Here is a 72,089-nt window from a genome sequence, read left to right on the forward strand (position 1 = left end):
GTTAACTTGAAGGATACTTGGTGCTGAGGCTTAGGACTCCAGGACAAGGATGTGTGGAGGCAGCTCATATCCCCCGTGAATACTTAGTTTGTAAATGTGCTTGTTTGGTTTTGTTCTTAAATATATTTGTATTTCCAGCCCAGCATTCTTACTCACCTGTATCTCTCTTTAGTCTCCCTCCATCGCCTTCCTTCTCACCAATCCCACTCTCAGGAAGCATTCGGGTGATAAGATAAATGAGAAATATGATGTAATTAATACTATTGTATTTATAAAAGTGAATAAATGGAGGCCTGGCAACGAGTGAGTCTCTCAATTAAAAATTCCTCTTCAGAACCTCAGGATGCCAAGAGAGCCTGTGCCAAGATGTCCATCCCCGAGGGGCTGCTGGGACCGCCCTTAATTGCCCAGGCTGGGTAAAGGGTGTTGCCAAGAAAGACAATAGACAACAACAGAAGTCCATTTCCCTGCTGTAATATAGTTAAAAAACTATAACTGACATTGCAATTTGCCCCACTACTATTGCTTTTTTTCTAAATATAAACTTGCTCTAGGATATAAATTGCCCTTCTCCTATTCTACCCTGCTCCTCACCCCATCTTCATTTGTCTGTCCCCGGGATTAGGATAGAAATCTCACTAAGGGAAGTAAGATGTTTCTCGAGAATAAAGACATTGATCTCATCCAGATTTCACAGTGGGTTTGCAGATTCCAGCCGCCTCTGTGAGACTTACAGAACAAGCCGGAGATTTTTCCTGCAGACCAAGCTAAGTAAACCCACCGCTGTCAGGCTCTGAATGCAGAAGAAGGCGCCAGACGAACGTGTTTCAGTGACGGGGTTGACAAATATGCCATATAGCACCTGGACAATTGAGGTAGAAAGGAGTTGTTTGAGTGACTTAGAGAACAAGACATCCTATGGCACCATTAGCAGCATGCTGGCTCCACCCCATCCTCTCAGCTCTCACCCATCCTGCACATGCTGATGGGTCTTACTGCAAGCCCACTTGTCTGTCTTCCTACCAGCTGCCCTGGCCCACAAACAGTGCAGGCCAGGGTGCTGGGATTCTGTTCCCCAGGGAGTGGTGCTCGGCCAATGATGCATGGGAGTCTGAGGGTAAATACTGCACTGGGAATAACCGAGATGTGTTTTACACTGGCTCCCAGCAGTCCCCAGCGGGATCACATCCCCATTGCCCAGGAGGGTAACTTACTCAATAGTGCCTCTTCGAATGGCTTCTTTGCCTTCCGGTCTATTTTCCCCTTTCCCTTTTCAGGTGCTTCCTGGACCCCCTCACAAATAAGTTCTTGTGTCCAAACCCTTGTCTGGGGTCAGCTTCGGGAGGGTCCAACCTAAGTATGTGCAACATGAGGATATTTGTGAAAAGGCAAGGTGAGACTATGGGAATTATGTGACTTGTTTCAGGAAAGGGTTCCCTGTAAGAGATTTGGAAATGGCACCGAGGATGTTGTCCAGAAGTAGCAGAGTAGATACATGGGGTTATAGGATGTTAACTTCCAGATCCACATGTACTAGTAAAGCACATAGTGTGTGTGTGCATTGTCCATGAATGTGCAAGGGGTGAAGAGGGAGGGGGATTGTAGGGAGAGACTCAGTAAGGATTTCTGGTCTTTCATTATTAGGATTGTGACTGGGAAGACAAAGCATCGCTTTGAGATTTGTCTGTGTGTTTGAAAAGGCAGTTGAATGTTATTAATGTATTCCAGGAAGTACTGAACACTAACTTGAAGCTTTTATCAGCTTTCTTTGCTCTAATTTCTAAAGCAAAAAATGCCTTCCCTCCAAATACTCTATTAAAAGAACATATGAAATTAATGAAACATATCATTACTTTTACAATGGCCAAATTGTAGATTTGTCACAGTACAGAGACAGAAACTCATTAAACTATTGTGCTTCTGTTTCACATTTTATGTTGTAGTAAAAGGAAAACCTACCAAACCTTTTTTTTCCTATGTATGGTCTCTTTGAAAACTTCTTTTATAGTTCAAGCTGAAAATCATCTGACTTATCTCTCTTAACAGAAATTAAAAATAGCTGCGGCTAAAAACAAGAATCCCAATTTGGGCTTTTGTGGATTTCATAGTTTATTTGAGAAGTAGGATAGAGTTGAGAAGTTTTGCATCCCTTAAAAGCAGATATGGAAGCAGTGTTCTTCTTTATCAACCCGTCAGAGCCCTTCCCTCATATTTTTCAGGGAAACTGTGAATTATTTATCTCTTTGGATTTGGGCATTTCAGCAAACATCAGCACAGTTGCAGAGTGAAGCCAAGCCAATGGTTCAGTTACCCTCTGTGTTATATTGAACAATGCCGCAGTCTTTCAGTGGATGCTATGAATACAGGAAAGAATGATATGACAAATCAAGCAGGAATCAAGGTAAAATCGGTCAGCTCTCCTTCCACCTAAACTGCACTTGAACTCTTTGAAAGAATGTGAAAACCTTCTCACACCTATCCAAACCAGTGCTGCTTGGTTGCCTTTTATTATCAACGTTAGTCTGCACTTTAAAAAGTATTGCACAGGGGATTGGACATGCATTATTTATAAAGATTCATAAACTTTTTTCACTTAAAAAAACAACAAAAAAATTTCATGAGGCATTTGATGTTACCTTTATGGCCCTAATCATGGATCTTTGTCCTTCTTGCCTTGTTCGGGAAGGTCACAAAGGAAATGACATGTTGAGGAAGAGAAATATATTTTCTTTGGTTCTTTTCCACATTATCTAAGTGGTGTTCAGTTACTCTTTGTATCAGTCAGGAGAGGGGAGTGGATTTAAAGCAATTAGTTTATATGATTATAGGGGCTGGCAAGTTCAAAATCTATAGGGCAGGTTGGAAGCACAGGCAGGATTTCTATGTTATACTCTTGAGACGAAATTCCTTTTTCTCCAGTATTTGCTCTAAAATCCTTCAACTGATTGGATGAGGCCCATCCATACACATCATGGAAAATAATCTGCTTTACTTAAGGTCAACTATGGTAAATGTTAATCACATCAACCAAATACTTTCACATCAGCATCTAGATTAGTGTTTGATCGGACAGCTGGGTACTATAGCCTAGCCATGTTGACACATAAAACTAGCCATCCCCCTAAAAAGGAAAACATTGCCTTCATGCTTCATTTTGTATTGAAGAATATGGTATTTTGAGTGAAAGAGAATTGAATTCAAAATCCAGGTTTGCCCTTTGCTGAATGTCCTTGAGTAAGTATAAAATTTTCTGAGTCTTAGTTTCCTTATTTATAAAATCATGCATATCAATTTAGATTCTTTCTATTGCAAGATACAGAAAACCCAATCCAGTCAGATTTAAGAAAATAAAGGGGGAATGGATTAGTTCAAGTGACTAGAAATTTGATGGGCTGGTGTGAATTTAGGATTCAGTTTCATCCAGGGCCCTAGTGATGTCATGGAGACTCAGGATCTTGTTTCTCCACTAATATCTCAGCCCCCTTTGCTTTGTGTTGGTTCCATTCTCATAATGTTCTCCTCCCACCCCACACATTCCCGCCCTATGTGGTGGCAGGCCATTCCTAGCAGCTGCAATCTATAACCTTTCAGGTTAAAGATCATTAACGAGCAGCTTTCTGCTCTCCCAAGATGTGCCCGACCCAACCACTTTCTGTGTTCAGGGCATGTCCTATTTAGCATAGCTGGACTCAGTTACCTGCTCTGTTTCCTGGAGCTGAAGATAGAGCTGTATCCAAACAGATGGACTGAGTGTAGGGAGTGGATAGATCTGTAATCAAAATCTGTAGTGTGCTCATTCGAAAAGGGGAAATAGATGCTAAGTAGGCAAAAACAAATGTCCATGGCATGATGGTTTTAGTACTTTACTCACAGGGTGGTTATTAGGACTCAATGTGTGATTATAAGGCCCATGGAGCAGAGAAGGAATTCAATGAGTGGCTGTTGCTGTTTTTGGAATGCTTCAATTGGTACAAGCTTGAGAGATCACTGAACTGTATATTCTTTTCTTTTCTTTTCTTTTCTTTTCTTTTCTTTTCTTTTCTTTTCTTTTCTTTTTTTTTTGCTTCACAGCTTTATTTTTGAAATCACAAACAATTCAAAGTGACCATCAGTGAGGCCTCTGTTAAAATATTTTCCAGCAGAGCTGCCCCAGTTTTAAAATTAAACAATATTGCACTTTAAGATGAACTTCCAGGATCCTCTTCCTGGAAGAAAACTATTGCTTACACCTGTGCTTTTCTTAGACTAAAATAAAAGCATACTGCAGACAACTCTACTTTAAAAATTAACACTGCAGGTACAGTAAACACAATAAAAATACCTGCCTATTATAGAATGCTAGAGAACATTTTGTTGTAAGAAACTAGCCCATGATTAGTATAAAGTGTATACAATATTTTTTCATTTCAGTGGTCCAAGATACGAAGGTTCCCAGATACAATCTTGTTCTCTAATACTGCTCCAGGTGGGATGTTAATTCGGTCACTGTGATTTGCAATGATGATAACTTTAATGAAACATTCTTGCCAAATGTTACATCTCCTGAAACTGTGAGGTGATCCAATTCAAGCATATCTGGTATACTTTCGAATCTCCTTAGATAATCCTGAACCTGATAGCAGTCTCCTTTAAGATTGCCTAAGACATCACCACATGTTTTTCCGCATGTATTACTTATATCCATCAATCACCATTTGGTCAATCTCTACCATAGTGACCATCTTTGGTTTCAGTTTGACTAGTTCACATAAATTGCCCCCATCTCCACCTCCCAGAATCAGCATATCTTTGTCAGTGTAATCTTCTTTCCCACTGTCCATGATGGCCCGGGTATATGCCAAATCACTCTCCGCCAGATTAACATCTTCACTAAGGATGAGAATATTTCCAAACTGCTTTGAGTGCAGAATTTTAATGTTTTGATAAGGTGAGTCTTCACCATACACCACTTCATCTATGTCATACTCAACCAGGCGGCCATCAGCAGTGGCCAAGTACCTGTCAATGGTCCCTCCTCGAACTATGGACGGCAATCGCTTCACCCGCCCAGTACTGTCCTGACTCAATTCTTTCTTCTACTTTGTTCAAAAGACTGTCAACTTCTTTGCCTTCTGCATCGCCATCGTATCTCTGAAGGTCCAGCAAAACCAGTCCGTGTGGGTAAATTCTCAAATTGGCATAGCTGCTGTTTTTGTTTGTATAGGTCGCTAAGTAGCTGTGGTCCTGCCAGGTGTGCACTGACTCGGTCATCCCCTGATCCTGGAAAATGGACTGGAGGCCTTTTAGAATGGTCTCGCTGTCAGCTTTGTTGCCGAGCATGAAGTCGAGCGTGCAGTGCCGAGCTGCTGCCATAGTGAGGGGAGGCCCTGGGCCATGCCTGGTGAGGCGGCCGCGGAAACGGGGGTTCACGCAACGGCTCAGGCAGCGGCTGGTGGGACTCTGTACATACTTTATAGCATCACTTCCATCTCAGCTTTGACTCTCCTAGGCCTTTCCCTTCCCTCCTCATTGTCTGTTTAGGGAACTGGCCTGAGAGTAACTCATGAAGGTGAATCTCTCTCCCATCAGATCAGCTCTGATTGGTCCAGATAATATGAGACCGATATTCTAACCTAATAGTCTCAGGCATTGGAGCACACTGTGTTATGACAAAAATGGATATATGAATTTTAGGGGGAAGTTTTAGGTTCATTTTTTTTTAAAATGATGAGCTGTTAGGGGCTGTTTTAAATAGTCTTATTTGAAGATGGCCCTCATCTTGGTATATCATTTGTATGTGATCAACCTGCCCTAAAGAGAATGAATAGAACTGATTGGAAGCAAAATTTTGGCAATTTAAAATGATAGTAGGGGATTTTTTTTTTTTTTTTTTTTGGTTGAAATTGAATTGAAAGAGTGCAAAGCAGGAAAAAAAAAATGAACCATAATGTGAATTCTGAAAGATTCTATAATCAGCTTATCTTGAGCAAAAGAATTAAAGCAATTAATGGAAAAGATTGGGGTAAACTTAAACACAACACTCGCCACTCTCAGCTTTTTATTTCTTTTTTTAGGTATGTGTCCCAATTTTTCTCCCTTCTTCTCCTCTCCAACTTTTTTTTCTTCACATTTTGCTTTATATTCTACTAGAGGCCTGGTGCACGAAATTCGTGCATGGGGGGGGTGTCCCTCAGCCCAGCCTGTACACTCTCCAATCTGGGACCCCTCAAGGGATGTCCAACAGCCTGTTTAGACCTGATCCCAGTAGTATCGGGCCTAAACGGGCAGTCGGACATCCCTCTCACAATCCAGGACTGCTGGCTCCCAACTGCTCGCCTGCCTGCCTGCTTGCCTGATTGCCTGCCAGCCTGATCACCCCCTAACTACTCCCCTGCCAGCCTGATTGATGCCTAACTGCTCCCCTGCCAGCCTGATTGCCCCTAACTGCCCTCCCCTGCAGGCCTGGTCACCCCTAACTACCCTCCCCTGCAGGCCTGGTCATCCCTAAGTGCCCTCCCCTGCTGGCCTGGTCACCCCAACTAACCTCCCTTGCAGGCCTGGTCCCTCCCAACTGCCCTCCCTTGCAGGCCTGGTCACCCCTAACTACCCTCCCCTGCTGGCCTGGTCACCCCCAACTAACCTCCCTTGCAGGCCTGGTCCCTCCCAACTGCCTTCCCCTGATGGCCTGATAGCCCATGACTGCCCTCCTCTGCTGGCCTGGTCATCCCTAACTGCCCTCCCCTGCAGGCTTGGTCGCCCCCAACTAATCTCCCTTGCAGGCCTGGTCCCTCCCAACTGCCCTCTCCTGATGGCCTGATAGCCCACAACTGCCCTTCCCTGCAGGCCTGATCCCTCCCAACTGCCCTCGCCTGCTGGCCATTTTGTGGTGGCCATCTTGTGTCCACATGGGGGCATCCATCTTTGACCACATGGGGGCAGCCATCTTGTGTGTTGGAGTGATGGTCAATTTGCATATTACTCTTTTATTAGATAGGATAGAGGTCTGCTGCACAGGTGGGGGCCAGCTGGTTTGCCCTGAAGGGTGTCCCAGATCAGGGTGGGGGGTCCCTTGGGGCATGGGGTGGCCTGGGTGAGGGGCCTGTGGTGGTTTGCAGGCTGGCAATGCCCCCTGGCAACCCAAGCAGAGGCCCTGGTATCTGGGATTTATTTATCTTCTACAATTGAAACTTTGTAGCCTTGAGCAGAGCCAAGCCTCCTGCTTGCTCCGTGGCTGCAGCCATTTTTGTTGGGATTTATTTATCTTCTATAATTGAAACTTTGTAGCCTTGAGTGGAAGCCAAGGCAGGCCAGGTTTGCTGAAGCTTGGCTTCCTTCATCGCCGGGGGCAACTCAAGCCTCCTGCTCTCTCCAGCTTCGTGGCTGCCGCCATTTTTGTTGGGATTTATTTATGTTCTATAATTGAAACTTTGAAGCCTTGAGTGGAGGCCTGGGCTGGCCAGGGTGTGCAGAAAGCTTGGCCTCCTCCATTGCTGGGGAAACCCAAGCCTCCTGCTCACTCCATGGCCACAGCCATCCTGGTTGGGTTAATTTGCATACTCACTCCTGATTGGCTGGTGGGCGTAGTTGGTGGGCGCAGTGGAGGTATGGTCAATTTGCATATTACTCTTTTATTAGATAGGATTTTCAATAACACTTTTGGGCTTATCAGTTTGCATCAGGAAAAAATGCCTTATGTGTATGTCTTGGCGATGGTGACACAATGATACTAGAGATGTTAGAAATAAATATTCTGAAAATAGAAATTATTTTGAACACATTGGAGTGGCAAAAGATGGTAGGAAAGAATATCTCTAAAAAAATCAACTGTGGCAGTTCATGCATTCAGCAAAATCTCAGACCCTGACTGTGATTGAGACTATGAAAGTTAAGTGCTCTTGTTAATGTCAAATAGAGTAGAATGTTTTATAACTTCGTCTAGAGCAGTGGTTCTCAACCTTTCTAATGCCGAGACCCTTTAATCCAGTTCCTCATGTTGTGGTGACCCCCAACCATAAAATTATTTTCGTTGCTACTTCATAACTGTAATTTTGCTACTGTTATGAATCGTAATGTAAATATCTGTGTTTTCCGATGATCTTAGGCGACCCTGCTAGCGGTTCTCAACCCGTGGGTTGGAACCCACAGGTTGAGAACCGGAGCTGTAGAGACTAAGACCATCGGAAAACACAGAGCCTAAGACCACTGCTGTAGAGCATAAGACCATCGAAAAACACAGATATTTACATTACAATTCATTAACAGTAGCAAAATTACAGTTATGAAGTAGCAACGAAAATAATTTTATGGTTGGGGGTCACCACAACATGAGGAACTGTATTAAAGGGTCGCGGCATTAGAAAGGTTGAGAACCACTGGTCTAGAGGAATAAAAATAAAGAATTACCTTTGGAAAAATAGGGAAGAAGGTGAGGGGGGGAAAAGACAGTTAATTCCTGGGAAGGATTTTTATGATAGCCACTGAAATTCTTTGTTTGACAAAGTATTTCTGAATGTGTTTTTTTTTTCAGATTATTCTAATTTATAGTTTTTCCTCAGTTTTTAAGAGTTGAGGGTATTTGCATGTCAAATGTTTTCCTCTGCTGTGCCAACAGCCTGGTTAGACTGTGGAGGGTAATTCCTGCTTCCCGGGCTGCTGGCGTCAGCCTTCAGTGGGCCGGGGAGCCAAGTGCACTGAAATCCTGACTTGGAAAAACACTAGAGTTTTATGAACAAATATTTATAAGTAGATCAAATTTCAGTCCTTCTGACCTTGGCAGAGTTCCATATACATGGAACTAAATTAAAATGGAGAACAAATCAAATGAGGGGAAAAGGAAGAAACACTCTTGAAGGAAAGACCTGTGTAGGTACTATAGTGGTATTTGCTTTTTTAACTACATCTTGAATCATAAGCAAATAGTGATTAGTTTAAAAAATGATCTCCCCTGAAAGTATTAGTTGGCTAGCAAGCACTTACAATATTTTATTTTTTCTAAGTATCTCAGCAAGGTGTGTTTTTTTCCCATCAGCACTTTTACAGGGCACCATTATGAACCTGGGCCAATGTGGCCTCGGCACTTTTCATTGGAACAAAGTACAGAAGTTAGTGTGTTGATAATAATTGAATTTTATCATGATCTAACTGCCATCTAGACAGAAAGGCAGGGAATTATTTTATTTATATCAACAATGATAATATGTATGGAGTGCTTACTGAGGACTAAGTGTTTTTCATAAATTATTCCAATCATTATTTATATCAACCATCCAAAGTATAATTATCTCTACTTCTTCAAATGAAAAAAAAAAACAACTGAGTCTGGCTGCAGGAGATGAAAATGACTTGCCCATTAGAATTCCATCCCAAGAACTTCAAACTCCAAAGCTCATATTTTTTAACCACTCATGCTGTACTCTAGAGTAGACCTCGGCTAATACTAAGCTTTTTAAACAAATTGACATAGTTATGGCCTGATTTGGAGATGAAACAAATAAGTAGTCACGCCAAGACCATCACACTCTTCTTAAGCTGTGGAGTGAGGAATGGAAGTGCCTTTTCCAATTCACTTTACTGCAGTATTAATCAGTTTATTGAGTGTCTTAATTACAACTTCCCCCAATGTGCCATAGTGACAATTCCACTTTCCTATAATGAAATCTTGTTTAGATTTCTTAACTTTCCAGCCATTTATGGTGTAAGACATTCTCACTTGCTGTTTGAAACTTAGTTTTGTTCATCATATAAGATCAGCCTCAAACTTAACTTCAAGCTTGACTTCTTCCCCCACCTTCCCACCCCCACTCATACCTTACCAGGCCTGCCTTGGTTGTGGACACAGTGGTGTGAATTGCGGGTGGGGAAAGGAGAGGCATGATCTCCTCCTTACACAGTGCCTCTACTTTCTCTAGCAGATCTCCCTTCTCTCCTCCCTGAGTCTATCTCTTTGGGCCACCTTCTTGCACACCTTTAGTGAGGAAGAGAAGACTCTGCTTATGAGGTTGTAGTGTTCAATTCTGGAAGGTGTCTCTGGCTTGCGCTGGTTCTATCTGTTTTGTTTTTTGTTTTGTGTTTTTGTTTGTTTTTATATTGGAGGCCATGGTTGATTTGTAGTCACCCTGGTTTCATGGAACAATATTCTTGTCCCTCACCTCCTCTGTTCCTAGAAAACCATTCTCCCCTCAGAGAGGCAGTGAGCTGCCTCCTTTGTCTCTGTCAAAGGCAGTCAGTGTGGGCTACAATGTATTTCTTGAGTTGGGTGTCCCTTTGCTTGGCCCAGGAGCCACATGGATTCTACATTGGTTCTTATCACTTGCTATCTTAAATTTTCCAACATATGGAGCCATAGAAAATGCTTCGGTTCCTTTCTGTGTTCTTCTGAGGCCAGTGAAAACTGGGAGGAAACCCTCATGTTTTTCCAGGCACCTGACCATATGGTTCTTTCAAACTCTGATAGAGGGAGCTACTCCAGCAGACCTCACACATAGAAATGCCTGGACCATGTCCTGCATTCAATTATTCTCCACAATGTTTGTCACACATTTCATACCTCTCTTTCCCTTCCCCTTGGGGCAAAGGGCATGGTAGTTACTTAAATTGACAACATGCTAGAAACAAAGACTTCCAAACACCTCTCCAAGGATGTTGTCATCACACTTCACTCTGGTGGCTGCCCCAGGATAGGCCTGTGGGTTCCGCCGCTTAGTGAGCACTCATCCAAGGGGTGAGGTGCCAGTCCTACCTTCTTTCAGCACTAAGTCACTCTTTGCCCCACCTTCCACACACATCTGTTTCACAGAGAAAGCACTTCCTTCACAAACATTAAATTCAAAGCCCCATCACACCTCTCTTTTGTTTCACATAAGTTGTGTTAGGGATGTTGGTAGTGGGAACACGCCTCTCTCAATAAGCCTGGCAGGTAGATAGCTGTTCCCAGCTGCTGGGGGCTTACTGGTATCTCTCTAACTTAGATTGTGGGACAACTAGCATCTTTTCTGTCACCTTCGGGTCTTATTCCCAATTAAAAGATAATAAAAAAAATCCAGTTGAGCATCTTGTTACAGTGTGGATGCCCTTTTCATTGTGTACTTCAGACTCTGAGAGTTTAGAAGATTTCCCCATAAATTGCTCTCTAAACCATAGCCTGATGGTGCCAGTCAGGAAATACCTGCTAGTATTTGCTTAATATGATACATATTTTAGGGGCCCGTCACTCATTACAGAGGTAATGTTTTAGGGAGATATTTGAACAATGAGGCTAAATGTAATTGTATTTTAGTTTACTTTGTAATAATCAGCAGTCTAATAAGAATGACACTAACAGAAGGGTTCCAGGGAGATATATCTTTATATTCTTCTTCTTCACCCAGCAAGACTTTAAAGCACATCCTGACTCTAATAGATTTAGCTCTATTCGCTAGTGCCATTTTCAGAAGATATACAAATATAATGTTTAGGCACAACTAAAAGTGCACCTAAAATTGATACTTGTTCTTTAGTTTGTTCAACTCCAACTTACATTACTAATGACCCAAGAAAATACACGAAAGACTACGGCCCTCTAGTCCCAATGGCTTTCTCATTAGATTTTCTATATTATCAATATAGCATCTTCAAGGGTGGGTTCCACGACACTTTTCAAACATTATCTTCCACTAATCAAATCCGCAGTTTTAGTCTTCTTTCATTATAGTCCATGAGTGTGTTTTCCTTTCTTCTCTGCTCATTCAAACTTTTGCTTTCCATTAAGATACAGGTCAAATGTTACCACTGTCTCTGCCTGGTTAATAGAATCCACCTCTCTGACAAGGTTAGTGAAGTTCAAATGGAAGAGAAAGTATAGAATGTTTGTTGGAAAAAAATCTTTGATCCACCGGAGTCACTGCAATTCTTTATAAAGATGGATGGTCATGTGCATACCTGCATGGCCTCTTTGTTCTACTGTTGGTGATTTTTTTTTAACATTGATTTATAAAGAAAAAAATGATGGGGTACAAAACAACTAATCAGAGTTTTTAAAGTTTTGTGGGAAAAAGACAAGAAAATAAACTTTAGTCAAAAGACAGGAAACGGGACTAAAAGGAATAAGGAAACATAAAATGAAAGCAATTCCAAAAAAAAAAGAATTATTAATTTTTATTTAAATTGCTATTAAGTTTCATATAGACTGTAAAAAAGATAGGAACTAGATGAAGTTGGTTTAGATAGGAAAAAAAAATAAGAGAAAATAAGGAAAAGGAGGTTATTGGACTTAATCAAATGCTATAAAAAATGAAACCAAGCCCGGCCTGTGTGGCTTATTGGTTGAGTGTCAACCTATGAACCAGGAGGTCATGGTTTGATTCCTCATCAAGGCACATGCCCGGGTTGTGGGCTCCATCCCCAGTGTGGGGCATTTAGGAGGTAGCCAATCAATGATTCTCTCTCATCACTGATGTTTCTATCTCTTTCTCCCTCTCCCTTCCTCTCTGAAATAAATTTTTTAAATATTTGGAAATTTAAAAATGTATAAATTTGTGACTACAAAGTAAACAAGCAGTCAGAAAAATCCTGCCAGCCGAAACCGGTTTGGCTCAGTGGATAGAGTGTCGGCCTGTGGACTCAAGGGTCCCAGGTTCGATTCCGGTCAAGGGCATGTACCTTGGTTGCGGGCACATCCCCAGTAGGGGGTGGTCAGGAGGCAGCTGATCGATATTTCTCTCTCATCGATGTTTCTAACTCTCTATCCCTCTCTCTTCCTCTCTGTAAAAAATCAATAAAATATATTTTTTTAAAAAAGAAGGAAATCTTACCCTTTAAAAATAAAAAGAAAAATCCTGCCAAGTAATTATATTTTTTTAATTTACAGAAAATCAGATATTTACTCAAATATTGGCTTGGAACAAAAAAATGGTATTGAAAACTAAAGAAACAGACGGCAACAACTCAAACTATTTAGGGAGGTTTGGACAGGAGTTCAAAGGAATCTACTGATGTCTACAAATGTATCAGACCTTTGTCTCTGGGATTCCAGAGCTATTCTTGTGTAATGATTCTAATTTTAATTCCAAGAATGATAATATAATACATTTGAAGAAAATAAATCTGTAACCTAAGAACACAAAGGGATTATTGTCAGATGATGGACAGCAGTGAGCCAAAATTTCAACTGGAAACATACCAAGTGTATTAACCTTTGAACAAAAAAAGGAGGAGGAGGAGGAGGAGGAGGATAAGGAGGAGGAGGAGGAGGGGGAGGTAGTGATGGTAGTGGTGGTGTTGGCTAAGTGGGAGGAGGAGGAGAGTGCTTATGTTTGGCAGGTAACTTTCCTAATCCCTATAAAGTATCTTTCTTTTTATCTTAATCTTAATTTTCTTTGTTAGGAAAAAACAGTATGTTTATACTATGTCTATTATAGAAAACCTAGCAGTACAGCAAAATACAGTTTTCTATCAGACATATAAAAATAATATTTCTAAAAGTTCTGCCTTCTTTACCAAATATTTGCATGTTCTTTAAATATTCAGTAAAATTTAATTGACTTATCTACTCCCATTGTTTTGAGGAAATCAGATATTTTCACTCTTATTTTTTTAAAGCCACTATTCATGAACATCCTTTACTAAAATTTTTGTACACTGATTATTTCTGTTGTTTTAAAATATGTTTTTATTGATTTCAGAGCGGAAGGGAGAGGGAGAAACAGATAGAAACATCAATGATGAGAGAGAATCATTGATCGGCTGCCCCCTGCACACCCCACACTAGGGATCGAGCCCACAACCTGGGCATGGGCCCTGACTAGGAATCGAAATGTGACATCCTGATTTATAGGTCAATGCTCAACCACTGAGCCATGCCAGCCAGGCTGTTTCATTTTTATATTCCCAACCGTTTATCAGAAACTAAGGAGACATAATAATCATTTTCTCTAACTGCTGAACTACACAGTGTATCCACTGTAGTCTTGAAATTTAAAAGATAAATGACTTGACATGAATTGTGTCTGATGAATGAAGAACAAACATCAGACACATGGTAGATCTACTAATACCTGCTTTATGTTTAAAATGTATAGTTACTAGACCCTTTTGATTTTCAATTAGGAATTCAAAAACATATGGAATTAAATAAATTAAGTTAAAAATTATATCTTTAAAAGGCATATTTAAAAACATAATTATTTAACCAGATTATGGGATATAGATGATTTTAAAATATTCCTATTCACTTGTTACTACTGTCCTGGCTTAGAAACTTAGAAAAACCATATATGCGCCTCTCCCCCCTCCACCCCCCTGAATATGTTTTGGACCTTAGTTTTGCATCTTTCACTTAACTTCTGTTCTTTGACCCATAAAAATTGGCAAGAGGGCAGGGCATTCTAGGATGCTGAGGGGTAACTGCCTCAAAACCCACAAGGTTCTAACTACAAAATTCTCCCCTCAGAGCTACCAAAGTCCTATCAATTCTGTCTCCCTAAGATTGGCAACTGTTGACTAGCTGATTGGCAATACAGGAGTAATTAGAATGAGTGATATTAGAGTTGAGGTGATTAATCAGATATTTCAAAAGAAAAGAAAGAAAAGTTTTGCTATTAAGAGATAAATGGAACGTGTTGGGCACAGTTATCTAGCCCATTTGACCACATCCATCAAATCCGTTATATAACTGCTCAGTCTGCACTTCAGAAAGCTCCTGCCTGCTTGTCTGTTGTCTCTTACCAGGGCTCCTTTTAGCCACTTTGGTTTCATGCTCTGCTTTCTACCTCTCCCACCTGTTTAGCTTCTGACCCATGTGTCATGCCCACTTACACATTCCTCCAGACTCCCCTCGTCTCCTATTCTTGGAAAGCTGTGTGTTTTCCCACTTCAAGTCCTTGCGTATTTTTTTTTATTATTCTGTGTGAATCTCAAGACCTTTGCAAAGACTCCCTATGCTTTTCTCTAAGTGGAAGAACTCATCAATAAGATGGAGAGTTTGGCCTATCTAGGTGAAACTTGACTTGTGGGGGAAAGCCTCCTGTGAATGGTCTGTCCTATGTTTGTATCTACATAAGCACTTGTCTAATTTCCCAGAAGTTCAAATGAGGATGTGAATTTATTAGGGTGTTGACATAGCAAGTTATAAAAACCAAGGCCTCTGCTAAAATGAAAAGAACAGTGCAACCTGACCTGCATGTGTCAGAAGAGCTTTAGTTTGGCTGGATATGGTATCATGTAGTTCTGAGAGCATATTTTCATAGAATACTTTGCATTTTTTATGTCTACCAAGGGAAACTCTTTCAAGAAAGCTGGCTCATAAGGTTACTTCAATGCTTTTGAAATTCAAGATGCAGAGCGAGCTTGGCCAAATAGAGCACTATCCAGTTCAGTGATCAAACGCAGTGTGTTTGGAAAGCAGAACTGAGAGTCTGCTAATTGTTTGCCTACATTCATGACAACCAGATAGGACACCAACAGACCTTTTTGATATTATTTGTTGCTTTCATTTCTTTTTGAATAAATAATTTTGTGCATATTTATTATAGCATTTATTCCACCAAAAAAATGTGTTCAAAAAAGTCTTCACAAGCACATGTTCTCAAATTCCAATTGCTTGTGAATTTTAGGGCCTTTGGTGATGTTCTGATCTCATAGGGGAAGTACATATGTTGACTTATTGGTTTTATGACTGACTAACAATCCCTTTCTGTAAGTTTGTTCCTATTAATTCCCAGTTCCACTTACGTTTTCCCTCAGTGGTTAAATAGGTGAACAATTGTTGTCACAGTAAGGAGTAAAAACCAAGACTGAAAGTCACAAACCTGTTAATTAAATCAAGCTGTAGACTTGTGTTATTTGACTTGAAATACATTTAAAAGCAAGAAGAAATCACTGAAATCTGAATCTCACAGCTTTGTCTTGAAAAATCCAGGATCTGCTGATACTCTGTCCACTATACTCTGCAATAGCAAAATTATGCTTTTGAAAAATTGTTTTAGATATGGGAAATTGCTCAAAATATAACACTAGGTTAAAGCAAGATAAAAATGCAATGTGAGTTTCAATGTATTCCAACTTGTTGATAGCTAACATATTTCTCTTATAATTAGAAGTCAATATATTATTTTAATCTCTTACAAATTTGAGAATTCAAAATTAAATTCATATAGTTATAAAAATCCCTTATTTTCATTATCAAAATAGGCCAACATTTTTATTTGTTTTTAGAAGTTTTCTTTTTGTAGTTTGTAGTAAAATCCAAGTACTTCTTGTCAGTGGAATGCTTGGTTGATTGCTGCCACATGGATCTTCCATGAGCTGGAGCTGGTTCATCATCAGATCTGGAAACCTTTATTTGTGATTAATTTTTTAAAAAGAATTTTAAAAATTAAATCATTTTTTTAAATAAATTATTTTTTTGTTACAAGATTTTCATCAGGAAAAAAATAATTTCTAAAGACAGATATGACAGCAATTCTTTTTCCGACACCAAGGAAACATTTCAGTCGTGAGAACCAAATTCCATCATAGACTACAGTTTCTTTCCAAACAATTGAAAAAACTCAACATTTTCCTTTTTCCTCCTCATTTTCTTCTTCTTTTTATTCCTATCTTGGTGCTTAATCCTCTCCATCAAAGCTACCACAGTCCATGTGCTTGTATATATAAATGTTTCTACAATCATAAAGAATATATAGCCATTTTTGTAAGGTTTCCAATCAAGGCTTCCCTTTTGCTCCCTTATGTAAGATCCCATACCATGTTTATAAGAATAATACCCTGATACTTCCATCCCTGTACATGCTGCCAACTGGCTCTAAAAGCCTTTGGCTTTTATGCTTTTGAAGGTCAGGCACTCATGTGGCTCAACTTCTCCACCCTTGTCTCAGGGAGAGTCATTTCCATTCAGTCCTTCATAGTATAGGTTGAAATTGACCAGTATTGTGGAATGTGTTGCATGGCTCTATCTCAATATGCAGCCTTTAACCATTATGATCCAAGTCCTCAATTTTAATGTTATGATTCTTTTCCTCATAAGACCTCTTTATATACTACTTCCCTATTTTCTCTTTTCCCACCCTCTGATTCTCTTTTCAATTGCTTGTTCTTAAGCCATAACTTTTCAACATTTGAACCAAGCTCCTTACAGGATCTAAACTCTCTTACAAAAATAATTAATGAATTTATTGGGGTGACATTGGTTAATAAAATTATATAGGTTTAAGTGTGCAATTCTATAATACATCATCTGTATATTGTATTGTGTGTTCATAACCCAAAGTCAAGTCTCCTTCCATTGTTATTTATCCCCCCTTTGCCTTCTTCTACCTCCCCCAACCCCCTTTCCCTCTGGCACTTACCATACTGTTATCTGTGTCTATGAGAGTTTTTGTTTGTTTTTTGCTTAATCCCTTCACCTTTTTCACCGAGCTCCCACTCTCCCACACCCAGCAGCTGTTAGTCTGTTCTCTGTATCTATGAGTCTGTTTCTATTTGTTTGTTCATTAGAGTTCACATATAAGTGAAATCATATGGCACTTGTCTTTCTCTGACTGGCTTATACCACTTAGCATAATACTCTCCAGGCCCGTCTGTGCTGTGGCAAAGGGTAAGATTTCCTTCTATTTTTATAGCCACATAGTAATCCATTGTGTAAATGTACCACAGTTTTTTAAACCACTCACCTACTGATAGGCACTTGAGCTGTTTCCAAATCTTGGCTATTGTAAAGAATACTGCAATGAACATAGGGGTGCATATATTCTTTTGAATTGGTGTTTCAGGTTTCTTCAGGTAGATTCACAGAAGTGGAATTGCTGGATCATAAGGCAGCATGGAATTTGAGGAAATTCCATATTGTTTTCCACAGTTGCTGCATTCTCACCAACAGTGCACGAGAGTTGCCTTTTCTCCACATCCTCACCAACATTTGTTCTTCGTTGATTTGTTGATGGTAGCCATTCTGACAGGTGTGAGATGATATCTCATTGTGGTTTTAATTTGCATTTCTCTGACAATTAGTGATGATGAGCATCTTTTCATATATCTGTTGGCCATCCATATGTCCTCTTTGGAGAAGTGTCTATTCAGATTCTTTCCCTATTTTTTAATTGGATTGTTTTTTGTTGTTGAGTTGAGAAGTTCTTTATAAATTTTGGCTATTAAACCCTAAGCTATATCACTGGCAAATAGCTTCTCTCATTCAGTGGGTTGTCTTTACATTTTATTAAAGGTTTCTTTTGTTGTGCAAAACTTTAGTTTTATGTAGTCCCATTTGTTTATTTTTGTTTGTTTGTTTGTTTTCCTTGACCAGGGAAAAATATCAGAACATATATTGTTATGGGAAATGTCCGAGATTTTACTGCCTGTGTTTGTTTCTGAGATTTTTATAGTGTTGAGTCTAACATTTAAGTATTGAATCTATTTTGAATTTATTCTTGTGTTGGTGTAAGAAGGTAGTCTAGTTTCATTTTTTGCGCATATCTGTCTAATTTTCCTAACACAATTTATTGAATAAACTATCTTTACCCCATTGCATGTTCTTGCCTCCTTTGTCAAATATTAATTGACCATATTGTGGGTTTATTTCCAGGCTTTCTATTCTGTTCCATTGATGTATATTTCTGTTTTTTACTTCATACCATACTGTTTTACTCATTATGGCCATGTACTATAGTTTGATATCAAGTATCATGATACCTCCAACCTTGTTCTTACTCAAGATTGATGAGGAAATTTGGGGTCTGTGGTTCCATATAAATTTTTGGATTATTTGTTCTAATTCTGTGAAATATGCCATTGGTATTTTGATGTGAATTGTATTGAATATATAAATTGTTTTGGATAATATGAATATTTTAATGATATTAATTCCTCCCATCCATGAACATGGTATATGTGTCCACATATTTGTATCTTCTTCAGTTTCTTTCTTCAGTGTCTAATAAATTTCCAAGTACAAGTCTTTTACCTCCTTGGCACCTTATATTTTTTATGCGATTTTAAATGGGATTATTTTCTTAGTTTCTCTCTCTGATAGTTCAGTCTTATTGTCTAAAATTTCAACCAATTCAATTTCTGGGAATATATCTGAAGAAACCCAAAATACTCATTCAAAATAATATATTCATGCTGTGTTCATCGCAGTATTATTTACAATAGCCAAGAAATAACTTTTTTAATACATGATTATTTGTGGTCATCTTTTATTCTTTCAGTAGTTTCATTCTTAGAATAGCAATGCTGCCTAATATGGACAGGATCACCTGTTCCTCAGGTCTTTGATGTAGGACATGTTTTGCTTTGGAGAAGATGGTGTCAGGCAGACCAGGACCCAAAGCCACCTTTAGCTCCTCTCAGAAAAAGATTAGCACTTTTCTGATCAGCTAATAATCTCAGTAAAACCAGAAAGCAGACTCTCCTAGGGAAAGAGGTATTTCAACATCCATCCTGTCTACAATGGATTCTTGTCATGTACTAGTACTTGGAATTAGCAAAGTGGTAGACTTAAACCATAAAAATATAATATGAAATTTTCATCCAAATATTACTAAGTATTTATTTAGTGAAAACCTTCAATGTTGTCATTGCATTCCTTTTCCTAGTCCCTCTTGTTGTGAAGACAAAATAACATGTGTCTTATTTGATATTCCTCAACTAATCTTTATAAAATCTTGCAAAGCCAAACTAAATTATCTCTTCAGCTTTCAAGTTAAATCTTGTCCTTAAAATTCAAAATTATTACTTGAACTTAAACCATTAGAGTATTCTGTCTGTGTAGTTGTTTGGAAAGTATATTTTGTTTCCCAAATCAGGATTTTGTAGAGAAAGAGTATTAAGAACAAGAAAAAAATAAAGAAAAATTCTATAAACTTAATTTTTTAATTAAAGTTGCTTCTTTATTTTGGCTTTTGTTTTGTTTATCAGAACTCAAGTCAATAATTATTATTTTTCCCCATAAGGGCCCCATTAGAGTGATCACAGTTCTTAGAAGACACATTTGGTACTGCATAAGAATTAACATTTAGGTGTCAGGCTTCCTGTCAAGCCTTATTCTTCTTGGCAATTAAAAAAAATCACTGGGCTATGAACTTAGATTGAAGCTGCTGTCCAAAGTCCATGGCCTACATTTTTTAAAAATTGTAGAGGAACTAAAGCACCTCACTAATAGATCCTGAATCTTCTTTTTAACTGTGGGCTGTTCGAGGAATTGCCAAATTCTTTCTTTCCCCATTTGTTGTTGCATTCCAATTTTCTGAAGTATGGTCAGCTCTGAAATAAGCTAATTCAGGAAGTACCCTTTTGGCTATCACAATGTTCATGCCTGGGACAGTTAGTGCTCCCTGTCCTGGCACCATATTCTTCTTGTTCACAACAGACAACAGTACTGGCTAAAATGCAATTTAGAGATTGATAGTAATGTAGGGCATCAAAATTATGAAAAACAGACATCCAGTGGCTGTGTCAATTTAATGACCATTTCTAGATATTGTTTTGCTCCATTGATAAAGACATCATTACCAGTGATAAATAGCAAACATTCAATATAAATAGAAGATCCAAGGATTATATCATAGCTCATTGCTCTGTATTACATAAGACGCATGCTACATAGATGTCTTTAAATGAATTAAATTTAAAAAACACACAATAGTAATTGACCTTGAATTACAAGGAATGGTTGTTTCTTACATGTATTGTTCCAAGTACCTGCTAGTTCTTGAATATTAAACCTATTTGTTTTTACCTGAAATGTGAAAATAGTTGCCTCAAAGGATTAAACTTTTTAACATTTAATAGTATTTTGTAGAATTAACAGAGGCAAAAATTTTTATTAAATGTTTGATAAGCAGGAATTGGTTTGATTTTTGAATGGAGCTCAGCTCCTTTTTTTTTTTTTTTTTGCTTTTAAACTCATGACAAACTCTGTCTGAAAAATAAAATAAATTTAAGTGAAAGTAATCAGAAAATTATTTAGAAACTATAGTTGAGTGAAGAGACAAATATAGAAAAGTATATTTGCTTTTAATTAAGCCTGGCTCCTCTTCTTTGCTACCTGGTGTATATTTTACATAGGTCATTCAGCTGAGCTCTTTTATAGGTCTTAGGAATCTATTTCACTGCTCACTGCAACTTCCAGGGTGGTTTAAACATGGTTTATATATGTTATTTTAGGGGTTAACAGCCTCCTAAATTAAATAACTGTTGCCTCACACTGAAAGAAAAAAGCGTCCTTTCAGATAAAATTGCATTTTTATTTAAGTAAAATAACTCACAGTTTTTCTTTTTTTTTTTTTCTTTTTAAGTTAAGTCTTTGCTGTTTCACATTTTCAACATGTAAAAAGAGAAAGGTGTTTTTTTAAAAAACAAACTATCTTCTTCGTGATTTTTTCTAAATAAACTTTGCCAGAAATAGCTCTATTTTAGGTGTTATCTAGGCTTTGCCCTGAGCTCGGTGTTCTTATTTCTTTAACCATTGTTTGTAAACCAGAAAGCACTAGTTTAATTTATGTAATTTATTATTTTCCCAATGGGACGGTTTTTCCCCCACGAAAGTTTTGGGAAACTCACCTCAAGCAGAAGTTATAAGACTGAATGGTCAGTGGGTGGGGGAAATGAATGGATTGAGATTTTTCCTAGGATTTTTATTTTGTTAAGGACATAGAAACATCACTGATGCTCATGCGATGCCTGGCACATAAGGGATTCTTGGTAAATGCCCTATGCCTAGCACGATAGACACTCTAGAAATAGTTATTGAACTTATATCCAATGAATGAATATACGGTGAGCAAACATTTAGTAAGTGAAAGCCTAAAGTTTAGCTCTTGCCATTGTCTCCTTTTAGAGTTCTGGTCTCCTTACCAGGAAAAAGAGGAACCTAGATGTTGTTATAGAGGACATTTTGCTGAAGCAATGAGTCCAGGTGGCCTTGTTGCTGTTCAGTTGCTCCTTCTGTATGCACCCATGACACCCTGTCCTTTATCAAGGCTGTTTTATTAGGATACACAGGGAGAATATTTTGGGATGGGGTACAGTGCTTATAACTTGGATGGAATAGTGGCCCATCTTCCTTAAGGTTGTAGTTATAAACTTTGGATCTATTTTTCTATTTTGAAAATGTACACATTTTTTTTATGCTTAACTGAAGACATCATGAGTGTGTTTCATAACGTATATAGTTTGCTTCATGTATTTTCATAGAGGTACTACTCTTTCAAAATTAAAATTTGTTTATCTTCTGATATTTTGGAGCATCAAATTGAGATTTGATGACTGGATAGGGGTTGGAGAGAGGCTCTGGGATTGAATTCTCTGTGAGTCCCCATTTTTAGAAATACTTGAGAGTGTTTTTATCCTGTGAGTATCTAAAGGCCTTTCACAAATTAAGTACCCATTAAATAGTTATTGAATTAATTGCTAATTTTCAAAAGAGGTTAAAAGGATTGAAGAAAAAAACGTTTTAAATTGCCCTGCCAGTGTGACTCACTGGATGAGCATCAACTTATGAACCAGGAGATCACAGTTCAATTTCTGGTGAGGGCACATGCCTGGGTTGTGGCTTGGATCCTGGTGGGGGAGCATGCAGGAGGCAGCCGATCAGTGATTCTCTTTCATCATTGATGTTTCTATCTCCCTCTCCCTCTCTGTTCCTCTCTAAAATCAATAAAAAATGTATTTAAAAAAATTGAGGACAAGATTTCGCTTTATCCATATATTTCTAGGTGTTTGTCTTTGTAGATGAAACCCATTTGGTAATTGCTCAGCTTTCCCTTAATTTTAACTCTGAAGACAGAACCAAAGGCCTCAGGAACATTAAACTGATTATTAGTATTTGATTAAGAGTACCGCTAACTAAGAGATAGATAATGATAATGGAAATACATGGACATAATTTTGGTTTGTAAATAGAAAAATGATTCTGTTTTTATTATGTCTCATGCGACTGAACTAAACCAGTTTTTTTGGAAAGCAGCTACATCTCTCACTGTGAAAATTTTAGTAATCTGCTTATCAAGGTCAGGTTAAAAGGCATTGCCAGGTTTTTATGCAAACCCAAAACTATGATAACACTGATACATTGATGTATTTTTCCATTATGAGTGGAAAAGTGAATGCAAAAGAAAAAAATTAAGTAACCAACATAATAAAGTGACTAACATGAAAAACACCAGATTGGAAAAAATAGCTGAGCTGATGTTTTCAGTTCCCTTAACAACCAAGTAGGCAACTTGCTTAATTGTGCAGATTGCAGGCAATTCAGTGGCCACCTGAATGGACATAATCACCTGACAAATGTGGTCCAAACATTCTGCTTATACAATGGGAACAGCCGATATTAGAGCTCAGACCCTAGCTGAACCAAAGCACCCATTAACCTCATATTAGACAGAGGAAAGGTAGTTTTAAAAACCTCTAAGACATAATCTGTTTAAAATATAGTACTGATCTACTACATAATCAGATAATACATTAAGAATATAAATTGACTTGTAAATAAGAATCCTTGAGTGGTAAAATAAAGAAATATCCTCATCAAATTATTGCCTTCTTTCCCAGAAATAGGTAAATGACCACAGTTCTACTTCTGAATCACTAGTTACAAAACAATCTATGGTTGTTTTGTTTCATTTTTTAAAAAAATATATTTTATTGAGTTCAGAGAGGAAGGGAGAGGGAGAGAGAGATAGAAACATTAATGTTGAGAGAGAATCATTGATCAGCTGCCTCCTACACACCCCACACTGGGGATCGAGCCTGCAACCTGAGCATGGGCACTGACTGGGAATAGAAATGTGACTTCCTAATTCATAGGTCAATGCTCAACCACTGAGCCACACCAGCCAGGCTATTTTATTTTTTATATTGCCAACCATTTATCAGAAACTAAGGAAACAATAATCATTTTCTCTAACTGCTGAACTACACAGTGTATCCACTGTAGTCTTGAAATTAAAAAAAGATAATGACTTGACATAAATTGTGGCCTGATGAACCAAGAGCAAAGATCGGACACATGGTAGATCTACTAATGCCTGCCTTATGTTTAAAATGTACAGTTATTAGACCCTTCTGATTTGCCATTTCCTTCATATTGGCATTCTGAAAGAAATACACATTACAGAATAGCAAGTAACATAAAATTAAATTGCATATTGCTCATAAAACAAGGAGAAAGGTGCTAGGTAATAGTAACACTATTCTTTGGACTATCTTTTAGTCTTTCCTAAAAGAAGTACCAAATGTTGTCTGAGTACATTGCAGTTATTATTGATCTTATGTATAAGGCTGCTTCTCTGTGAGGTTATACAGCACCATGGGATGAATGCTACATTTGCCTGAGTGACCAACGGTTTTTAGTAAAAAAAGCCTGTGTTTTGTGTAAGCACAGAAAAGAATATTTTCATATAAAAACCTTTTAGAAAACAGATTATTTACCCACTAAAGGTTTATAATAATTGAATGGGGAATAAAAAAATGATTGGGGGCCTTTAAATTTTTGAAAATAAAACATAATGATATAGCTAATTTATAACATATAACATATGCAACTACATCTTTAATTCTGATTTGTGCAGAGAACTAAACAATTGTCCAATGAAAGACTGACTTTCTAGAATACCAATCTGGGTCACTGAGGGCCACACCAAAGTTGTCATTTTATTATTCTTTTGATATTTTAACACATGACTGATGATATACCTTTACCACCACTTGCTGCTTATGTACCTGGGCATTGTCAAGGTTATTGCTAGAAGATTATGACTTTGTTTCTCACTGAGCCAAACAGCCTTGGCATTCCTTCCTAAACATCCCTCCAACTTAATGAGAATCAACATAGGCTTGAGGGGTGAATTGCTGGTCATTTGTTGTGATCTAGAGCAACTTATTCTTTATGCCTCAGTTTTCTCATTTGTTAAAAGGCTAAGAGAGGTTTTGATAAAATAAAATATCATATGGAAGAATGCATGTGTACAGTTTTTGGTCACAAAAACAGAGCCCTCTCTGTGTACCCCAGGTATAATGGGTTTTAGCATATCAATTGAAAGTTTACATGAAAAGAACTGAAGTTTACATTAGAAGATGTTCTCAGCTTGATGTTACGAAGAGCGCCCTGGAGAGCTGCTATGAATCTCCCTTCTAACCATAGGTGTTCCTCCTAGTGTCCCAGGAGAATAAAGCCCATTCTCCCCTCTTACACCTCATTTTCATATGAAAATGATTCACTGGAAAATTCTAACTTGGAATCACGGAGGGAAAGGAATCCTGGGAAATGTAGTTCCAAACATCTCCTCTGTGATGCAGATAACTTGCAAGGAGGTGGTGATAACCTTGAATTAAGCACAGACAATAGTTAAACTTACCACAAAATAGGTACTTTGGAGGCATTTGTGTAGAAAGATCAGTGTGTTAGAAAAAGCACTGAATTTAGAAATAGGCCTTTGTACTATGTTGATTTCATGACTCACTAGCTCAATGGCTTTGTACTACTAGTATTATCTTCCTAAGATCCAAGTTCTTCATTGGTTTTACTCTTATGAAAACTAAATAAGAAAACGCATGGAATACAGCTTGACTTTGCTGTATAAACATGGCCCTTTGCTCTTCCAGATATTTGGTGATATCACAGTACTTAAAATAACATTTACAAAGGCTATTCCAATGTGTTAGCCTATGTTACTATTGTAATAAATACTTCAGAACACATTTGGTGGTAAAAGTCAATACAACCATTATTTTAGTTTCCTTCCTTCATTTATTCATCCATTCATTCACTTGATAAGCATTAGCTGAATGTCTGTTATGAGGCTTAAATCAAAGAGGATAAATTATCAATCAAATAATCAATATATACTATCATGGGGTGACAAGTAGAAGAGGGGCTATTTCAGAGAGTTGTTACCTCCTCTCTGATTTCTAACTTCTGAAAAGGCAATATTTAAGCCGAGACTTCAATGAAAGTGAGAGACAAAAGCCACAAGAAGATTTAAGGGGATACATTTCCAAGCAAGAAGAGTAAGTGCAAAGGTGCTGAGGTGATACAAACATGGAGTGCTTAAAACATAGCATACGTAAATATAAGTACTTATGAATTTTACAAGGACACTTACCACAAAATACTTTCTATGGATAATGCACAAATAGGTATACATTTTCCTAATTTTCCTTTCGTTATTGAGTAGAATTTAGTTTCACACTTTAAAATAGTTCTTCTAACTGTCAATAATTAATTACTTTTACTGACACATTTTTTATCACTTTCTGCTTGACATATTTTCATCCAAGAATTTTCTTCTTTCTAAAATACAAGTTTTAGTCTTTTAATGAAACTCTGTTGCTTTTGTGTGTCTGTTTTCTGTTGTATTGTTGTTGTTGTTATTCCTATGAGATAGCTTATCTGGATATAAAATTTTAGGTTACCCATTATTTCCTCTCAGCACTTTGAAGATATTATTGATTATTGTTAAGTTCTTTTCTATCCTTGGTTATTGCTACATGAAAAATTTCCCAGTTTAAGAATGATTCTTAATAGATAAACAGACTTTTTCTCTTTGGCAGTTTAAAATTTTTCTCTTTTTCTTTAATATTCTGAATTTTGCAGTACCCATATAGATGTGGAATTCCTTTTTATATCTTTTTTGGCATTCAGAATGCATACATAGATGGTATGAAGATTCATTAATTTCTTCATTATTTGAATGTGTCAGCCACTTATCTTCAAATAGTGTCCATGTGTAATTTCCTGTATTCCTTTCATTTAGAAATCAATTTGGACTTACGTTAGAGCCTCTTAACTGCTTTTCCTCTTATTTATCTCTCTGTAATGCACTTTAAGTACATGAATCAATTCTTAAAATTCACTTGTTCTATCCTTGTGACTATTTCAGCATTTATACAATTATTGAGAGTTTTAAGTTCATTTGTTTTATTCCCAAGTTTTCTATTAAGCTTTTCACATAGCCACAGTTTTTCATTAGTCCATTCTGTTAAAAAAGATAAACTGAGCATTATAATTATCCTCATTTAAAGACTGTCAAAATGTTTCCTAAAATTAATTTTATTTAGAATACATCAGTGTTTTTATTGTTGATTTTCTTGGTTGTTAATAGCACTTTTTTTTTTGGCCTCTTTTCATGATGGTATGGAAGAAATTTCTAGGTTCAAGTCCTGGTTTTCAGACCCTGTTAACCTTTACAGAAGCATTTTAATGGCAACCTATTGCAGAACCCAGAAAGCACTGAGTTTTAGCTCTACACCTCATTGCATTTCTGTTCCACGTCTAGTATATGGAGATGTTTATATTGTTTTTCAAGCTAAGTTATTTCTAACTGATTTTTTGCCTGCCCTTGCTCTGTTTTTGGAAAAATGGCCATGTATTTAAGTGTGAACTTAGAGAGCCGTCTTAACCAGACTCCTTATTAACACTTATTTAAATGTTTTATGTTTCCTTAATTCATGTCTTTATTCAGAGATTCTAATAATTCATGGCCATAGGTTTCTTGTTGAATATATTAAATGAACTATATGTATTTGAGATGTACATATATATGTCCTGAATATATATGTATATATATTTACTTTATTTCAATAAAGAATATACCTGTTTTAATTGATTTAGTTTGTTTTTATCATGCTTTGTTCCCACAAAGATTTTTAATGCAATGTAAATATGATTTGAGTTGTATTTCTTTCTTAGAATTTTTAAAATAAATTCAGAAATCAGAAATTATTTTTGACAGATTTATGTAGCATAGTTTTATGGTCCTCAAAAACAGCTTTATTTAAAATCCAAAGAAATTCACAGCTTTCATGCCTCGGGCGATTATTTTCTTATTCTTCACTCAAGCTTCAGCCCTTTGCACACCCAAATAACCCATTAAATTGAAAATTGGAGTGTCTGTGCTTGTAACCCGACTACACTGAAGTCTGTCAATCTTTGCACTTCACCAGTACCGAAGGATTTGCCACTGCAAATCATGTAATCAGCCAAACACTGCTCATAATATCTGAATTTGAGAACCTATTTGGAAAAAAAAAATCCATTTTCAATGCAACCCAGAACTCTTCATACTAAAACTGGGAAGTGTAAAGAGACATTATTTGAGAGCTCTTGGCTTTTCCCAATTCAGTGTCTTGAAGGAAACAGGTACCTATGAACAACTTAAATTTCACTAATACAGATGTCTAACTCATTTGGATCAAGTCCTCTCCTTTACCTCCTGTTTTGTTCTATCCTAAATTATTTGAGCCAACCACAATTTTAAAAACATTAAAAGGTTTTCAAGGCATCGGTATCATTTGCGGAGAAAAATTTAGCTGTTGATTGTGTAGCTGAAGGAGCAGCCATAGCATGTACAGGCAAGTGGATTAATCTAAAGGAATCAATTCTTTTTCCTTTTAACACTTGAAGTTAGTGTTTAATTTTTTTTGAATTGTTTTTTAAGTTGCTCAAAGTCATAATAAATGGTGACATAGAATTTTAATGAGAAGGAGTCAGGGAATATTGCTTTGAATTTCTTGTAAGAAACATTAATCTCAACCAGAACTTTTGGCTTCATTCTTTTGTGTGTAAAATAGTTGTTACTAAATATGTTTCTCTTTGAATACACATTTCTAATTGATCACAGTCTACATTTTTTTTCTGTGAACCCCCTTTTTTTTATTATTGTTTAAGGTATTACAAATAGTAATACATATGTCTCCTTTTTTTCCCCATTGACCTCCCCCCGCCCCCCGCCCCCCACCCTCCCCCGCACTTGCCCTCACCTCCCCTCCACCCCCCTGTGTCTTGCATCCATTGGTCATGCTTATATGCATGCATACAAGTCCTTCGGTTGATCTCTTACCCCCGCAACCCTCCCCTGCCTTCCAGCTGTAGTTTGACAGTCTGTTCAATGCTTCTTTGCCTCTGTATCTATTTTTGTGTTTTTTTTTTTGTTTGTTTGTTTTTGTGTGGTTTTTTTTTTTGTATCTATTTTTGTTCAACAGTTTATAATGTTCTTTATATTCCACAAATGAGTGAGATCATGTGGTATTTTTCTTTCACTGACTGGCTTATTTCACTTAGCATAATGCTCTCCAGTTCCATCCATGCTGTTGCAAATGGTAAGAATTTCTTCTTTTTTATAGCAGCATAGCGTTTTAATGCACAAAACTCTAGCTCAAGGCCCCAAATTAAGCCACGTATGTAGGATTTTTAATTTTTTCATATCTAATTGGTTAGGCCCAGGGCATCTTCAATGTTTTATGAAGGTACGAGCTCCAGTAGAACGAAGCTTCTGTGGACGTCTTACTGTGCATCTATGGGCCACTCTGACAGTCTGTCATGTACAGAACTGGGAATCCTCCTCACAGGACTCAGCAGGCAATAGGAAACTGCCTGGCTGATAGCATTGCTGTTATCTCTTTTAATAAAAACTTAATTTCCTTTCTTCCCTCTTATACCGGCAGATACCAGCCCCTTATTTATTTTCCTGACAGCTACCTGTCATCGTGTGAGCACCCAAGACTTGCTGTTCTTATTCCCACCATTTCTTCTATCTCCCCATCCCCCTCCCCGCCCCCTGCCCCCTCCCCCGCCAAGCCATGGGAAAATGTGAGTTTGGGGCTGTTCCTAGGCAGGGCCAGCAGAGTTTCCATAAACCTAGCCCAGCTTGGCACAAAGAAGATGTGGAAGGAGCAGCCGCAGCATGTACAGCCAAAAGCACTTGTGGAAATCCTAGGAATGTGAACCAGAAGAATCGCCCCAGGTCCCCAGGCGCTTTTCTCACAGCACACTTAGCACGCTGAGGGGCTGGACCAACAGCCCTTCCCGCTGGGCGCAGCTCTCAGCCTGCGGCTGGAAGCGCACGGCTGGATGTGGCAGCCTGGACGCGGGGTAATGTAGTAGGTGCAACAAAAGGCATCAAATTAGAAAATGGAAACTTTTTCCTCCCTGCACTGTAATTTGCCTGTCACTTGGCTTTAAAGCAGCTGAAAACAATTTTTTTGAAAGCGAATGTTTATTTCCTGAAGTCTTGTGAATAATTATAGGCCTGTTCTCTACATACTCGACATTCCACTGGCATTTCCCATAACTCTGTCAGCTCTGGCAGGTCCTAGCACATGCGTATGTTGGTGCTTTGCATGAAAAGGGGCTGCTGTTGAATGTGTGGCACCTTTGATCGGAGGCGTGTGACATGCTCTACCTACAACTCATCAAGCTCAGCAAACTCAACGTAGCGTGTGTCTGTGTGTGTGTGTTTCCAAGTTCATTTTCTAAATGCTATGAGTAGGGTCTACTGGGAACACTCCTGATTTTACATCTGTCTTACTGCAGGAAGAGAAGGGCAAGCTAATGAAATTTTTATGAGCTGTGCTGCCTAGTGTTCACTGACAAGTCTTTGCCTTTCTAGGGGAAGCTTTTGACCCCACGTGGTGAGGGAGTTTGCAACCCGATGCTATTGTTGGAATAATTATAGTCTAAGGTTTTCCTGTCAGCACCCAAGTTAGCTCAGGAAGGTTATATATTTTGAAATTCTTGTACCTCGTCCTCTAAAAATATATGCTCTGCAAAATCAGATGGTTGAAGGCCAATAAGTTGGTCATAAAACAGCTCTCACATCGCTGAAAGGAATGACTGAGATGTATATATATATGTATCAAGTTCTGCAGTGTCATGTACATTTAATAGAATTATTGATGGGCCATTTATAAGAATTTCTTACTAGAGGAGTTCAGTTGAATAGTATTTCTTCTGAATGTTGGAACTCATATTTGGAATTTAGATTTTTATTATAATTAATAAAATAAGTCTGACATTAGAGTTGCACCGCATTTTACATAAATACTTTCTACCTAGTACTTTAATCTACTTTCGGTTTTTACTATTATCTTTCAGGGAAATTTTTATTCTTATTTTCAGAGGGGGAACTAAAATGTAGGGGAATTTCATGGCTATTAGATTGAGCATGCGTAAGAGAAGCTTTTTCAGGGCGCTCCTCTTAATCGTTAGATTGATTTCAGGGCTTACGGCCTTTGCAAATCCCCAGATCCAGCCTGTGATCCCTTGTGTGAGTTTTATGAATGAGCAACAGTAGTTTCCTGTTTTTTATTTTGCCATCCAGGTCAGTACAGGTCTGTTGGTCCGTTGTATGCTATTTAGGAACATTTTCTATAACTTTTAATTATTTAAAAACGTATTTGATTCCCAAACTCCTGTGCTGTAGAGATATCACTGGAATTTTTGGCAATGAGAATTGTATACAAGTGTCTGTGGGTTGGTGCAGTTCTGTGGGACTAACGGTATTTAAAAATGGTCACAACTGTACATTGGCTTAAATTTAGTAACAGCACCATCTTTGAGCTCATAAAGTGAACTTGTGCATCTTAGAAAATCACTGTTGGAAAAATGCATCCCTAACTTTTATTCCCATAATTGTGAATGACAATAATGCTTTACTTTTGGCAAACTGATCCAATTGTAATAAACTAGCATTTAAGGCATTGTTTCCCAGAATATGTTTGTGATATACATATATGGACATATAAGCTTCTCCCACTAGCTGTCTAAACCATTTACCCTGTTCTTTTTTATTCCCCCCCCCCCATAACCTTTCATTGTATTTTCTAATTATTTATTCTGCTTATTGTGTAATTTTTTTCAGGTTTTAAAACTTTTTATTTGCATGTTAAAAAAATTGTGCATTCCAATAATTAAAATCATTTGAACAAAAAAAATGGCACTCTGATTAAACTGCATTTTACAGCCCGCAGGACACCTTGGATCAGCTTGGATTTTACTCTAGCTGATTTTACCCTCATCCCACCCAGCTCTTTCCTTCACCAACATGCAAGTTGTCCCCCTTCCCCGCCAGCCAGGCAGGCAGATGGGAGCAGCAGGTGTGGCCTTCGTTGTCAGTAGTTCTGATGTGAAAAGGGGCAGCACAATCACTTAAACGGATCCAACCTCTTCGCACCTTACAAAGTTAAACAGCTAAGAAGTAAAATAAGAAGGCAATGCTTGTGGAATGTACAGTGCATATTAGTAGCGCATGCTTCATTATGATTTGCCTGCTTGCTTCTCCTGTTCAGTCGTTTCTTTTGAAGGCAGTGGATTTTTCTCTTGCATTTCTGTCTTCTTCAATTTCGACTTATCACATTTCTCAATCTCAGCCATATCGGGTTTGTCAGACATGGTTGCAGAGGAAGCCGAGTGAGGTGCACAAACGAGAGAAGTTCGATCTGCTCAGTGACCGCTGCCGAGTCTATTGTGTAATATTTTAAATCGTCACCAGAGGATACCTTCCCACTGATCTCCACAGAGAGTGAAAGTGAGGGGGAGAGACAGAGAGAGAAACATCAATGTGAGAGGGACACATCGACTGGTTACCTCCCTCACAAGCCCCAACCAGGGCTAGGGATCTAGCCTTCAACTGAGGCATATGCCCTTAACCAGAATCGAACCCCAGACCCTTCAGTTCACAGGCGATACTTCATCAACTGAGTCAAACTGGCCAGGGCTATTGTGTAATATTTATTTCACTATACTTCAATGCAAACTCCTCAAAGGAATCTTACTCTATTTTGTGCACTGATATACTCCACATAGTAGATGTTCAATAAGTATTTGTCCAATGACAGAAGGAATCAAAGAAGTTTGGTTTAGATCTGTGTTACTTGCATTTTGTAAATTCCTGACTAATACATTTAGTCAGTACTTTGGTAATTACCTTCCACACTCCTTCCCACCCGCTGGCCATCTTTAATTGCTCAGTAGACACTTGAGTGCTAATTTACTACTAAACATTTTACAATGGGCAATATGGTGGAGATCTAAACTAAAATATTTGGTCCTCACCCTCAAAGAGGCACAGGTGGTTGAAAACAACAAACAAAAATTGATACACATATACTGTATAATTCAGTGCAAAATTTTAATTTCTATAAAAGTCCAGAGGGAAAGGACATCAGCAAAGTTATAATAATTATAGAAAGTTTCCTGGAACAGAAAAGGATTGTAAAATTGAAGAATCACATAATCCTATATAATAAAGAGGTAATATGCAAATTGACCCTCACGCCCTCACATCACAAGATGGCCGCCCCCATGTTGTCACAAGATGGCCACCCCACATCATTACAAGATGGGCGCCCGCATGTTGTCACAAGATGGCCACCCCCACATCGTCACAATATGGCCGCCACAAGATGGCTGCCCCCACGTCGTCACAAGATGGCCACCATGAGATGGCTGCACCCCACATCATCACAATATGGCTGCCCCCACGTCATCACAAGATGGCCCCCACGAGATGGCTACCCCCACGTTGTGACAAGATGGCCACCCCCACATTGCCGCAAGATGGCCAGCAGGGGAGGGCAGCTGGGGGTGACCAGGCATGCAGGGGAAGGCAGTTAGGGGTGACCAGGCCTGCAGGGGAGGGCAGTTGGGAGTGATCGGGCTGGCAGGAGAGCAGTTAGGGGGCTATCAGGCTGGCAGGCAGAGTGGTTAGGGGAAATCAGGCAGCCAGGCAGGCGAGTGGTTAGGATGACATAGCAGTCCCAGATTGTGAGAGGGATGTCCGACTGCCGGTTTAAACCAGCAGTCGGACATCCCCCAAGGGGTCCCAGATTGGAGAGGGTGCAGGCCGGGCTGAGGGACACACACACCCCGTGCACGAATTTTGTGCACCGGGCCTCTAGTTATATTATAAAATTATTTTTACTAGGATATATCATGTATTTTATCCTTTGTTGTTAAAGAGTATTTGGTTTTTCATAAAAAGAATCACTACTAGTAGCTCTCAAACTGGCTGACTACAGCTTCTAACCAGAAAGGAAGGCTTGTCAACAGATTTCACTTTCTGCCAGACTTACATCAAGAATAAGCTGTTAGGAGAAAGGAGGGGGCCTATATGATTTTATTCTCTAGTAAATCAGTCAAATCAAAACTCAGGGATATGATGTGGCAAAGAAAGTAGGAACCTCAGGCATGTCAAGTTTTCCCTGGAGGGAAGCCGCATAGGCAGGCAAGCACAAAAGCCACATAATCACCTTATTCATGACTTTGAGTTCATCTCTGCTGCTATCGATTGGCAAGCACTTGGAAAGAGAAGGTAGTGAATGACACTCTTAGAGAAAAGCTTAAATATATTCCCTAGTTAATTGAAAGGCTTCAACACATACCAGGCTTCAGGCAACCCAAGAACAAAGGCTGAAATTTATCATAGGTGGAAATAGAAGAAAGTTAAGATCATCCCCAAATGCCTAGGTTTCATAACTTTCAACTTTAAGTATTACAACCTATTTCTTGAAACTCTCCTCTAGTGTGTATGTTCATGAACATTGTTCTTATTTACAGACACACCAAACCCAGTTGGCTATAGTTTATCAACATAATAAAGATAGAAGGTAACTGTGGTCTTGATAGAACAATGAGGATACCTCTTGACCAGGACAGCATAGAATCCATGTTCATTCATTTATTCAGGCCCTCAACACATATTTATTTAGCCCTTTCTGTTGTAATAAATAATGATTTGATAAATGGGGATGGAAAAACATAAGAAACTTAAAAATCAGGATGAGAAATTAAATGTTCAGTGTCTTAAAGTAGAGAACATCGCTACTACGAACAGAGCAGTGTCATAATGGGTTAGTGAAGATCCTGGACAGAAGGGAGGGAATCAGGATTAGAGGTAGGAAACAGAAAAGGCCAGGCTGAGGGTATAGCAGGGGGAAAAAGGGAGGGAGAGGGGTGATAGGAGACAGCTAGGAAACATAAATAGGGCACAGTAATGACTGGATAAGAACCATGAGAAATTCTTTTTTTGCAAAGTAATAAGAACAGAAGCCTGATTTGAGGGTATGGCAGAGAAAATGGAGGCAGCAGATATAGGCTCCTTATTTGAAAAGTTTGACAGTAAAAGGGGAAAAATTATAGCAGTAGCTAGAGAGGGCAGCTGGGTCAAGAGAACATTTTCTATGAGAGCAGATAGCATTCTTGTTTGAAGGCATGGGGTGAAAGCTGTGAGGAGGCGTTGAATATGCCTAGAGGCTTAATTGAGAATTAAGGTCTTGATGGTACTGGGAAGAGAGGAGCATGGTGGTACAAAAGGAGCTCTGAGCTTTAGAAGGGGAGAGGGGCTTGTTTCTTGAGACAGAGACAAGGATAAGAAGTGAAAAAGTGGTTTCACTGAGTCACTATAACTAAATGCGCCAGTAGATGATGACTTGATCTTACCTGTGATATAAATGCTAAAGGCAGTACCTGAGGAGCATAATAACTTCTCTCTTATTATAACTCTACTAGAGGCCCGGTGCACGAAATTCGTGCATGGAGGGGGGTTGTCCCTCAGCCCAGCCTGTACCCTCTCCAATATGGGACCCCTCGAGGGATGTCCGACTGCCCGTTTAGGCCCGATCCCGGTGGGCAGTCAGATCCCTAAATGGGCAGTCGGACATCCCTCTCACAATCCAGAAATGCTGGCTCCCAACTGCTTGCCTGCCTGCCTTCCTGATTGCCCCTAACCGCTTCTGCCTGCCAGCCTGATCACCCCCTAACCACTCTGCTGCCAGCCTGTTTGCCCCCAACTTCCCTCCTCTGCTGGCCTGGTCACCCCTAACTGCCCTCTCCTGCAGGGTTGATCACCTCCAACTGCCCTCCCTTGCAGGCCAGGTGCCTCCCAACTGCCCTCTCCTGCTGGCCATCTTGTGGTGGCCATCTTGTGTCCACATGGGGGCAGGATCTTTGACCACATGGGGGCAACTATATTGTGTGTTGCAGCGATGATCAATCTGCATATTACTCTTTTATTAGATAGGATAGAGGCCTGGTACAGGGGTGGGGGCCAGCTGGTTTGCCCTGAAGGGCGTCCCGGATCAGGTGGGGGTTCCCTTGGGACGTGGGGCGGCCTGAGCGAGGGGCCTGTGGTGGTTTGCAGGCCGGCCACGCCCCCTGGCAACCCAAGCGAAGGCCCTGGTATCTGGAATTTATTTTCCTTCTACAATTGAAACTTTGTAGCCTGGAGCAGAGCCAAGCCTGGGGCTCCCTCCGAGGCCGGCAGCCATTTGTGTTGGGGTTATAATTGAAACTTTGTTGCCTTAAGCGGGTGGGCCCGGCCAGGGTGTGCGGAAAGCTTTGCTTCCCCTGTTGCCGGCAGCAACCCTGGCCTGCTCTCTCAAGCTCCATTCTGCCGCCATTTGTTTGAATTTGTTTACCTTCTATAATTGAAACTTTGTAGCTTGAGTGGAGGCTTAGGCCTGGCAAGGGCAGGCGGAAAGCTTGGCTTCCTCTGTTACCTAGGAAACCTTGCTCTCTGTGGCTGTAGCCATCTTGGTTTGGGTTAATTTGCATACTCACTCTGATGGGATGGTGGGCGTGGCTTGTGGGTGTGTCTGAGATATGGTCAATTTGCATATTTGTCTATTATTAGATAGGATCATCATAATGAAAGCATATTCTTAGGCCCACCTATAATCATAATATATAAAAAGCCAGGGGCCGTCACGACTGAAGCAACCGGATGGATGACTGAGCACAGGCTGCGTGGGGAGACCAGGCTGATAGGGGGTCAGTGAGGGATGACCAAATGACTGAACAGCAGGCTGCATGGGTGACCAGGCCAGCAGGGGGGTTAGTGAGGGACTACCAAACAACCGAACAGCAGGCTGCGTGGGGCAGCCAGGCCAGCAGGGGGGGCAGTGAGGGGTGACCATGCTGGTGGTGGGGGGGGGGGAAGTTGGGGGCAACCAGGCTGGCAGAGGGGGCAATTGGGGGCAACCAGGCTGGCAGGGGGTGCAGTAAAGAGTGACCAGGCCAGCAGGGGGGGCAGTTGGGGGCAACCAAGCTGGCGGGGTGGGAAGTTATGGACCACCAGGCTGGCAGGAGGGCAGTTGGGGGCGACCAGGCTGGAAGAGGGCGGCAGTAAGGGGCAACCAGGCCAGCGGCAGGGGCAGTTAGGGTGACCAGGCAGGCAGGGGTGGGGCAGTTGGTGACGATCAGGCTGGCAGGCAGAGGCAGTTAGGGGTGATCAGGCCAATGCGGGGGAGGGCAGTTAGGGGTGACCAGGCTGGCAAGGGGGCAGTTAGGGCAATCAGTCAGGCTGGCAGTTGAACAGTTAGGAGCCGGTGGTCTAGGATTGTTAGAGGGATGTTGGACTGCTGGTTTAGGCCCAATCCCCAGCAGTCAGACATCCCCCACGGGTTCCTGATTAGAGAGGGTGCAGGCTGGGCTGAGAAGACCCCCCCCATGCACGAATTTCGTGCACCGGGCCTCTAGTCTATATATATAAAAAGCCAGTGACCGGAACACCATAAAGACCAGTCGCTATGATGCCCACTGTGGCCAGTGAACTGGCCCGATCAGGGGGTGGTGCCAGCTAACCAACACCCTCGCAGCCCTTCCCCCTGGCTAGCCCTGCCCCCAATTGGCCTGCTCCACCCTGATCAGCCTGAAGCCCCTCCCCCCAGCTGGTCCCAAGTCTAATCCCCCCCCAACCCAATAGGGGGCAGGTCCAGCCAGCCAACCTCCTGCAGCCCCTCCCCCTAGCTGGCCCACTGCCCACAGCCCCTCCCCATGGCCGGCCCTGCCCCCAATCGGCCCCCTTACCCCAATCGTGGGTGGAGCCCATTGGCCAATCACCCACAGCCCCTTCCCCCAGCCGACCCTGCCCTGACCCTGCCCTGATCAGGGTGGGCCCGCCGGCCAACCTCCCGCCATCTCCTCCTCCCTACAGGCCCGGCCCCGATCCACCAATTAGGGCTGGGCTGGCCAGACCCCACCCATGCACGAATTCGTGCACTGGGCCTCTAGTTAGACTATATCTCTCCTTCCTCCGTTTAATTTCCACTGAGTTTCTAACTCTGATTTTTATCAAAATGTCTTTTTTTCAGCAGACTTGTTTTTTCCTCTTCATCTTTATACTAGAGGCCCAGTGCATGAAATTCGTGCACTGGGGGGTGGTGTGTCCCTCAGCCCAGCCTGCACCCTCTCCAATTGGGACCCCTCTCCAATCCGGGACTGCTGGCTCCCAACTGCTCACCTGCCTGCCTGCCTGATTGCCCCTAACCACTTCTGCCTGCCAGCCTGATCACCCCCTAAAAACCCTTCTGCCAGCCTGATCGATGCCTAACTGCTTCCCTGCAGGCCTGGTCGCCCCCAACTGCCCTCCCCTGCAGGCCTGGTTGCCCCCAACTGCTCTCCCCTACTGACCTGGTCACCCCTAACTGCCCTCCCCTGCCAGCCTGGTCACCCCTAACTGCCCTCCCTTGCTGGCCTGATCACCCACAACTGCCCTCCCCTGCTTGCCATCTTGTGGTGGCCATCTTGTGACCACATGGGGGCAGCCGTCTTGTGTGAGGGTGTGACAGTCAATATGCATATTACCTCTTCATTATGTAGGATACTTGCCCTGCCAGCCCACATCACTCTCCTGCATGCTGCTTATGTACTCCTGGGGTCACCTCTCCCTATCATATTACTCTGGTTCCTTCTTTTGTGAAAAAAAAAATTGTCTCTTTAAAGATCACCACAAATTAATATCATTTGATTCTTGACTGTGCTGTCATCCTTTCTTGATTTTCAATTTGATTTTTACTTGGAGCATGATGTATTTGCAGATTAATAATAGTACTTCCCTTTTCCATTAATCATGTTCTGTATTTCTATTTCCAAATATGAGTCATTTAAGCCAGTGGGCTCCAAAGGTGGTGGTGGGGAGTTATACAACCCATTGGGTAAATACAGAAAGTATTAGGATTTCCTTCTTTTTATCTAGAAACAAGGCATTTTCCCCCTAATATCTAGCATGTAAAATGAACTAGGACCTCTTATTCAGTTTGTATTCACAGTGTCATATATCACATATGTTATTCAAATATTCAGCATATCGTAGTGTATGTGTACCTGGTTTAGGAAGTCTCTGCATTATATTATCCACTTCAATATCAGACCATTCTTCACTGAAAAGTACAAGTGACTTTACAAGATCCTGGCAGAAAAATCACAGAGTCAAGGTCTAACTCATAATGCAAGCACAAACAAACTGCTAGACATCGGCAGAGCTGTTGCCATGATTTTTCTCATAAGCTCAACAGCAGCCAGTGTTCATGGAAAAACAAATAAGCCAAATGTAAAAATGTCTGACAAATAGTTAGATAACAAAATTGAAATTATTAAGAGGATTTTTTCAAATACAGGTGAAGACATATTATCATTAAGGATGGCTATAACCCTAAATGTATATTCTGCTAGTTACTAGTTAATTATAGTACATGCATTAATTTATAAATAAATATGTATGTATTTTGGGGAATTTTGCTCAGCATCCTTTTACTAATGGAAGTGTATCCTAACAGTTTGGAGAGCTCTGATCTAGTGCATTTTTTATTGGAGAATATGAATAGTTTTTAATGATTTAACAAAATGTTAAGGTTCCTGCAACTATAAAATATTGCTTTGAGAATAGAAGATTCACATGACTTTTAAAAATATACTTACAGTATTTATCATTAAGCCACTACACAGCAGAATTCAAAAGAAGCTTCACTACTGACAAAGATTAGTAAAATGCCCCTAGGGTGAAGATGAATAATGTGGTGGATGGCCACATAGCACAGGTCCTGACTTTTAGGTAAAGTTACTGTTCTCTATATATAGCATAGTGTGTTCAAGTAGCCACTATAGACTCTTGGCCTTGGTGGAAGGGATCATGAATACTATTTGCAAGTTTAATTACACTGCCACCATAGTTTTAAATGTCCTACTTCTAAAGTAGCATTTTTATGTGATTCATTAATGGATATGTCCATTGGAGCTTAATTTTTCTCCTCGGAATACTTACAAAGGCTTATGGAAAGGAGCCTACTCAATGGTCCTATTATGTTGGGATACAAGTACTCTAATAATTTTGTCATCAAAGGGAACAGAGCCCTTATCATGCATTATGACCACCTGCCATACTACATTTTCCGTGATGACAGAGATATTTCTTCTTTCCCTTGAGTCAGAATGGGGCACAATTGCAAGTGCAATTCCATGGACTGCTATTAATTCAAGTGGACTATTACATCCAGCAAGAATTCTATAAACTGCATTTTCTTTCCAAGATTTTAAAAGCTCTATGCAGGCCCCCAGGTGTAGGTATCCTTACATTCCAAAATCGAAGTGAGCCTTTGCTCACTGATAAATGATTATTAGTGTTTTGTTTAGAAATTAAGAAGATAGATCCATGAATCATTAGTTAGCCCTCATCGGTATGGTCATGAATACTATACAACTGAAAAGACTATTATGAATGTTTTTATTATAAAAATAATTTTAGAAATAGAAATTGTTTATAGTAGTGACTGCTTAGATATATATAGTACTGTTAAAAAGTTTTCAAAGTACTCTAGAGACTTATTAATTCTCACTTTTCTCCCTGGAATGAACAATGAACAGACTGAGAAAATTGAAGTAACAAAGTCACATGATACTCCCAAGGTTCATAGTAAGCGATGAAGAAACAAAGAATATAACCCAGAATCACATTGTGACAGAGTTCCACTAGACCAGGAAGCTATCTAAGCTATAAAGTTAGAGTGTTTAACATAAAGATATTTAATGCATTCTACTACACCTAATAAAACTAGTATCAAATGGACTATGTACTATCAAACTGTCTTTTTATGGATTACATGATTTTTGAAAACAGATTTCTTCTAACGTAGTAATGTTATGCTATTTTGAAATAAAGATCTTGATATGTATCCTACTAAGATAAATATTAATTAAGCAGCTAGTATAAACCTCTTTGTGAAATCTAGACTTTGATATACAAAAGATTGTGGGCCCAGAAGGAGAGCTCAGAGAATACTCTCTCTGCCTGGGGACTCCAAGCTTTTATTATTGAATCCTGGGAGTGGGCAGGAGAGCTAAGAGGCATCACTTTATGGCACTAAGGCTCTTCATGAGTGTATAACCCTTAGCTATCTAAAGAACAGAGGAGTTGGAGGTAGGTTGTAACTATCTCCTAAGGTACAGAAAGTATTTGGTGTTAAGACTAGAGAGCAAAGAGACTCAAGAGAGAAATCCCAACATCTTATAACTGAGCAGTGAAATATGGTGACAATCTCAACAACTCTGAAAGCTGATGAATTGGCTGTGAAGCATAGACAGATTTCTGGAATGTTGTCAGTGCTCAGTGCTCAGTTCCTATTGATAAGGAAGTTTTAATCCCCCTTTCAAAATATTTCAAGCCAGTGGTGAACTGAGTCAAACTAACGCAGCAGCAAAGTCCAGATCCAGCTAACCTAGTCATTTCACTCACCTCTAATAGACTGACAGAAAAGGAATCTGTACCTTTCTTGGAAGTAAATATTATTTGCTTTAGATTCTACTCTTCTCTTATTAAAATGCCTGGCATATACTTACAGATTACAAGACAAGAAAATGGTCAAGAAAGGAAATAGTCAATAGAAACAAATCCATAAATGGTCTACATGTTGGAATCATCAGATTGTGGTTTTAAAATATATGGAATAAAAATGATAGAAATGTTTAGCCTGCATGGCTTAGTGAACTGCAATCCATTCCTCATTCCTCACATAAACATTAATTTAAGGTGGTCATAGTGGTAAATGTGAAGCTCAGAACCAAAAAGCTCCTTAAAGAAAATATTAAAGAATATCTTTATTACCTTGGGATAAGCAAAACTGTTTTAGTCAGAATGCAAAAAGTATTAACCATAAAGATGCAATTGATAGATACTATGAAAAATATCTATTTATCAAAAGACACCATTAAAAATAAATATGCAAGCCATAAACTGGAAAAAAATAATTGCAGCAAAATAATCTGAAAATAAAAAATAGGATACCTAACAAGCTTCTAATAATCAATTATAAAAAGACAAATAATCCAAAAATAAGCGAGAATTTACTGATTTCACAAAAGAATATGTGAATGGTCACAAAGTTCATGAAAAAGGTGCTTAACATCATCAGTCATCAAGGAAAAGTAAATTAAACCACAGTGGGGTACCATTCATAGTCTTGAGAATGGTCAAAATAAAAAAGAGATTGACATTTCTAAATGTTAGTAAGAGAATCTTTTTGTTTTTAGTTTCATTAGCAAATAAATTTAACTGTGTGCTCAACCAGATTTTTTAGCTCTCCTTCTTTTCCATCAACCTCAGAGATTCTTGTCACCAATAAACAAGCCAAGTTAAAATCACTGGAAGATACTAATTTTGTCATGAGTTTTAACTGTTCAGATTATGCACACACATATAAAAGAAACCATCCCAACATTAAAATCCTGTCATTCTATCTGAAGCTTCAAATATATATACTTTATCAAATAGGATAATTGTTTTAAAATATCACAAGATAATAAATTCACTAGAAGTTATTTAAAATTATTTTGTTGACATGGCATTTATCTATAGGGGGGAAAAAAATCTGTGAACCTTAACTCATAATCTGTTCACAACATACAAAGAAGATGGATGGATGAATAAAACAGGGAAAGAGAAGAAAAATGCAATTCCTTTAGGGTTTTAAAGAAGGAAATTGGGAAAAATTGAAAATCATTAAGAACATAGAGTTTTTATGAATCACATAAAGAAGAAATGAAAAAAGATAAGGAAAAATGGAAGACTGATTTTTGTTTATTCAGAATAATTGTATTTCTTCTAATGAGTCCCATTCTCATCATTTAGAGGGAAGCTTCTTTGAATCTTTATCCCTACGTTCACATAGACAGTAAATCATATCATGGATCCGGGAGGTTCCTCTAGTCTTCCTACTTACTGTGATGAGAAATATGAAGGATTTATTAACACAGAGCTATTCAGAGTTATTGATGAAAAGGAAAGATCCATCATGTAATTCCCAGTGTACTGAAGGAGATTCTACTTTATTGATTCAGTAGTTAATAGAATCAGTCATTTATACGACCTGTTAAAAATGATTTGAATTTGAATGATGAATTTTATTTGTGCACTTTGAATTTTTTTGAAGTAGGGAAGGAAAAGAAAGAAAACATTTTGCTAACATATTTTGTACATTTATTTTTAAAGCAGTGCAATTCATGTGACAAGAATGAGTTGAAATAGTAAACACAGTCATAGAAAAGAAACAAGTGAGTTGTTAACAAGCAATCTTTGCTTCAGAGAAAGCTGAGTAACCAACTGTTATACTTTCCCTTGGTCGTAATTTTCACTCTACCTTCCATGTCTCACTTACATTTGATTGCAATAAGTACACACAAAAATTTGAAATTGTTCCAAGTGCTACAATTACAGTATTCTAGAGTCCCCTTACATAGTAATCTTATCCATTTAGCTCCTCATATTTGAAAGAACAAGGTGATTTTTGGTAGATCTCTCTTATTTGTCTCATAAATAAGCACCTAAATTTGGGTTCTGAGAACCCGAGAACCCCTCTCCCACCTTCAGAATGCGTCCAAGTGCTATAGACAAAGGTTAATAACATGTACTTTGTTACTAGACCTGCATCTCCCTCTTATAACTATGTGATCTTGGGCAAATCACTTAACTGTCTTGCTCTACAGTCCCCTCATATGTAAAATGGGGCACACAGTGATCATTGTGGTTGGATCGCAAACATCATTCCACTTTCAATGATTCATCTAAGACAGTGGTCGGCAAATTCATTAGTCAACAGAGCCAAATATCAACAGTACAACAATTGAAATTTCTTTAAACTTCTTCTAACGCCAAATTTTTTAAACTTCTTCTAACGCCACTTCTTCAAAATAGACTCGCCCAGGCCGTGGTATTTTGTGGAAGAGCCACACTCAAGGGGCCAAAGAGCCGCATGTGGCTCGCGAGCCGTAGTTTGCCGACCACGGATCTAAGATATTTGTTGTCATGCAGGCTCTTTGCCAGTAATTGTTTCATGGATGAACAGGCCTGAACTACTTGGGGTCAATAAGATACAGAAGAGTGGCTAGTTCTGTTGCATGTGGAGAAGGAATTATGCTTCATCACTGGTGGGAGGTATCTCATGACCATGAGGGTGATGGGCTTTCTGATGAAGCCAACATGTCAAAGGAAGATGGAGAGACTGAGCTACCTTGATGATGCTCTTGAGGAACCTAAAGCCTGCTCTACCTCTATACTTCTGGTTATTACATAGTCAGTTTGAATAGCAGTTTTTTGTTGTTGTTGTTGTTTGTTTACTTCAAGCCAAAAGCTCTGTAATAAAGTAGAAACAATAGACCTACCTCATAGAGCTTTTGTAAGGATTAAAGGACGTAGTGCATGTAAAGCACCTAGTTTTATATAGTGCCTAGGTTCATAGCCAGTTCTCAATTAAATGTAGCTGTTGTTTTTGTTGTTATCCCAGCAAAGAAACCTGGAGGTGGGAATGGGGGGTAGGGGGGAGGGTAAGCCAGCTCCACTTTGATTGGGGAAGGGATCTAAGGAGAAAAATAGTGTTTGAACCAGAGCTAATCTCTTGGTATCTCTCTTCCCAGTTGTAGTGGGGCTCTGTGATATACCCTCTGAACTCACATTTCAATTCTTAACCTTTTCCCTCTGTTTTGGTATCCCTTGATTTCCACTAGGTTTTCCTCTCCCTAGAGTTTTTACTCTGTTAAATGCCTTGAGATGGACATGGAATGGAGTTAATGACAAAGAACTCACTTATTGCCTTTTCTCTTTTGCTTCATGTTTTTAAAGAATTACAAAATGGTGTTCTGACCCAGAGATGGATACAGGGCTGTGGCTGGTGGGTTCTCTGCAACCTTGTGCCAGGAATGAATTAAAGTTTTTGTGTTTCAAGACTAGAAAAAGTCATGTTGCTAGATATTTTGAAAACAACTGCAGGCAGGCTTTTTACAGAAAGGTACTAGGATTTTCTGAGGATAAAAAGGCTTGACATTACATTGTCAGAAGAAAGACCGATCTGACTACAAAGAGATAGTGAATTGTGTTCCTGTGGCTTGAATGGGAGGGACAAATGACTGGTCTCAGGAGTTGTGTGGATCTGCTGCTGTGTGACTGGTGGGAATTCACCGCCTTATTCAGGTCTCTCAGACCCGCAAATGCCGTGCCCTTGGAAAATGGGACAAGGTCCTTGAGCTGAGCCTGCCATGATACCAACAGAGTCACTGTCTTTATGAGAATCACCCAAGTCTAAGAGAGCAACTCAACAGCAGCCAACATGAACTGCCAATCAGAGGCCTCGCCACCATTTTTCTGGACCACATAAGCCCTGGAAGTCCTGGTGTTCCACTAGGAAGGACAAGGAGGCCATAAAAGGTTAACCTTTTCATGAACATTGATTTATTTTAGAAATATGAAGAAATGTGTCATCCTACCTGTTTCAGACTCTTAAGGTGGATGGTTTGCCTAGTTGTCTAAAATCATCTGGTGTTTTATGCTCTGATGCCACCAGACCAGGCCTTTCCAATTCTGGACAATTCTGAATACTAATGTTAAATAGTTGTTGTTAACTTCATTTGTTATAATTAATCCCTGAGTATTAATAGAGTCAAAAAGAAAATGTTAATTTTTCTTTTCTTTTTTCCTGTTTTCATTTCTCTTTCAATTTATAAACTAAAGTTTAAGGTTAGATATTAGAAAAAAAACACAATTTTCTTTACATGTTAAGTAGTAAAACAGTTACTACACCATTAGTAACAAATCCCGTCCAGATCATCTCTCTACCTGACAAAGTGTTTAAAGAGGAAACACTTAGTGAAAGTGTTCCGAACAAAATGCATTTCAATGAAAGCGATGTGGTGTGCAGCACATCAAAATGTGCAGATTAAAGCACGCATCAACTTTTCTCTATCACAAAACTGTCCTACTTGTCATTTTAAGAAACTAGCCTATCAAGCATATGCTTTGATCACTTATAATAGATTCTTTCTGACTTGGTTGTCAACGTGAAAATTAAAATGCCTAGTTGAGAAAGTACAACAGCAACTTTGGTAAAGAAAGATTAATCATTTGTTCCAAATAAAAGAATGCATCTTCACTAGTATAAATCAATCTTATATCATTAGGAACTTCTATTTTCTTTAGCAATCACATGCCACATCTAACATTTAAATTAAGATAAACTGAGTATATTTAATATACACTGAGTGGCCAGATTATTATGATCTCTGATCTCTGAATATTAGAGGCCCCGTGCATGAATTTGTGCATGGGTGGGGTCCGGCCAGCCTGGCCAGGAGGAGGGGACATGGGCGGTTGGCCGGCCTGCCTGCTGGTCGAACTCCTGGTCGAGGGGACAATTTGCATATTAGCCTTTTATTATATAGGATATACACTGAGTGGCCAGATTATTATGCATTCAGAGATCATAATAATCTGGCCACTCAGTGTATATGATGTGCCTTCATCTGTAGCCCTGGACATTGACTATAGTAAACCAATATAGTACATTTTGTAAGGATATGAAATGACTAGTAAGATATCCATTCATGAAGAGCTAATTTATTACCATATTTAAATTAATTACATTATTTTTAAAATTGAATTTATTGGGGTGACATTGGTTAATAAAATTATTTTCAAAGTGGTAGAGAATTAAGCACTTGATAGTCAAGCATATTCCATATATAGAAGCCCAATTTACATCTAGAATCCTTCAAATCTCATCCTTTGATATTTCCTTAAGGTTCCTAGCCACCTAAAATGTGTGGTCAACATGCAGCGACTTGGAAATGGCATTAGCTGAATGTTGACATGAATGCATAAGTCACTTAATACTTGTGGAACATTGACTTTAGTGACCAAGTTATATATAAAATATTAAGTCTGAAGTAAATCAAGGGACAAAGGAAACTTTAAGGAGGTGAAGTGAAGGCAACTATATTTAAAGCAGTTTTCTCTTCTCAAAATGATGATCGACTAAAGGATTTCACTGTTGTCTTCCATATCTGATTTTTTAAATCATTAATACATAGCTTAGCATACATTTTATTTAATTTATCTTATTTTTTAATCCTTATTGTTGAGAGTATTACAGATGCCTCCCTTTGTTTCCCCCATTACTCCCCTCCACCCAGATCCCACCCCACCTCAGGCCTTCACCACCTTATTGTCTGTATCTATGGGTAATGCATGTATGCATATAAATTATTTGGTTAATCTCTTCCCACCCCCACTTCTCCCTTCCCTCTGAGATTCATCAGACTGTTCAATGTTTCCAGGCCTCTGGTTCTACTTTATTCATCAGTTTATTTTGTTCAATAGATTACTTGTTCATTTATTTTGATTTTTAGATTCAATTGTTGATAAATATATATTCATTACCATTTTATTGTTCCTATTTTATATCTCCTCTCCCCCCCCCCCCCCCTTCTTAAAGAAGATCCTATAACATTTCATGTAACACTGGTTTGGTGATGATGAATTCCTTTAGCTTTTTTTGTTGTTGTTTGTGAAGCTCTTTATCTGACCTTCAATTCTAAATTCTGGCTTTGATGGGTAGTGTAATATTGGTTGTAGGTCCTTGCTTTTCATCACTTTGAATATTTCTTGCAATTCCCTTCTGGCCTGCAAAGTTTCTATTGAGAAGTCAGTTGACAGTTGTATGGGTGCTCCCTTGTAGGTAACTACCTGCTTTTCTCTTCCTGCTTTTGATTATCTCTTTGTCTTTAACCTTTGGCATTTTAATTATGATGTGTCTTGATGTGGGGCTCTTTGGGTTCATCATGTTTGGAATCTCTGAGCTTTCTGGACTTGTATGTCTATTTCTTTCACCAGGTACGGGAAATTTTCTGTCATTATTTTTTCAAATAAGGTTTCAATTTCTTGTTCCCTCTCTTCTCCTTCCAGCAACCCTATGATGTGAATGTTGGTATGCTTGAAGTTGTCCCAGAGGCTCCTTACACTATCTTCATATTTTTAAATTCTTTTAAAAAATATTTTTATTCATTTCAGAGAGGAAGGGAGGAGAAAGAGAGATAGAAACTTCAATGATGAGAGAGACTCATTGATCAGCTACCTCCTGCACACCCCTCACTAGGGATCGAGTCCACAACCTGGGCATGTTCCCTGACTGGAAATCAAACTGTGACCTCCTGGTTCATAAGGTGATTCTCAACCATTGAGCCATGCTGGCCCGGCTAATTCTTTTTTCTTTTTGCTGTTCTGATTGGGTGCTTTTTGCTTCCTCATATTCTAAATCACTGATTTGATTCTCAGCATCCTCTACTATTAATTCCTTCATTTCAGTTAGCGTATGCTTAATTTATGACTGGTCCTTTTTCATGTCTTTGATGTTCTCACTAAGATTCTTGAAATTCTCATTAAGATCCTTAAAAGTCTCACTAAATCTTTTGAAGCTGTCATTAAGATCCTTGAGCAACCTTATAACCATTGTTTTGAACTCTGTTTCTAGTAGTTTGCTTGCTTCCATTCCATTCATTTCTTTTTCTGAAGATTTCTTTTGTTCTTTCATTTGTGACATGTTTCTTTGTCTCCACATTTTGTCTGCTTCCCTGTGTTTATTTCTATGTATTAGGTAGAGCTGCTATGTCTCCTGAAATTGGTAGAGTGGCCTTGTGTAGTAGGTAGTAGGTGTCCTATAGGGCCTAGTGGCTCAGCCTCCCCAGACACCTGAGCTGGGCACTCCCGGTGTGCTCCTGTGTGGGCTGTGCTGTTGTAGTTGAGCTGTGATTGCTGTGGGCATTACTGGGAGGGACTGACCTCCAGGCCAGTTGGCTATTCAGACCAGCTGCATCTGCAGTGAAAGAGCTGCTGCTCAGGAGACACCCCTATGGAGCAGAACTTGCTTCAGTGGGGCTTTGGTGCTCACTGACTCCGCCCCCTTAATGTGTTGCTCACGGATGTGGTAGGGTTGTAATGAGGCTGACGATGAGGTGCACTGACTCTGGGGCCTCCCAGGAGGTGCAAAGTCACCTACTGCCTGTGCCCTGCCTGGGGCCACCCGGCACAAGCTACAGAGCAATCTGAAGATGGTTGCTACTTGTGTTGGGGTTGGAATTGCTCAGGAGAGACCACACTGTGAACCAAGTCAGGTTGCTAATAGTGCTTGGCCTGGGGCTCCTTATAAAAAGGTATGGGGCCTGCTATGGCCAGATGCTGCTTGTTTGAGAGATTTTAGGAAAGTCAGAAGCCTGAGCTAGGTCAGGCCATTCATATGGAAAAGCCACTGCAAACAGCTTGGGAGGGCTGGGGTCTCAGGAATCACCAGGATGGGGTGCACAGTGTGGGCCAGGTTGATGGAACCTGGTAACTGCCTATTGTCACTATGGTGGTAGAGGTCTCAGCAAAGGAACAATGACCTCGGCCTGCACTTTTGTCTGGGAAAATGATGCTCCCCAGTTCTTACTCTGATGTCAAACAATTTAGTTCCTCTTCATATTTCCCTGGATCCTTTTAAGCTACTGTCCAGCACTGGAGCTCAGAGGCTGTGAGTCCAAGTAAGTCTGTGCACAGGCCCTTTAAGAGGAACTGCTTGGGACTCCAGCAGCTTCTGTGTCCCTCAGCCACAACTCCTGCTGGTTTTTACAGCCTGAAGTTACAGGGACTTCATTTCCTGGGACTGGAACCCTGGGCTGAAGGGTCTGGTGTGGGGCTGGGCCCTTGCTCTTCACAAAGGACCACCACAGCCAAGATATCCCTCCTGATTAAAAAAATGCCACACGTGGATGTCAGACCAGCCAGTTCCATGCCTCTACCCCTCCAACCAATCTCAATGTGACTTCTTCTTTAATCCTCTAGTTTTAGGCCTTCTGTTCAGCCAGATATCAGGCGGTTCTGAATGGTGGTTGTTCTGTGGTTTGGTTGTAATTTTGATGTGATTGTGGGAGAGTGCGAGTGCCACATTTACCTACACTGACATCTTGACCCCCACCCTCCACCCCAGCGTATATTTTAAACACATGGAATGAAAATCAAACCATTTTACATATTGTTTTTTTATGTTTCCTTCCTCAAAATAAACTACCAATCCAATGCCTGCATGCAAATACACTCAGCTATTAAAAAATTCAATTATTTGCCATATTATTGTTATCCTCTAGAAGCTCATTTTCTTTTTCTAGCAATAGTGTAGAATTGATGTGGGAGAGGCTCTGGCTCTAGAGTATATCTGTTGCGTAATTCGGATGAAATGGATGTTACAGACAGATGGGAGGATGTGTGCCCATCTGACTTACCTCTAGGAGGGAAGCTTGGGAACACTTTCAATGGAGCTATTTCATTTTCTTGGTTTATTTAAGAGTCTGTCTTGGCTTAAACGGATTCTCTGCTAAGGTGGAGCTATGCCCCTTAGGTTCACTCTGTAAAAGTGACAGTATTTCAGGCTTTGCTCTTTGCTGAGCACAAGATTGCAGGGGCTGTCTCCAAAGACTCCAAAGACCTGGAAGGATTTGATAGGGGTTTCAACTTAAACTCAGATGCTAACATACAAATCAGAGGTCTTTTGCCTTAAGATGAACATTAAGATGATTTTTTCCAGGCAGATATTGTATATAAACCATGAAAATTACTTTGGATCCACAAGCCCAGAGTCAAAAGGAAATCAGAGCAGGCTCCATAATAATCACAGACATTCCCTAAATTCCAGTTACATGCATGCCCCACATACTTTATATGCATTCTTATGCTGGGAGTAATCCTGAACGCTAAGAGAGGTTCAGAGAGCCAACATGTCTGTTGTCACACAGCAATGGCTGGTAGGGCTGTGACTCAAGTCCAGTCTCGCTGACTGAAAAGATCAGAATTTTCCGTTACACCCCATTTTCTCTCAGAACATTGTGAAAAGGGGATTGTGAAGTCATCTACTTTATCATTTAACTCAAATCCTCCCTTCACTTTGAAGTAATGGAAAATGGAAGCTTTGCCCAGAGTCTGAAGGCAAAATCTGGACCCAGAATTACTAAACCTCAGTTTAGTATGCTTTTACCTAGCAGGAGATGAATGCCAAATTTTAGAATAAATTGAGTTTTCCTTGTGTAACAATCATTTTCTAAGATGCTGCATCCTGCACAGTTGCCTTAACACATAGCAGTTCTATTCCAAGATTAATAGGAAATACAACAAAATGCAATTAAAATTATTATCACTCTCTGCATGAGCTAATAAAAGGCCACCCTACGTTGTTCTTGCACCGCTGATGACTTTTGCCCTTGGGATAATGAGGAGAACATTTACATTGTAGAATGCCGGGCCTAGAAAGGGTCTCAGAAAAGCCTTCCCCTCTAGATGAGGAAGAGAGGCCCAGGGAGGTTCATCAGCTTTGTCCTTGGATTTTCTGATTTACCCTCATGCCCTTTCTTACCCACATCACCTTTTTACCTTGAACCAAAGGTACTTGTTTTTAAATCCGCACAACTAACTCTAAGGGGTGTGTGTGTGGGGGGGGGGGGGGGGTGGGGGGGGAGGATACCGAATAATAAAAAAGAGACAATAAACCACAGGCAAATACAGAAATGGGTGCTGTACCAGTTATAAATGTCAATGCAATGCTTTATAACTCTTGTTTCACCTAGTGGAGAATTTACCAGGAAAAGCCTCTTAGTAGAGATGTTTGTTAAACTTGCTTCTGGCTTTTTTACTTCACTTTTCAGGAACCAAGAACAGCTACCAGCATTAATAACTGGATCTCATGCTTTTGTTTCTATATTTCCAACACCTGTGGTTAAGGCATGTTCCTTTCACATTCTTTTCAAATTCTCTAGTGTTATAAAGCAATGCAAAAATAGTATCTTTTTTAAAAATATGTTTTCTTTATTAATGTTAGGGGGGTGGGGGAGGGAGAGGGAGATAGAAACATTGATGAGAGAGAAACAACTATTGACTGAACCTGAAAACCCAGGCCCTGACTGGGAATCAAACTGATGACCTCTGTTACATGGGACGAGGCTCAACCAACTGAGCCACACCAGTCAGGCCAAAAACAGTATCTTAAGAAGGATACCTAAACCTAAACCTTTCACCAAGCCCTCATGGTGCTTGTACTCTTTACTTTTCAAACATTGTCAATCCTTCTACCTGCAGATGTCATTTCATGCACACGGTCTTATGTGGACGAAAAGGGGCCACATGCTCATCTGAATAACTCAGAGAATGCCTGCGTGGCAGCCTTGCAAACTCAAGAGACCTAAAGTAACCACAAAGGATGGTCTGAAATCAAAACCTTTAATTAAAAAAAAGCAGTTTATAGTGTCCTAAGCCAGTATCTTCCCTGACAAAGATCAAAATCCATGATCTTTACGAGCCTATTGTCTTTTTGAATCTAAGATAACATATCTGTGAAATGTCAGGATCTTTTAACTTCCCTTTTTCTGGAACCCTCAGGACACAACTAATGGCACCAGGGCTGGAAATGACAAATTCCCTCATTGTTTTGGTATCATGTTAATTGTTGACCATTAACTATCCTGTACCCACCTATGTAAAAGAAGCATGTGTCCATCATTTTACTTTTTATCCTATCCCAGAAATTTCCCCACTTTGCTTTCTCCCACCTCCCTAATCTATCACCAATGGATTTCATGTAACTCACTATGTCTCATCCTTTGATAGAAATTTATAAAACTAAGTGAAAAGCTGCAATTATTTATTTATTTATTTATTTAGCACTATCTCAATACGTTGGGATTCTGCTTCCCAGCAATTGTTGACAGTTTGGCTCAAATAAACTAACAAAAATTCTTTTTTTAATTTATTGATTAAGGTATTACACATGTGTCCTTATCCCCCATTGCCCCCCCCCCCCCCACCCTCCCACTCATGCCCTCAACAAAAGTTCTTTACAGATCGGAATTTTTTTTTTTTTTCACGTTAACACGTCTAACATCCTGTCTTTGGGAAGACATATCATCTTTTCTATTGGTACAGTATCGACTTCCTCTTTACCTAAGTGAAAAGGAATCATAACTTCTTTGTCTTTCCTAGAGGAGCAGGTTTTCATAAACTTTATTAATAAATGATATTTAATACTGCCTTAAACAATGAGATATACACTCCATTCATTTATGATTACGGCTTCTCTGCATCACAGCATATATTTTCCTTATGGGTGGACATCTTAACAAGTAAAATTAACCCCCTGCATTCTTGGTTGAATGTATTTTTTCTTAAAAAAAAAAAAATGACACTGCTGAAAACAGGCGCGCCCCCTCCTCAGCTCCAATCACACTGCCATCCCAAAAGGCCTCCTAAACCCTTGTCTGACCTGGAAACGGCGAACTCTGGCTTCCGCCTCCGGATTCCCTTTCTCCTGCCCGTCATTTTCTCCAGACTCTTATTATCTGCGCTATGAAACGCTGTGTGCTGATAGGTATCGGCAGAACCTGGTTAAAATTCATTTCACATAGCTTGCTCTTACTTCAAAGGAACAAAGGGTGGTGGGATTTTTTTTTTTTTTTTTTGGTGTTCTTTTTTTTTTTTAATCCCAAGAACAGAAAACCAAGTTATCTTTGTGGTGTTAAGCATAAAAACTGGGTCTTTGTTTGAAAAGCAACATCTAATGTCTCGTCTCTTTTCAACTCAAACAACTGGGCACTTCTGTAGTCCGTCCGCATCCCGGCTACCCCTGCTTTGGGATTTTGTAATGTCAAGAGCTGCTGACAGCTGACAAACTGCAGTGTGAAGGGCAGTGCCTACCCTCACAAAATTCCTCCGCCTGCAAGGGGAAGCAAAGGCCTCTGCCTGAAACAGGGAGGGTACGTTTGCCCGGAGCCTCTGCTCCTCTCCCGCAGCAGGAGTCCGGTCAGCCTACGGAGGCCTCTCCCTCCCCCGGCACAGCATTATCTGACACGCGCCCCAGGCCCCTCCCAGTCTGCCCATCTGCTGCGCCTTTGCACTTCCAATCACTAACCACTTGCGCTACCAAAGCCCCAACAAATTTCCAGTCAATTCTACATCACAGGCTTTCAACCTATCAATAATCATTGGAAATGTAATATTTGATTAAAACGTAAAACCCCCAATAAATGTAACAGCCCAAACAGGCAAGCAATCAAAGTATTTTGTGCTGATTGACTGACTTACATGGATTTAGACTAAGCAACCAAAATGAAGGTGATAAAGTTAATCCTTGTTTAGGGTAGGAGTCTCGGCACCAAGTTTTGCTTCCTGCCTTTTGTCAGGGCCCTTCATTGATGTGGGTCAATAGTTTCAACACCTCTGATGTCTAGCAAGTAAGAAGCCTTGGCTTGCTTATCACCATCTGTCATTTAAAATGATCTTAGTCGAATGCCTTGGCTGTTAACCTCATAAAAGACTTAACTTTTAGGCTCAGATTCTGGGTAGACTGTGGAGAGAAACATTCCTGTAGCATTTTGGATTGAGTCATTTTTTTTTCCCCTTCCTACAGGAAAAAGATGGCATTCTGCCCAGGTACCCTGGCACATTGACATAATGTCCAAGCCACCCTTCAATAGAGCCAGGACTGGACATTCCTGAAGACAGCACAATTCAGCGCTGATCACTTTCTTTATGTTTGACTTGATGCAATACTGCCTGTGAAATCCTTGAAGCCAAGTAAACAAACAAAATAAATAACAGGATGCACTTAACGTGCTTACAGGATTATAGGGTTTTGAGAGATGGCATGGTATCCCTCTAGAAGCCATAAAAATACCCCAGCTGTTTCATAGTGTGCAAGAAATATATTGGTTTTACATTTTATAATTTCAAACTCTGTTGTCAACAGGCAACTTATGTTACTTTATATTCCACTCATTACAACCCACCATAATTCCTCATGGCAGAACAAAGTAAAATATATTCCTCGGTGCTGACACTACTTACTGTTTTTTTTGTCTCCTATAAGTGATTTGTGGCCCTGCTTTGAATTTTGGTAAGAAAGTGCATTTCCAGAAGCTTTTGATAAGAAACGGTATTCCACCACACAGGGTATTGGGTCTCTTAGGAAACAGGAAAAGGCCATTTGGCTCTTTCTCACAAGCCATTTGTGTTTTCTCCCATTTCTTTCTGCCCGTGTCCTTCAAACCTCTCTTTTTCAGAGACATTCATCAAGCAGTTGTTGACTCTATTAATCCCTTGCTCTAGTGCCCGTCAGCCTGCATCTTCCTCAGGTAATTGTAAGCCCTCTCTGCAGCCTCCTCTTAAGGTCCCGGTCAGACTATCTCCTTCCATTTCCATTTTATTGTTGATTCAAAGACTACCAAAGTGATCATTGTCAAGAGCAGAAGAGGACTTGACATCATTGTCTGGGAACCTTAAAAAGATTAGGAGTTCTGCCCAAGGTTTTACACCTCATTGGTTTCGAACATCTTACCCAAACATTGGCTATCCAAGTCATAAAAAGAGGCCAGATTTTTTTTTTTTAAAGAAGATTTATACATCCCACACTGAGATATTATATCTCCATGAAACTTTCCTTTGGAGTCCTTGAGTCCTAACCTGATTGCAAGGCCGGTCTTCTTCAAGTCCTCCCGGCTTGTGTTGAAGGAGGGAATTGAAAATGGAGCTGGAATTGGGGGTCCCAGAGTGGGAGACAGAGACTCTTGTCTGTTTCAGGGAGCTGCTCTGTGTGTTCTCAAAATGGTTTAAAGTTAAGTCAGCTCAGAGTAAGCCTGCCTTATTGCTATGTACGGTACTTATGCATAACTAAAGAAATAGGACCTATAGCAAAGAATAACACAACTCACAGAATTATGAAACAGAATTGAAGTTTTCATCTGAAAAACATTAAGTTTTCTTAAAACACTTTTGTGGTTGGAATTACATTTATGATGGTTTAAGTAATCAAAAATTATAAATAGTAACATGTTTGGAGCTTTTTCTAAATTTAGTTTATCCTCCATCAATGATGTGGCAACTATCATTTGCCCATTTTATAGATAAGAAGGCAAGGCCCAGAGATGTTAAGTAACTTGCTTGAGGTTACCCAGCCTGTAGTAGCAGAGCTGCAATGTAAAGCTGGGCACTGGATCCAGCAAATACACCCTAACAATTGAGCCCACTGACTTCTAAATTATTATTGTGATACTAGAGGCCCAGTGCACAAAATTTGTGCACTGGGGCGGGGTTGTTCCTCAGCCCAGCCTGCACCCTCTCCAATCTGGGACCCCTCGAGGGATGTCCTACTGCCCGTTTAGGTCTGATCCCACCGGGGCCATCCCTTTCACAGTCGGATATCCCTCTCACAATTCAGGACTGCTGGCTCCCAACCGCTCACCTGCTGCCTGATTGCCCCTAACCACTTCTGCCTGCCAGCCTGATCACCCTCTAACCACTCCCCTGCCAGCCTGCATATTACCTTTTTATTATATAAGGTTTTCTTTGTACTTTGACGCCTAACTGCTCCCCTGCTGGCCTAATTGCCCCTAACTGCCCTCCCCTGCTGGCCTGGTCACCCTTAACTGCCCTCCCCTACAGCCCTGGTCACCCCAACTGCCCTCCCCTGCAAGCCTGGTCGCCCCCAATTCTCTCCCCTGCTGGCCCGGTCGCCCCTAACTGCCCTCCCCTCCTGGCCATCTTGTGGCAGCCATCTTGTGACCACATGGGGGCGGCCATCTTGTGCGAGGGTGTGACGGTCAATTTGCATATTACCTTTTTATTATATAAGGTTTTCTTTGTACTTTGAAAATCACTTGTATTTTACTTATTTCCTGAAATTTCCCAATAAATACTTTCCTATTTTTTTCAGATCTTTATTATTGATAGTAAACTCATAAATAGAGTTTTAAACAAAGTGGACAAACGTTCTTAAAGGTAAGGGCTACTTATATTTAGAAATATAAATAAAACTTGTGCTTCCCACTTAATGTGTATCAACAGGGCAGGAGACGGTTAGGCAGCAGGAATGTCAAAAGTGCAACAGAGAAGCAGTGAAATTTAGCAGTAGCTTCCATTCACTGTGAGTTTACCACCAAATGCTTCATAAACATCATCTTGTTAAACCTGCTTACAAATGTTTGGGCTGTGCATATGTTCCCCATTCTAAAAATAAGGAAAATGAAGCTTATTTTTGCACAGCAGTAAATTATGGAATCTGTTTTCAAAACCAGGTGTCTTTGCCTGTGTGCTCTCCCCTCACCCATCACTCCCCACTGACAGCAGTTAGAAAGGACCACAGAACTCCCCCCTCCAGTAGTCCTCAGGGTCACCTTGAAGAAAGGTTGCAAGCTTGAGAAATTGGTTTGAAATTAAATGAAGAAATGTCATGCTCTATATGGAAGGCTTAAATATATGAGTGTGTATGTGTGGGGGGGGGGCGGTAATTATCTAGTTGTCTTCTTAAGGAAACATGTTCAAATTTATTTTATTAATCAGAAGTAAGCAACTCATATTTCCTCACTACCTCATTTCCATTCATTCAGCTGCATTGAACCAGTTTTGTGGTTGGCTTCTTTGTTCAGGAAGAGATTTCATCAACTAATTGAAAAGAACACAGCTCTGTCCTCAGCAGAGCTAAATACATACCCAATTTCAGCACCAATGCCAGACACATTATCAGTGTCCTGATCTTTGGCCTTTGATACTTTCAAGAGATGTCCCAGGGGAAATCTTTCGCTGGAATGTTAATCTGTTGCTTCTCTGACCTCCTACACATGTACCACATTATTATTACAACCCACATGCTTCTCTTTTCACTGTCATTTTGACAATAGAACCATCGGGCAATTCATCTTTAGACTAGATAGCTGGAACAAAGTGCATACCAGGAAGTGAAATCAGATTGGCTAATGGTATTGTTTAAATGCAATAACATTTCTCTTCTGAAATCCACCCAGATTTCAAATGATATGTCATGCCTGTGGGATGCTCAGCAACAATTAGCTACTGGTGATTCATCAAAGCGTCCCAGTGTGGGGATTTCTTTTCAACTTCTTTTCGGAACATGCTTTGGAAACATAAATTAGTCCCTGAATTGGATCGGTGTGGATTTATCACTCGCATTTCCTGTCTTTACCTTTTCTTCTTTCATCTGGCAGATGTTTGTTTCATCTTCAGATTTACTGAAAGTAGTGTGGGGATCTGAGAGCATTTAGCAATACCAAAAAGCTGTTTCTTTTAAGACTTCTCAAATGTCAAATGTCACCTCCTCGGAGAGGCCTTCTTTTGGCCACCCCACAGAAAATAACCCTCACTCCGATCAGTATCTGTCCTCTTTATCCTCCTTTATTTTTCTTTACAACACCTATTAGCAGCTGTCTTATGACATAATTATTCACAGTTGACTCTTTTCCACCACTAGAATGTAAGTTCTGTGACTGTAGGAACATGGTCGTTTTGTCCACTGCTAACTTCACCGGGTCTAGCATGGTGGCTGCCTCACAGTAGGGGCTCAAAAAGGTTTGTATTTGTTGAACAATAGAGAATCATCTACCCTAGATCATACAGATAGAGTGATGCTTTGGAGGCATATGAGTTGAAAACCTCACTGATAACCAATCACATTTCTTTGTTGCAGCGTTAATAATGAAAGCAAAGGGAAGACTATTACATAAAAATTACTGCTTCTTTCTAGCCCAACTTTATTAAATGAAGCATTTGAAAAACATGCCACCAGAAAACTCTAGTCTGTATCATGTTATGGATTCTTTTGCTATGCAGACCATCATTTTCAAATATAGAGTATACAAGACCTATCCTCTCTAATAAAATGGTAATATGCAAATTAACCATCACTCCGCTACATAAGCCACACCCACCAGCCAAGACACGCCCACCAGCCAATCAGGGTGAGTATGCAAATTAACCCCAATCCAAGATGGCTACAGCCACAGAGAGCAAGGTTTCCCAGGTAACAGAGCAAGCCAAGCTTTCCATAGCCATTGCAGGCCTAAGCCTCCACTCAAGCTACAAAGTTTCAATTATAGAAGGTAAACAAATTCAAACAAATGGCGGCAGAATGGAGCTTGAGAGAGCAGGCCAGGGTTGCCGGCGGCAACAGGGGAAGCAAAGCTTTCCGCACACCCTGGCCGGGCTCACCCGCTTAAGGCTACAAAGTTTCCATTGTAGAAGGTGAATTAACTGCCACAGAAATGGCTGCCGCCCCAGGCTACAAAGTTTCAATTGTAGAAGGAAAATAAATTCCAGATACCAGGGCCTCCCCTTGGGTTGACAGGAGGCGTGGCCGGCCTGCAAACCACCACAGGCCCCTCGCTCAGGCCGCCCCACACCCCAAGGGAACCCCCACCCTTATCTGTGACACCCTTCAGGGCAAACCAGCTGGCCCTCACCCGTGCACCAGGCCTCTATCCTATCTAATAAAAGAGTAATATACAGATTGATCATCACTGCAACACACAATATAGCTGCCCCCATGTGGTCAAAGATCCTGCCCCCATGTGGACACAAGATGGCCACTACAAGATGGCCAGCAGGAGAGGGCAGTTGGGAGGCACCCGGCCTTCAAGGGAGAGCAGTTGAGAGGGACCAGGCTTGCAAGGGAGGGCAGTTGGAGGTGATCAACCCTGCAGGAGAGGGCAGTTAGGGGTGACCAGGCTGGCAGAGGAGGGAAGTTGGGGGCAAACAGGCTGGCAGGGGAGCAGTTAAGCATCAACCAGGCTGGCAGCGGAGTGGTTAGGGGGTGATCAGGCTGGCAGGCAGAAGCGGTTAGGGGCAATCAGGAAGGCAGGCAGGCAAGCAGTTGGGAGCCAGCAGTCCTGGATTATGAGAGGGATGTCCAACTGCCCGTTTAGGCCCGATCCCACCAGGATCGGGCCTAAACGGGCAGTCAGACATCTCTCCAGGAGTCCCAGATTGGAGAGGGTACAGGCTGGGCTGGGGGACAACCCCCCGCTGTGCACGAATTTCGTGCACCGGGCTTCTAGTTTAAAATATTATTCATATTAGATAACTTTTATGAATAGAGTTTTTGTCTATATACTTGAACCAAATCATAATAACTGAAGAGCCTCTAAAATGCACTATATATCCCTTCTATCCATTTGCAAACAACCTAATAAAAGCCAACATTGTAAACCATAGTTACCTAGGCTCATGGGAGAGTTTGTGTTTTTGCAGGGTGCCTAGTGAACTCAAAGAGTTCACTTCATTCTGCCTCCAAAATCAACAAACTCATTTGTGACACTGGTAGAGAATGCTTCAGGATGTAGTTAGGTGGGAAGGGTATGAATGATTTGTCTCCCTTGCATCCTCCACAGGCCATAGTTATTTTCTTTCCCTACTGAGAAAACTACCAGTCTTCTTTTGTGGTTGTGATAATTATGACATTGGCATAATAACAATTAAGGGGAGTTGCTATGGAAATCTGCAGTGCAATCCTAAGTGGTGAAGAAAATGGACCAGTTAAGGAATCATGAAACGCAGTTTATGATAATCTGATTATAATATTGAAAATAATTTTCTATCTTTTTAAATTAGTTTAATAAATCTACTCTTTAAGTCCCCTCCCCAGAAACCTCCCTACACTCTCCTCAAAATAATTTGCTTGAATTTCTAGTCAAGATTAATAATGTCGAATTCTTATTCTTATCGACTGTAGGCAGGCATAAACAAAGAGTAAGGAAGAAAATGTCAGGAGAGGTAGGAAAGAGACGGAAGATGTGAATTGTATTTAAAATGTAATCTTCTAAAATATAGGATAAAATGCTTGGGGGAAGAAAAGATGATCTGAAAACACTATTCTTCAGAGATCCAGGCAGTCTCAGAGAGGGTGATGAGAAGGGGGTCCTGGAAGTTAGTGGAAAGGAAGCGAGTCATGTGACTAAGTTCAAATTAAATATCTCAAGGGGGGAATGATTTAGGCTGAAGAATGACAATACATCTAGGCCCTTCTTCCACTCCTGGAAGAAATCTCATGCACATTTTGACTTTATCACAGTGGACCGCATGGTTAACAGTGGCTCCTTTGAATGTTGAATTAAATGACTTGGTTGCTTTTTTCAAAGAATGTCAGTGGGAACAAGAAATGAATGCACGGAATACTCAGCTGCAGGGACTTTTCTCTTTGAGCAGGAGCTTGTTGTGTCCTTTCAAGTCTGGCTACAATATGTACTTTGCAGGGTTATTGCTTTTAATCTTTATTGTTCACTCCCTCTAAAGAAATTTGTAAAAGTGCAATGACAGATCCCAGGGCTGCTTAAACCCGCATAGAAAGGTTCTAATTTCAAATTCATCTCAATGGAGATTGAATTGTTCACATCAACTTTAATTCAAGGGAGATAGAAATGAGAATAGGTCGGTTTGAATTAGTTCTTCCTTAGAGATTAAAGGAAATTTATCAACTTTAGTTTATACATCTTTAGTTTACACTTGAACTTTTAAAACTATGTTCTTATTGATTTTTAGAGAGAGAGAGAAAGTGAGGGGGAGAGAGTGATAGAAACATCAATGAGAGAGAAACATCATCAATTGGCTGCCTCCTGCATGCCCCCTACAAGCATGTTTCCCTGACCAGGAGTCAAACCAGTGACCTCTTGGTGCATGGGTCAACACTCAACCACTGAGCCACACCAGTTGGGCTACACTTCAACTTTTGTTTGACACTCAGCAAAGCACATGAGATGAAAAAAATGTTAGAGGCATTAAGACAGCTTTTAAAATTTGGAGCATTTATATGAGCATCTGAGGAAGCTGGAAAAATAGAAATGAGATCAAAGTGTAATAAAAATCTTAAAATGAATTATTCATTCAGTGTATGTTAATTACATCTGATATGATTCTGATATGGTTCTAGACTCTAATCACAGCTGTGCTGATCAGCCAGTTGGAGATGATGTGGGCAAGTGTTTACCCTATATGAGTTGCTGAGGTGCCCATCCAAGTCTGATCCCTTAGCATGAGCTCTGGATCTAACCCCCACCACACTCTTATTTTCTATGGATATGGTAATGCATTACCACAATTTAGTGGCTTAAAACAATACAATTTTTTTCTTACAGTTCTGGAAGTTGGAGGTCTGAAATGAGGTCAACGGGACCAAAATCAAAGTGTCTCCTCCTGGAGATTCTAAGGGAAAATCTGTTTCTTATATTTTACAACTTCTGGAGGTTGCTCACATTCCTTGGCTTGTGGCTATATCACTCTGACCTTTGCTTCTGTCATCACATCTCCTTCACTGACTCTGACCCTCCTTATAAGTCTCCTTATATGGAACCTTGTGATGACATTTCACTCACCCAGATAATCCAAGGTAATTTCCCCACTTTAAGTTCCTTAACTTGATCATATCTGCAAAAGCTCTTTTTCCATGTAAGGTAAAATATGAACAGGTTCAAGGGATTAGGATATGGACATTTAGCGGGGTGGGGATTATTCTGCCTATTACAGGGACCAACACTATTGTTTATCCTTTTATTTCTTGTTTGATATTCAGTCTCATCCATCTCTTGCTTTTGGCACATTCAAAACAACCCTCAACAATCCCAACCAGAATTATTTCTTCACAGAAACTGCTTTTAGCAATGTTACCAAGATTCACCCCATTGCAATATTATCCTGATGCATTTTAGGGCTTGTCTGTCTCAATATCTGTTAAGAATGATATATTGATGACCAATCTAGACTTCTTTTTAATTATTTTTTAATTACAGTTTACATTCAATTTTATTTTGTGTTAGTTTCAGGTGTATGCATAGTGATTAGAAAATCATACACTTTGCAAAGTGGCCCCCTGAAAGTTCAAGTATCCACCTGTCACCATACATACTTATTAAAACATTATTGACTATATTCCCTATGCTGAACTTTACATTCCCATGACTATTCTGTAACTACCAATTTGTACTTTTTAATCCCTTTACCTTTTTCACCCAGCCCCCAAAACCCCTCCCCTCTGATCAAACAGAAACCATCAGTCTGACTCTGTTTCTATGTTGTTTATTCATTTATTTTGCTCTTTAGATTCCACATATAAGTGAAATCATATGATATTTGTATTTATCTGTCTGACATTTTTCACATAACATAATATATTCTAAGTCTATCAATGCTGTAGCAAATGGTAAGATTTCAATCTTTTTTTGTAGCCAAGCAATATTCCATTGTGTGTGTGTGTGTATATATATATATATATATATATATATATATATATATATACATACATATATAGAGTATATGCAATATATATCTTTTTATCTACTCACCTATTAATGGGCACTTGGGTGGCCTCCATATCTTGGCTATTGTAAATAACACTGCAATGAACATAGGGGTGCATATATTCTTTCAAATTAGTTTTTTGTTGTTGTTGTTTCATTGGATATATACCCAGAAATGGAATCACTGAGTATAAGGCAATTCCATTCTTAATTTTTGAGGAACCTCCATAGTGTGTTCTATAGTTGCTGCACCAATCTGCATTTCCACTAACAGTGTATGAGGATTCCCTTAATTTCAGACCTTTGCCAACACTTGTTTGTTGATTTATTGATGATAGCTATTCTGGCAGGTATGAGGTGATATCTCATTGTGACTTTAATTTGCTTTTCTCTGATGTTTAGTGACATTGAGCATCTTTTCATATGTCTATTGGCCATCTATATATCCTCTTTGGAGAAGTGTCTATACAGGTACTTTGTCCAATTTTTTTATAAAAATTTTTAATGGATTTTTTTATTGATTGATTGTTGTTGTTGTTGTTGTTGTTGTTTTAGAGAGAGAGAGGAAGAGAAAGTGAGATATAGAAACATCAATGAGAGAGAAGCATTGATCCGCTGCCTCTTGAAAGTCCCCTATTGGGGATGAGCCCACAATCCAGGCATGTACCCCAACTGGGAATTGAACCAGCGACCTCTTAGTTCATGAGATGATACTCAACCGACTGAGCCACACCAGCCAGGCTGACCAATTTTTAATTGGATTGTTTGGTTTTTTGATGTTGAGTTGTATGAGTTCTTTATAAATTTTGGCTATTAATCCCATATTGGATGTATCATTGGCAAATATCTTCCCCCATACAGTAGGTTTTCTCTTTGTTTTGTTGATGGTTTTCTTTGCTGTGCAAAACCTTTTTAATTTAATGTAGTCCCATTGGTTTATGTTTTTTTTTTTTTGTTTCCCTTGCCTGAGGATCTATGTCAGAAAAAATATTGCTAAGAGAAATGTCAGAGGGTTTATTGCCTATGTTTTCATCTAGGACTTTTATGGTTTTGAGTCTTACATTTAAGTCTTTAATCCATTTTGAGGTTATTCTTGTATATGGTGTAAGAAAGTGGTTTAGTTTCTTTCTTTCTTTCTTTTTTGCATGTATCTGTCTAATTTTCTCAACACCACTCACTAAATAGATTGTCTCTACCCCACTATATGATCTTGCCTCCTTTGCCATATACTAGTATTAATTGACCATTACACATGGGTTTATTTCTGGGCTCTCTATTCTGTTCTATTGATCTATATGTCTGTTTTTATGCCAGTATCATGCTATTTTAATTACTATAGCCTTGTGTTATAGTTTGATATCAGGTAGCATGATGCCTCTAACTTTGTTCTTTATCAAGATTTCTGGAGTATTTTGTGGTCCATGTAAATTTTTTTATTATTTCTTCTAGTACTGTGAAATATTTCATTGGTATTTTGATAGGTATTGCAATGAATCTATAGATTGCATTGGGTAAGTATGGAAATTTTAATGATGTCAATTCTTCCTATCCATGAACATGGTATATGCTTCTATTTATTTGTATTTTCTTCAATTTCTTTCTTTAGTATCTTATAATTTTACAAATACAGATCTTTTACATCCTTGGTTAAATTTATTTCTAGGTCCTTTTTAAAATACAATTATAAAGTGAATTGTTTTCTTAGTTTCTCTTTCTGATAGTTCATTATCCTATATAATAAAAGTATAATATGCAAATCGACCAAGTGGCCAAAGAGCGGGACTACTATCTGGACAACCATCTGGGACCACGCTATGACACCCACTGGTGCCAGGTCAGCCAAGGCAGGTGAAATGCGATTGGTTGGGGGCCCAGCCATCGCCCCATGATTGCCCTGCAGAGGAAGGCCCAGGCCACTGGCCAGTGGGGCAATCAATTAGGGGACTCCATGATCACCCCAAAGAGGAGGCCCAGGCCACCAACTGAAGGGCTGCAGCGGGTAGGCAGGGCCTCCCTCTGCGAGTGAAGCCTGGGTCCTGGGTGCTGAAGGGAAGCTGGTGTTGGCAGCAGGGGGAAGGAAGGCCTACTTTTGCATGAATTTCGTGCATCAGGCCTCTAGTTGGTGTGTAAAAATGCAACTGATTTCTGAATATTTATTTTGTATCCTGATACTTTACTGAATTCATTTATGAGTTCTAGTAGCTTTTTGGTGGAATATTTAAGGTTCTGTATATATAATAACATGTCATTTGCAAATAATGACAGTTTTACTTCTTCCTTTCAAATTTGAATGCCATTTATTTCTTTTTCTTGTCTGGTTGCTATGGCCAGGACTTCCAGTACTATGTCGAATAAGAGTGGTGAAAGTGGACGTCCTTTTCTTGCTTCTGGTCTTAAGGAAACACTTTCAGTTTTTCTCCATTGAATATGATGTTAGCTGTGGGTTTGTCATATATGGCCTTTATATGTTGAGGTATGTTCCCTTTGTTTCTACTTTGCTGAGATTATTTTATCATAAATAGGTGCTGGATTTTGTTAAATACTTTTTCTGCATTTATTGATAGGATCATCTTTCATTTTGTTTATATGATTTATCACATTAATCATTTGGAATATTGTACCAACCTTGCATCCCCAGAATAAATCCCCCTTGATCATTATGATTTATTTAATGTACTGCTGGATCCAGTTTGTTAATATTTTATTGAGGATTTTAGCATCTATGTTCATCAGGGATATTGGCCTGTAATTTTCTTTCTTTGTAGTGTCTTTATCTGGCTTTGCAATTAAAATGAGCTTGGGAGTCTTCTTCCTCTTGAATTTTAGCCTTCTTTTGCATAACAATAACTTAACTCTAATTATTTAGCATTTACTATGCTCTAGGCACTTAGCTTAAACACTTACAAACATTATTCCATTTGTTCCTTTTAACAATTTCATAAATTCAGCATTATTTTCCAAATGATAAAACAGAGGCTCAGAGAAGTAAACTCAAGTACTACCTAGCACTTTCTAAACTTTGTCTCCAACCCCGATTTTTCTTCTAAGTGACAGCTCTAGACAACTGACTGGCCTCTGGGGTCTTCATGTGGTTGTCCCAAAGTTCCTCTAATCCTTAACCTACTCAGATTCTACCACCCAAGTTTTACCAACCAGCCATCTGGCAGTCACCTTAGATTTCTCCTTGTTTTCCCCACGTCCTGTCCATTTTCATAGCTACTACTTTAGTTTTGACTTGACTCAACTCTTATTTTCTTCTATCCATTACTAAGCTAGCTTTTAACAGACTGTTCTGCTTTGAATATTATTCATTCACTTTATTTCTAACTTGGCAATTTATTCTATACCTTCTTGTAAGAATAACATTATTAAAATGTAATTTTTAGCCTGTAATTCCATACTTAAAGTTGTGTAATAGTTCCCATTTGCCTTCAAGTCTTACCATTTCATATCTCTGTACTTCTGTTCAGCTATTTCCTCTGCTCCATATACCACCATCACTTTTCCCTCCTCTTTTTTCTCTACCAGTAAACACAGCACCAAATTAATAAATGAATGAACATTTGAATAATTTTTCCACACTCCACACTCCTCCCGGGTGTCATTGCTCTTCCAGCATGCTCTTGGCTGGACAAATATTTATTTTTTGTTGTTATTATAAAAATTAAATAAAATTGATAATAAAAATGTGGGGGTTGAAATTCAGGAGAGAAATTCCATTTTTCAACCATTATTTAGGGCCCAAATTAAGCCCTGTGAGGGCAAGGCATGTAGACAACTGCACAGTGACATCCCAATAATAGGGAGATTATTTTTCTGAAGAAAATGGAGTTTTTCCTCCTCTCTAAGGAGAAAACAATGAAAGCAAATGGGCACCAAGTTCATAAATATGAACTCAAAATATGGAGGAGATATTGTCCATTGAAGGTGCAAATTCAGGTCCCCTGGGTAGCTCACGCTGAGTATAGCAGGTCTCATTCAGCATACTCTTGAGGAAGGCTGGGAGCTGTATTTGTTATCTATTGCTATGTAACAAATTGCCCCAATTTAGCAGACTAAAACAATACACATTTGTTATCTAGTAGAGTGTCTGGGTCAGGAATTTGGTTATGCTTAGCTGGGTTCTCTAACAAGGCTCTAGTCATTTCAAGGCTTGATTCGAAAGGATATGCTCCTAGCTCACTCTCACAGTTATTGGCAAGATTCATTTCATTGTGAGTTATTGGACTAAAACTCATTCCCTCACAAGCTGTTAGCCAGAGATTTCCCTTGGTTCCTTGCCATATGAGCATCTTCATTGAGCATCGCACAACATAGCAGCCTGTTTCATCAGAGTGAGAAAGTGAGAGAGCAAGGGAATATCAGCAAGAAAGAGAGTTTTAGCAAGATGAAAGTCCATATTGTTTTAGAATGTAACCATGGAAATGGCACCCATCAAAATAGCTATATTTTACTCATCAGGGAAAAGTCACTAGACCCAGATTACACCCAAGGGGGAGGATACTATATGAGGGCACGAATACCAAGAGGTGTGAATATGGGAGAGGGATGTGTGTCTCGGGGAGCCATGTCTTAAGCTACCTATCTCAAAAGCCCCAGTTAGTGGGCAACCTCAGCAGCTGCCTAAACTGATATGATAGAGGAATTGTTTCTTAAATACTGCAGTGGGAACAAGCTAAGTATTTCGGTTAATATAGATTTTATTTCTCTGTTTTTGCCAAAATAAAATGAAAAATGACTTGGGATAAGTGTTTATAAACTGTTCACTTTACCTAATAAAAAGAATATTAGGGATAAAATTGTAGAGGGCTATCCTAAAGCCTCAGAGAAGTAAAGGTAATTTTTATATGTGAGAAATTTTGACCAGGTGGCATTCAGAAGTTCTATGAAAAAAATTAAAGATGTAGTAACCAAGATATTGACAAGGGTTTTCACAGTTACACATAAAACGCTAACTCCCAAAGATTGAAAATTCAGCAGTGTTGAAACCCTCTATTTATGCACAGTCATTGGGCATGCTGGGCGCTGAGGGAATTGTCAGTTTCTCAGTCATTCCAACCCTCCCCACCTCACCCCCGCATTCTTCCTAAAGATAGAGACATGTTGTGGCCAGTTGTACACCTGGAGAAAACAGGTCTGAATTTGACCTTTAGCTTCATCATTCACAGTCTGTGAGACCACTTAGAGAGTTATTTAGCTTCTATGAATTTTGGTGAGTCTATCTGGAATGAGTTCAAAGTGCACAATGCAAAGCATGGTACATCTGGCTTAGTCAATGAACGGTAGATAAGAATGACAATCAGTGCAGGGTTTTAGAACATGGGCTTAGGTGTCAAATGAGCTGGCATATCAGGGTCCAAATTCTTGTTTTGCTACTTACTATCTGTGAAACATTAGGCAAAACACACACATGCCATAACACACAAACAATACTTTAGCTTTAGTTTTCTTGTTTTGAATGGATGTAGTATCTACTTTAGAAGATTATTTTGAAGATAAAATAAATATTATATAATTATATATAGCCCTTAGCCCAGTGCCTGATACATGGTAAGTCCTTTAAAAACTATGATTAATCTTTAAGACTGAGTGAAACCAAATTTACTTGATATGGAATTTTCAGATGTTTCTTAATGAGTTATAAAGGACATAGAGAGAATTCATAATTAATGATGAATTGGAGTTTAACCAAACAACAAAAAATGTTCTTGGGTAAAAGTGAGGGAATGATTTCTAAGCTTAGGGAAGTTATTAGTAATAGTGGAGAGTTGAGAAAAACAGTCAAAAGCATGGTTCACTAAAGTTAAAGGAGTTGATTATTTAACAATAACATAGCTAGTAAGTGGGCCTTTGAAGGTCAACATTACTTCTAAATACCTTTTATTTATGGATTGCCTCCTGCAACAAAGATGCTGAAATGCTGATCAAATGGATCTTGTGTCACTCGGATTGACTAGAGACATGCAGTTGTTCTGGGAAGACATTAAATTGGCATCTCACACCACATTTTCTTTAAATACTTAGACATCTTTTTTTTAATGGAAACTTACAAGAATGATATTTTTCAAATCAACACAAACTATATATAAAACCACTATTAGCTTCACTAGGTACAGAAAGGGGGGAACTTAAAAATCGAAAATATTTCTTGTTTTCTCAATTTTCTTTTTTATTTTTTTGAGCTGAGAGTATGTTTTTATTTTTTAACTTTATTTTTATTGTTGACACTATTACAGATATTCCCATCCTGCCCCCCTTTGCCCACCTCCATCCAAGCCTTCCACCCCTCCCTGCTTCCCTCTGCCCATCACCTCACTGTTGTCTGTATCTATGGGTTATGTATATATGTTCTTTGGCTAATCTCTCCACCTCTCTTCTTTTGCAGTTTCCTATATGAGGCAATAATTTGGGAGGCAAATTAAAGGGCTTAACATTTAGAAAATTAAATTAAGTCACTCATTCCTAGTAAGCAAAACAGCATGAATTATTGATTTTTGAACTCAGCTGACAGCAAGCTCATGTGCGATTCACAAAAAGTACCCAACACAGACAGGTTGACACCAGTGAGGAGTAAAACCAATTTACATTTTGCCAATTTATTCCAGAGATGTTTTACTTCCTCTTTTAGATCTACATCCTAGGTAGATACCCAGCTTGCCTTCCCATTAATTTGACTCTGAATTCTACTCCAAAATCTGTGGGTTGTTGAAACAGGATGAAAAATGTATTCCAGGGATGTGACTCTTCTAGGGAAAGCAGTTCTGAAGACAATACATCATAGGCAATGTCTACCATTGGGTTATCAAAAAGTGCTGCAGGATAATTGGCAGGAAGGCAATGGAGAAGCAGCCACTTTCATGGTAACCACAGTAATTAGGCTTGAGCGGCTGCCCTTCCATTGAGCACTGAGATTGAATCCACTGACTTTGTGGAGTTCTCCTTTTTTTTTCTCCTTAAAGCATTCCCGTAGCTGAGTAGGATAATTTTCCCAAGTGGAGGGAAATATTGCTCATTCCTCAGACCATGTGCACCTAGGTTGACAATGTTTTTTCAGAACCCTTTGAATGACGGAGGTGGTTAGGGAGCAAGAATGAGAGATATGGTATGACTATCTATGATGAAAGATTATTATGACAAAATATGCTAAGCTTGGAAGGAAATATATCAGTGGATACATTTTTCTCTTATGCTTTTCCAAATATTTATTAAAATTTTGAATTTATTCCTTCAAGGCTATTCCTAGAGTCTATTTCTCTGAATTAATTTGCCCCTTAGTTTCAGTTACTAGTTTATGCTTGGGGGAGATTTAGGTTCAAAGATTTTACTCTAATCAGTTGCCAACCATAAAATGTCTTCTTGAAATTGGGAAGCAACGTGGAAAGGAAATGACAACACTAGAAACATGTTCCATACTTCTCAGAGCTATTGTATATCAGTCTCCTCTGAGCAGAGGTTACTCCTGAACAGTAGTACATTGTTGTTCAGGGAGATTAATTTTAGAAAATGAAAAAAACAACAACAATGTATTACCACTACGTGAAAGAGGAAAGGAACACTGGAAAGTCAACTTAATCATCCCATTTTATTTTGGTAGGTCGTAATAGTGTTTATTTTCCACAGTCCTTTCATACTCAGTTTCTTTAAAAAAAAAATCAAAACAAAACAAAAAACACCTCTCTGCCTTTCACAAAATATAAATTAATATTGCCTTGCTGTACTTGAGTCATTAGTTAGCCTTGGTACTCTTACCCTGTGACCTGCATTTGGGGAAGCAATTGACAGAGGGAGCACCAAGAGCTCCATAAGCATTCTGGGTTCTGATTAACATTGTTATGAGCAGCCTCAGCAGTATTTGATCTTACTTTGTGAACTAAGTCCAGATTTATTGAGACAATTTTTTTCATTCTTCTCACTTTTTGATAGTATCAAGGCTGGGGCAAGGTGTGAATGCAAAGCATACAGGATCTGTCTGTTTTCCAGCAAGCCTTGTCCAGGAATAAGAAAAGTTGTGTACTTAGAGACTCCATTCTAAGAGATAATCTCCTATTGAAGCATCCATCTTATATAAAAACTCCTGTTTGCAATTTTAACCCTGCTATTTTGGCTTCTGTAAACGCTTGCTTGCTTAAATAATAAGGAAAATAATATTCCCATTCCAGAGAGGCCGTGGACTATGCCCCAGACAGAGTTGTCAGTGCTGACACCAGGCCAGGTCTTGAGATATGGTCTCATGGCCCCTTCCCAGCACATAGGCCTTCTTTCCCAGAAGGCCCGGAAGTCTCATTCCAAATTTAGGAGACAAAGAGCTAGGAAAAGTATAAATAGAAAAGGTTTCCTCCATGTGGGGGGGGGGGGGGGCAGAATTTGAAAGGCACATTTTTCTCTGGCCCTGCCCTTAATAAAATGTAACTCCTTTTCTCTAAGCATGGCTTGTTTTTTTTCCAGTCTTCTGTAACACTATCAGACAGTGGTTTTGTGATTTCACTTCCATTGTAGACAACAAAGGCTCTTTTGTAATTAAGCAAAATTCTCTACTGGCTGCCTTTCTGGGTGGTGCTGCTGGAGGATTTGGTTTCTCACTATCTTTGCAGGATACTTCCATCCAGCTGTTCCCAGCTATGACATTGCTGTCAAGTCTATGGACTTCCTGCTACCCACCTCCCTCTCACACCACCATCACTCCTTCACCTACTCCTACCTCCCCACCACTGGTCCTGCCTCTGCTCTGGGAAGTAATCTGAGGTTGACCAAAGTTGCTCATTGATCAGTCCTTGTTGAGATGCCCTCATACTAGTGTCCAAGCTCAGGGCTCTTTAGTTCTCTGGCTTTATGAGAAGATGAGTCATTCTTTTACTTGACTTTATAGACCCCAAGTCCTCTCCAGAGAACTTAGCTAAGAGAGTTTGTTTAAAGGCACCTGTTTGGACATGCCTTCTGTGAGCCCAGGTCTCTTAACAAAGTGGAGTGAGGCAGTACTCAGCTCATCTTAAACAAATCATAAGGACTCATTTCTTATTTCTAGACTCCACCTTTTAGTCCCTCAATGACGAGAAGGGTTTCTGTTTTAGCACACAAAACTTTTATGGGAAAATCAGGTCCTTGACCCAAATATGTCTGTGGCAGATTATATTTTCAAAAGATGGCTACAAAAAGAGACCCCACCCCACACCCTCTTTTAAAGTGTTAC

At 39.6% G+C, this 72,089-nt stretch overlaps 1 protein-coding gene and 1 pseudogene across 2 annotated transcripts; both read right to left on the reverse strand.

Moving 5' to 3' along the window:
- Positions 1-4,450: 4,450 nt before the first annotated feature.
- LOC307110628 (spermine synthase-like) lies at positions 4,451-5,352 on the reverse strand (annotated as a pseudogene). Its single transcript has one exon. The product of its transcript is annotated as a spermine synthase-like (transcript).
- A 26,598-nt stretch (positions 5,353-31,950) lies between these two features.
- LOC307093457 (thymosin beta-4-like) lies at positions 31,951-32,171 on the reverse strand. Its single transcript, XM_079761600.1, has one exon. It carries the CDS (start codon positions 32,114-32,116, stop codon positions 31,982-31,984), a length of 135 nt encoding a protein of 44 aa, XP_079617726.1. The 5' UTR covers positions 32,117-32,171; the 3' UTR covers positions 31,951-31,981.
- Between the last annotated feature and the right edge of the window lie 39,918 nt (positions 32,172-72,089).

The sequence above is a fragment of the Cnephaeus nilssonii genome (assembly GCF_951640355.1).
Source record: "Cnephaeus nilssonii genome assembly, chromosome: 2".
Classification (NCBI taxonomy): Eukaryota; Metazoa; Chordata; class Mammalia; order Chiroptera; family Vespertilionidae; genus Cnephaeus; species Cnephaeus nilssonii.

Excerpts from the sequence above, each read along its gene's own strand:
- LOC307093457 (XM_079761600.1), bottom strand. The coding sequence starts at position 32,116 with ATGTCTGACAAACCCGATATGGCTGAGATTGAGAAATGTGATAAGTCG.